Source organism: Pseudophryne corroboree, chromosome 9 (assembly GCF_028390025.1).
Source record: "Pseudophryne corroboree isolate aPseCor3 chromosome 9, aPseCor3.hap2, whole genome shotgun sequence".
NCBI lineage: Eukaryota > Metazoa > Chordata > Amphibia > Anura > Myobatrachidae > Pseudophryne > Pseudophryne corroboree.
In genome coordinates this window covers 390,916,456-390,988,544 of record NC_086452.1, presented here as the reverse complement: position 1 = coordinate 390,988,544, position 72,089 = coordinate 390,916,456, and the positions used below count along the sequence as shown (strand labels likewise).

The 72,089-nt window shown below is 43.1% G+C and overlaps 1 protein-coding gene across 2 annotated transcripts; it reads left to right on the top strand.

Moving 5' to 3' along the window:
* The first annotated feature begins 28,696 nt into the window (after positions 1–28,696).
* Positions 28,697–61,746, top strand: WNT5A (Wnt family member 5A). 2 transcript variants are annotated; one of them, XM_063940839.1, is made up of 5 exons: positions 28,697–29,436; positions 34,005–34,138; positions 34,532–34,779; positions 37,223–37,515; positions 59,233–61,746. In XM_063940839.1, the coding sequence occupies exons 1-5, from the start codon at positions 29,428–29,430 to the stop codon at positions 59,689–59,691; spliced, it is 1,143 nt and encodes a 380-aa protein (XP_063796909.1). In that variant the 5' UTR covers positions 28,697–29,427; the 3' UTR covers positions 59,692–61,746. The 2 variants fall into 2 exon arrangements, with proteins under 2 accessions (XP_063796909.1, XP_063796910.1); XM_063940840.1 differs by lacking the exon at positions 28,697–29,436 and adding an exon at positions 33,565–33,657.
* The last annotated feature ends 10,343 nt before the right edge of the window (positions 61,747–72,089 follow it).

The following is a 72,089-nucleotide window of genomic DNA, read 5'->3' as shown; positions in this document are numbered from 1 at the left end:
GTAATAGCACTGACCCACTCTTAGGTTGAAAAGATTGCAAACAGTCATGTAAGGCCTGGGAGAAAATACTTGTGCTGTCAATGAAACCTTGGGGAGACGAGTCCATGTGAAGAATTTTGAGGTTGAGGGAATCTGCATTAGGATGACAGCTGGATTGGGCACTACGGGGAATTGACTCTCAACTATCTTGTTTATCCCCCTTAGATCCTGCACTATCCGGTAACCCCTCCCCCCACTCTTTTTCACAGGGAAGATGGGACTATTGACTGTGCTGGACGTCCTGACTAGGATGCCCTGCTGTCGCAGCCGTTCTATGACGGGTACACTCCTAATTCTAGCTCTGGCTTCAGAGGTTACTGGGGAATTTTTGGAGCTATCCTGCCATCTTTTAATTGTACTGCTACTGGGGCTATATTCGCCATCAATCCAGTGTCCTGTCCATCTTTGTTCCAAAGGGAACCCGGTATTTGCGAGATCATTTCCTCTACCTTTGATGGACACGTGTCTATAACAGTAGAGTGCAGCATTAGCCTTTGAGGGGTGTCTAATATATCTTGCGTCTCCTGTGCATGGTTCTCAGGTATATCTAAGAATACACCCTCAGGGGTACAGTATATGACACACCGCATCTAAACAGATCTCTGCCAAGTAGATTAGCTGGAGCCAATGCAGCCAGCAGAAAGGAATGTTTGGTTTGCAAGGGCCCTATCGTAACCTCTGCAGGTCTACTCAAAGGGTATTGCTGCACCTTTCCTGTTACTCCCACTGCCGAAATCATTTTTTTCGTGGTTGTTACACCTGCGGTGGAGTTTAACACTGATCTGGCCGCCACTATATCTACAAGAAAAGGTAATGATACACCAGCTACATCAACCATGACCTCAGGTTCACTACCAAGGCCAGCAATCAATTTCACTGGCTGCAGACTACAGGTGTGGCCTAACCTCTATTGTGTAGTGGGACCCTCCCTCTGGGCATTGGCAGCTACCATATGTGCGGGGGATAACTGTGAGTTTTCGGGGGCCTGCCATTTCCTCCTGGGAGGGTACCTCCTGGTTTCCCCTCTGTGCGGCTCATAATCTCTTCTATGTGGTCCCTGGTCCCATCTATGTGTATTGCAGCGTGGTTCGTATTCAGGTCTAGGGGGTCTATTTTTAGTATGTGTCCCATTACTCCTACAATCCATGGCTACGTGCCCTTCCCTCCTGCAATTAAAACTTGTTACTGTCCTTTTCCAATCGTCTGGGGTCTGGGGTTTAGGCTGATCGGGCTTTCCTGTAAGAGCCTGTATACTTACCATCATCAGCTTATCCCCTTGTGACTCCCTGTGCTTACTGATGTTACGATCATACTCGATAGCGGACTCTCTTAGCGCAGCCATCGAGATACCTCTACAATTTGGCAGTGTTTTGCACCCTCGTTCTCAGTGCCTCCTTTAATCCATCCATTAATACAGAGACAGCTTCCTCCCTGTGGTTGGCATTTTCCTTAATATCCTCTATCCCAGTGTATCTAGCCATTTCCTGCAGTGCTCTATGGAAATACTCGGATGCCATTTTACTGTCCTTCTGTCTTATGGAGAATTTTTTTTCCATTTAACAACAGTAGGAAAATGCACTCCTAATTGCAGGCAGATTTGCTCTACGTTCTCCTGGTTGTACTAATCAGTGAGAGGCACTTCTACATCTAATTTACAATCAATTATGAATTTTTGGATGTTAATGTTTGAGGGTAATCTCGCTCGTAGCACTGTTTGCCAATCTTTATTGGTGGGCTCATGGGCATTGCCCAATTCTTTAATGAATTTCTGACATCCGACTAGATCTTTTCTGGGATCGGGGAATTCTGACATAATTGATCTCAGTTCTGATTGGGACCAAGGACAATGCATTGCAATGTTCCTGATGGGAGTTACTCCCTGATTATCAGTTCTCCCATTGGGCACTGCAATCACCCTGACTGGATTTAACTCAACCACATAATTTTTGTTTGATTCTATAATATGGGGAGCTATTGTCTCTGCATAATGTATGGTACCGTACTTACCGGTGGACACAACCTCACTTATCCATCCACTGGGGGGCATCGCTACTACTCTTGGTGGTTGGGCCGTGCCCACCTGAGTATCCTGTTTGGTAGCTGCTAAAGAGAGTGCCGATATCGTGCTGGGCTCGTCATCCTCCTCACAACCTTGGGAAAAATTCAAAACGGGATACAACTGGCAAGGGTTAGGGTTAATACATTGATTAATCATTTTGCTATCCTTTACCAATGTACCATTGGTTGTAGCCAATTTCTACCCATCGACATATGGCGGTGGTGGTGCGCTCGCAATCGCTTTCCCGCTAGGTTTGGAACTTGCTGTGCGAGCCAGTTCCCTTTGCACCTCCCCCTCTTGATGCCACAGGTTTAAACAATCGGTATGTCTGATCTTCTGTTTTCTAGATTTGATCAGACATATTCTAATCCTTATGCTTTATAATACCTCTGATTCAAAGCTACCTACCCTAGGGAATGATGCCCTATCTTCAGCAGTCATACGCACCCATTCATTGCAAAAAGCCTCCGCGTGTGGACCATACTTCCCACACATTATAAACCGAGCTGACCCTCTTGGCCGTAGCTCTCCAGCCTGAACCCTGGCTGCTGAACGTCTCTCACTTGAGCAACTGGCTCCCATTGTGAGTCCTCTACCACAAACACCAAAATACACAATGCAAGCAGACGGTGACAGTTCTCCGAGCGCTCTTCACCCGCTCTCGCTCACGCTGGCCAGTACTACGATACACTGTCGATAGTGGATCGTGATGTACCCAACTTAAGATTCCTATCAGACCTTACAGCACCACAATTCCTTTCGGTGGAGGTTCTGTTGGAATATTTTCCTGAGAGAGGCAGCGAAAAATTCTTTTTGGTATCTTTCCACTGGAATTTTTGTAGGGTGAAAAATAGAAAACTTCAATAACTATTGCTCACCCTTTCCAATGGACTTCCACCAGGGAGATTTCCTGACATAATCAGCGAAAAACCCCTTGTTTACACAATCACGTCTGCGTATGCTTTCCACAGCACATATGGCACAATAGTATCACGTTGTGCTGTGTAGAACACACGGACACCTATAGATATTTGTTATCTATATGCCATACGATTGCGGGAGTCGAATTCACAAGCTGCACTCCTCAGCCGGAGCGTAACAAAAAACCTTTACTTCAATTCACAATTCTATCACAATTCACAATTCCCTATCACGCTCCTGTGCAAGTCTCCTCACGACTTGCGTATTTCTCTATTCCTGTATTCACGTAAGGTAGCGGGCCTTACGCCGCCGGGCCTCTACTAACCCAGTGTTTCCACAATAATCCGATTCTTCCAGGTTCAATACAATCACTCCTACTTTCACTCACTCAGATACACAGTGTTTTTCTTTTCTGTACAGAAAATATCACTCCCTTTGATCGGTTACTTTACTCCAGAGGTAGTACAGTTTAAACAAAAAATTATATTAATCTGCTTTTGAAATCGGATAGTTATGTGATATTGTATTAAATGTAATTCCACCTTAAATTGAACAGCTATCGTGTGGTTATACCTTGCGCTCGCAACTCTACGCAACCTTGCGTAAACATGCGACTGTGCATGCCTCTATGCCACGTGTGCGACCCTGCACCACGTGCACGCTTCTGTACGCTGTCCTCACATTCCGTACCACATGTACAAATGTGCGTCCGCAATTTAATAAACCACACTATCTCGATAAATGTGAGCAATAAACTACTATCGCTCACTAACACAACCCACACTTGTTCCGTATAAACCTAAACGACTAGGACGGAACTGCGTTTCGTGTTTTACAATTACACCCTTAACACACTCAAATATCTATATAGCAAACAAATGTATCCGATTTCACACAGATCTATAATGACTGTTAACCTATGGCAACAATATGTGAGAAAGCATGCAAAGTATCGGTACGCTTTGTGTATGCTTTCGCTCCAAAATTACACACAAATTTAAACGGTTTGTTTCCTGTATGTCCTCTGGATTACAATCTGCACCTCTAAAACCAGACAGAAAAAGACGTGATCTAACAACACCAACTGATTTCAACACAATGCAAGTTACTTAACATGCGTCTCCACCCTTTGTTGTAGATCAAAGTCTGTTTATGGCCTGCAAGTCTGTGAGTGTGAGATGATCCGGACAGAGCTCCCAATTGTGAAATATGATTCACTTTCAGGAACAAAAGCAATACTTTAAATGTACAACTATTCAGGCTGTGTGTGGGTTAAAACCTCTATGAAATACGTACATGTTGCGTAAGCACACCATCACGCTGTAAGCACAAAATAGCTACACATGCGGCCTATACACTTTAACTCCTAACAGGAAAGGAAATGCGACACCAATTGTATATAAAATGTTGGGATCCAACCCACCAACATATATTTACTCAAAAGGGGGTTACAACAGTAGTACAATCACATAAGAGAAGAGGCTACAATCAATGGATACATACGTTTGCTCGCTTGCGCAACCCAGATTCTGGTCCTCAGTCAATCTGAATAGATGACCTTCAGAGAAAAAGACTGAGGCCAGCCAGGAGGCTTGGTTTTATACAATGGTCCAAAACATGAAACAAAGCAAACTGTAATCTCCTCATCCATAGGTTAAAGGGCTAGTCATTTACAGTACATGAGGGGTCATAGGTTGGTTTGAATAGGTGGGCGATGCCTGGTCCAGGTGCACTTGCAGATGTCTTCCACTGGGTTCCCTCCGAATATCAAGAGTACAGTACATACAGTGTGATATTAATAATATATATATTCCTGCGCATATCTATGCGCAGGATCGTGCTACATTCTGCAAACTGCCATCGGAATATTGCCCTTGAAATACTGTACAGCTGGATACCAAACACCACCCCCTAACCTAATTCTGTCCCCTCATATCCTGTAAAGTTGAATATCTCTATTGTTCCCTTTCCAAAATAAATGTAACTTGCTGGTGTGGGGTGTGTGGGCTATGTGTAAATGATGTACTATGTGGATTAAATATGAGTTATGTCTTTGTGGCTTTTCCATGCGAATTCATATGCTACTGTAATTACTCATACCATGCCCTAACACGCACGACCGCGTGAGTGATTATATGTTACTTGCGAGTATGCGCACGCATGGCAGCACAAGCACGCACACGGAGGCCATCTGTGTGGTGTTTGTACGTGATGCATGTGCCTATAATATTTTCGACTTAGACACACTGCACACCTTGCACCTATTATAGTTACCTCAATGAATCCATCTGTGTTCTCTACCTAAAGAAGCCATCTTGTGAGGATGGGCAGCTGCTCATGAACCAGTGCTGTGGGCTTGTCCTCCAGGCAAGGTCATAACTACCATAGGTGCAGGCAGTGCAGCTGCTATGGGGCCCAGAGGTGAGATCGGCCCACCTTCCCTATCAAAGTTACATGTGTTATATACATTTTTCGCCATTGGGTGGTATGTAGGGGTCCTTTCAAACTTTTTCCTTGGGGCCTGCAATATATCTAGGTATACCCCTGGACCTGCTCATTGTAGTGTGGTATGAAATGAACTGGAGGGCATTTTAATGTTATATAATATGAACCGGGGCACTGTAATGAGGCACAATATGAACGGGGAGCACTATATATCATGATGTGAATTGGGGGTACTATGCGGTAGAGATGAGCGGGTTCGGTTTCTCTGAATCCGAACCCGCCCGAACTTCATGGTTTTTTTCACGGGTCCGAGCAGACTCGGATCCTCCCGCCTTGCTCGGTTAACCCGAGCGCGCCCGAACGTCATCATGACGCTGTCGGATTCTCGCGAGACTCGGATTCTATATAAGGAGCCGCGCGTCGCCGCCATTTTCACACGTGCATTGAGATTGATAGTGAGAGGACGTGGCTGGCGTCCTCTCCATTTAGATTATAAGAGAGAGAGATTTACTGGAGCTTAGGACGAGGAGGAGTACTGTAGAAGTGTAGAGAGTGCAGAGAGTTTACTAGTGAGTGACCACCAGACAGTGCAGTTTATTTAATATATCCGTTCTCTGCCTGAAAAAAGCGATACACACAGTGACTCAGTCACATACCATATCTGTGTGCACTGCTCAGGCTCAGCCCAGTGTGCTGCATCATCTATATATATTATATATCTGTCTGACTGCTCAGCTCACACAGCTTATAATTGTGGGGGAGACTGGGGAGCACTGCAGTGCCAGTTATAGGTTATAGCAGGAGCCAGGAGTACATAATATTATATAGTGAGTGACCACCAGACAGTGCAGTTTATTTAATATATCCGTTCTCTGCCTGAAAAAAGCGATACACACAGTTACTCAGTCACATACCATATCTGTGTGCACTGCTCAGGCTCAGCCCAGTGTGCTGCATCATCTATATATATTATATATCTGTCTGACTGCTCAGCTCACACAGCTTATAATTGTGGGGGAGACTGGGGAGCACTGCAGTGCCAGTTATAGGTTAAAGCAGGAGCCAGGAGTACATAATATTATATTAAAATTAAACAGTGCACACTTTTGCTGCAGGAGTGCCACTGCCAGTGTGACTGACCAGTGACCTGACCACACTGACCACCAGTATAGTTAGTAGTATACTTATATTGTGATTGCCTGAAAAAGTTAAACACTCGTCGTGTGACTTCACTTGTGTTTTTTTTTTTTTATTCTATAAAAATAAAACTCATTCTGCTGACAGACAGTGTCCAGCAGGTCCGTCATTATATAATATATAATATATACCTGTCCGGCTGCAGTAGTGATATATATATATTTTTTATATCATTTATCATCCAGTCGCAGCAGACACAGTACGGTAGTTCACGGCTGTGGCTACCTCTGTGTCTGCACTCGGCAGGCAGTCCGTCCATAATTGTATACCACCTAACCGTGGTTTTTTTTTCTTTCTTCTTTATACATACATAGTTACATAGACATCTCTTTATCAACCAGTCTATATTAGCAGCAGACACAGTACAGTACGGTAGTTCACGGCTGTGGCTACCTCTGTGTCTGCACTCGGCAGGCAGTCCGTCCATAATTGTATACCACCTAACCGTGGTTTTTTTTTCTTTCTTCTTTATACATACATAGTTACATAGACATCTCTTTATCAACCAGTCTATATTAGCAGCAGACACAGTACAGTACGGTAGTTCACGGCTATGGCTACCTCTGTGTCTGCACTCGGCAGGCAGTCCGTCCATAATTGTATACCACCTAACCGTGGTTTTTTTTTCTTTCTTCTTTATACATACATAGTTACATAGACATCTCTTTATCAACCAGTCTATATTAGCAGCAGACACAGTACAGTACGGTAGTTCACGGCTGTGGCTACCTCTGTGTCTGCACTCGGCAGGCAGTCCGTCCATAATTGTATACCACCTAACCGTGGTTTTTTTTTCTTTCTTCTTTATACATACATACTACTACGACATCTCTTTATCAACCAGTCTATATTATTAGCAGCAGACACAGTACAGTACGGTAGTTCACGGCTGTGGCTACCTCTGTGTCTGCACTCGGCAGGCAGTCCGTCCATAATTGTATACCACCTAACCGTGGTTTTTTTTTCTTTCTTCTTTATACATACATAGTTACATAGACATCTCTTTATCAACCAGTCTATATTAGCAGCAGACACAGTACAGTACGGTAGTTCACGGCTGTGGCTACCTCTGTGTCTGCACTCGGCAGGCAGTCCATAATTGTATACTAGTATCCATCTCCATTGTTTACCTGAGGTGACTTTTAGTTGTGCCTATTAAAATATGGAGAACAAAAATGTTGAGGTTCCAAAATTAGGGAAAGATCAAGATCCACTTCCACCTCGTGCTGAAGCTGCTGCCACTAGTCATGGCCGAGACGATGAAATGCCAGCAACGTCGTCTGCCAAGGCCGATGCCCAATGTCATAGTACAGAGCATGTCAAATCCAAAACACCAAATATCAGAAAAAAAAGGACTCCAAAACCTAAAATAAAATTGTCGGAGGAGAAGCGTAAACTTGCCAATATGCCATTTACGACACGGAGTGGCAAGGAACGGCTGAGGCCCTGGCCTATGTTCATGGCTAGTGGTTCAGCTTCACATGAGGATGGAAGCACTCAGCCTCTCGCTAGAAAAATGAAAAGACTCAAGCTGGCAAAAGCAGCACAGCAAAGAACTGTGCATTCTTCGAAATCCCAAATCCACAAGGAGAGTCCAATTGTGTCGGTTGCGATGCCTGACCTTCCCAACACTGGACGTGAAGAGCATGCGCCTTCCACCATTTGCACGCCCCCTGCAAGTGCTGGAAGGAGCACCCGCAGTCCAGTTCCTGATAGTCAGATTGAAGATGTCAGTGTTGAAGTACACCAGGATGAGGAGGATATGGGTGTTGCTGGCGCTGGGGAGGAAATTGACCAGGAGGATTCTGATGGTGAGGTGGTTTGTTTAAGTCAGGCACCCGGGGAGACACCTGTTGTCCGTGGGAGGAATATGGCCGTTGACATGCCAGGTGAAAATACCAAAAAAATCAGCTCTTCGGTGTGGAGGTATTTCACCAGAAATGCGGACAACAGGTGTCAAGCCGTGTGTTCCCTTTGTCAAGCTGTAATAAGTAGGGGTAAGGACGTTAACCACCTCGGAACATCCTCCCTTATACGTCACCTGCAGCGCATTCATAATAAGTCAGTGACAAGTTCAAAAACTTTGGGTGACAGCGGAAGCAGTCCACTGACCAGTAAATCCCTTCCTCTTGTAACCAAGCTCACGCAAACCACCCCACCAACTCCCTCAGTGTCAATTTCCTCCTTCCCCAGGAATGCCAATAGTCCTGCAGGCCATGTCACTGGCAATTCTGACGATTCCTCTCCTGCCTGGGATTCCTCCGATGCATCCTTGCGTGTAACGCCTACTGCTGCTGGCGCTGCTGTTGTTGCTGCTGGGAGTCGATGGTCATCCCAGAGGGGAAGTCGTAAGCCCACTTGTACTACTTCCAGTAAGCAATTGACTGTTCAACAGTCCTTTGCGAGGAAGATGAAATATCACAGCAGTCATCCTGCTGCAAAGCGGATAACTGAGGCCTTGACAACTATGTTGGTGTTAGACGTGCGTCCGGTATCCGCCGTTAGTTCACAGGGAACTAGACAATTTATTGAGGCAGTGTGCCCCCGTTACCAAATACCATCTAGGTTCCACTTCTCTAGGCAGGCGATACCGAGAATGTACACGGACGTCAGAAAAAGACTCACCAGTGTCCTAAAAAATGCAGTTGTACCCAATGTCCACTTAACCACGGACATGTGGACAAGTGGAGCAGGGCAGGGTCAGGACTATATGACTGTGACAGCCCACTGGGTAGATGTATGGACTCCCGCCGCAAGAACAGCAGCGGCGGCACCAGTAGCAGCATCTCGCAAACGCCAACTCTTTCCTAGGCAGGCTACGCTTTGTATCACCGCTTTCCAGAATACGCACACAGCTGAAAACCTCTTACGGCAACTGAGGAAGATCATCGCGGAATGGCTTACCCCAATTGGACTCTCCTGTGGATTTGTGGCATCGGACAACGCCAGCAATATTGTGTGTGCATTAAATATGGGCAAATTCCAGCACGTCCCATGTTTTGCACATACCTTGAATTTGGTGGTGCAGAATTTTTTAAAAAACGACAGGGGCGTGCAAGAGATGCTGTCGGTGGCCAGAAGAATTGCGGGACACTTTCGGCGTACAGGCACCACGTACAGAAGACTGGAGCACCACCAAAAACTACTGAACCTGCCCTGCCATCATCTGAAGCAAGAAGTGGTAACGAGGTGGAATTCAACCCTCTATATGCTTCAGAGGTTGGAGGAGCAGCAAAAGGCCATTTAAGCCTATACAATTGAGCACGATATAGTAGGTGGAATGCACCTGTCTCAAGCGCAGTGGAGAATGATTTCAACGTTGTGCAAGGTTCTGATGCCCTTTGAACTTGCCACACGTGAAGTCAGTTCAGACACTGCCAGCCTGAGTCAGGTCATTCCCCTCATCAGGCTTTTGCAGAAGAAGCTGGAGACATTGAAGGAGGAGCTAACACGGAGCGATTCCGCTAGGCATGTGGGACTTGTGGATGGAGCCCTTAATTCGCTTAACAAGGATTCACGGGTGGTCAATCTGTTGAAATCAGAGCACTACATTTTGGCCACCGTGCTCGATCCTAGATTTAAAGCCTACCTTGGATCTCTCTTTCCGGCAGACACAAGTCTGCTGGGGTTGAAAGACCTGCTGGTGACAAAATTGTCAAGTCAAGCGGAACGCGACCTGTCAACATCTCCTCCTTCACATTCTCCCGCAACTGGGGGTGCGAGGAAAAGGCTCAGAATTCCGAGCCCACCCGCTGGCGGTGATGCAGGGCAGTCTGGAGCGACTGCTGATGCTGACATCTGGTCCGGACTGAAGGACCTGACAACGATTACGGACATGTCGTCTACTGTCACTGCATATGATTCTCTCAACATTGATAGAATGGTGGAGGATTATATGAGTGACCGCATCCAAGTAGGCACGTCACACAGTCCGTACTTATACTGGCAGGAAAAAGAGGCAATTTGGAGGCCCTTGCACAAACTGGCTTTATTCTACCTAAGTTGCCCTCCCACAAGTGTGTACTCCGAAAGAGTGTTTAGTGCCGCCGCTCACCTTGTCAGCAATCGGCGTACGAGGTTACATCTAGAAAATGTGGAGAAGATGATGTTCATTAAAATGAATTATAATCAATTCCTCCGCGGAGACATTGACCAGCAGCAATTGCCTCCACAAAGTACACAGGGAGCTGAGATGGTGGATTCCAGTGGGGACGAATTGATAATCTGTGAGGAGGGGGATGTACACGGTGATATATCGGAGGGTGATGATGAGGTGGACATCTTGCCTCTGTAGAGCCAGTTTGTGCAAGGAGAGATTAATTGCTTCTTTTTTGGGGGGGGTCCAAACCAACCCGTCATATCAGTCACAGTCGTGTGGCAGACCCTGTCACTGAAATGATGGGTTGGTTAAAGTGTGCATGTCCTGTTTTGTTTATACAACATAAGGGTGGGTGGGAGGGCCCAAGGACAATTCCATCTTGCACCTCTTTTTTCTTTTCTTTTTCTTTGCATCATGTGCTGATTGGGGAGGGTTTTTTGGAAGGGACATCCTGCGTGACACTGCAGTGCCACTCCTAAATGGGCCCGGTGTTTGTGTCGGCCACTAGGGTCGCTAATCTTACTCAAACAGTCAGCTACCTCATTGCGCCTCTTTTTTTCTTTGCGTCATGTGCTGTTTGGGGAGGGTTTTTTGGAAGGGACATCCTGCGTGACACTGCAGTGCCACTCCTAGATGGGCCCGGTGTTTGTGTCGGCCACTAGGGTCGCTAATCTTACTCACACAGCTACCTCATTGCGCCTCTTTTTTTCTTTGCGTCATGTGCTGTTTGGGGAGGGTTTTTTGGAAGGGACATCCTGCGTGACACTGCAGTGCCACTCCTAGATGGGCCCGGTGTTTGTGTCGGCCACTAGGGTCGCTAATCTTACTCACACAGCTACCTCATTGCGCCTCTTTTTTTCTTTGCGTCATGTGCTGTTTGGGGAGGGTTTTTTGGAAGGGCCATCCTGCGTGACACTGCAGTGCCACTCCTAGATGGGCCCGGTGTTTGTGTCGGCCACTAGGGTCGCTAATCTTACTCACACAGCTACCTCATTGCGCCTCTTTTTTTCTTTGCGTCATGTGCTGTTTGGGGAGGGTTTTTTGGAAGGGACATCCTGCGTGACACTGCAGTGCCACTCCTAGATGGGCCCGGTGTTTGTGTCGGCCACTAGGGTCGCTTATCTTACTCACACAGCGACCTCGGTGCAAATTTTAGGACTAAAAATAATATTGTGAGGTGTGAGGTATTCAGAATAGACTGAAAATGAGTGTAAATTATGGTTTTTGAGGTTAATAATACTTTGGGATCAAAATGACCCCCAAATTCTATGATTTAAGCTGTTTTTTAGTGTTTTTTGAAAAAAACACCCGAATCCAAAACACACCCGAATCCGACAAAAAAAATTCGGTGAGGTTTTGCCAAAACGCGTTCGAACCTAAAACACGGCCGCGGAACCGAACCCAAAACCAAAACACAAAACCCGAAAAATTTCAGGCGCTCATCTCTACTATGCGGCATAATTTGTACTGGCAGCTCTGAAATGTGACATAGGGTGAACGTAAGCACTACTACGATTTATAAAAGAAACTAGGGCACTATTATAGGGCATAAAATTAACAACTGTCTCTCTAGAAGCATTGGAACGGGGGCCCTTTCAAAATGTTGCTATGGGGCCCACAAAGTTATGGCTACGCACCTGCCTCCAGGTTCAACAGTGCAGCTAGCCCCTGTCTCTAACCTGTATGCTTCATGTGTATTTGCGAGACTTGTGACTCTGACCATCCTGTGCTCTAGAGATCAGAAGTAATCTGGATTTCTGATTTTGTTGTATTGGAATATTCGTATATCATAATGAGATCGTTTGTTGATGGGACCCACGTCTAAACACTACACCTTATAGACACAGCCTGAAGGTCATTTTGTACAATATTTGTAATAATATTTTGCAGTATACGTAGTTTGTGTACACTGAACCATTATAAGGCAAAGGTGTCAGTATTTCACGCTCAGAACAATTGGTATTTCAGACTATTTCTGATATCGGATTTTCGGATATAGAAGACTTAACCTGTACAAAAGAAAACTGAGTTAAAAAGTTAAAACGTAATATTGTTATAGAGGGAGATTTGAAGGGAAGTTTGTTTTGTACAATTTTCTACAGTACAATAAATAGTGTTCAGCATGCTTGCTGGAAATGCTTGTGTAGGTGCACAATGCATGTACACAATATATGAATATTGTGGTTATATGCAAATCTGGGGAACACCTGCCAAAGTCCTGAAATATTTCCCTTATTTATAAAGCACCAACAAACTGAGCACGACTGCGCAATGTATTACAATGTCACCAATCGCATGTACACTGGGGGTCATTCTGTGTTGATCGCTAGCTGCCGTTGTTCGCAGCGCAGTGACCAGGCTAAAAATCTGCATTTCTGCGCATGCGTATGGGCCGCAATGCGCATGCGCGTCGTACGGGTACAAAGCCCATTGTGGTTGTGCACAGGTTCTAGCGAAGTTTTCAGTCGCACTGACGGCCGCAAGAAGATTGACAGGAAGGGGGCGTTTCTGGGTGTAAACTGACCGTTTTCAGGGAGTGTTTGCAAAAACGCAGGCGTGTCTGAAAAAATGCAGGCGTGGCTGGGCGTTCGCTGGGCGGGTGTATGACGTCAAATCCAGACACGAATAGGCTGAAGTGATCGCAAGCGCTGAGTAGGTTCAGAGCTACTCAGAAACTGCACAAACTGTTTTTGCAGAGCTCGGCTGCACATGCGTTCGCACTTCTGCTAACCTAAAATACACTCCCCAGAGGGCGGCGGCATAGCATTTGCCCGGCTGCTAAACCTAGCTAGCGAGTGATCAACTCAGAATGACCCCCACTGTCCACAAGCAAGTGGCTTTATCAAGTGCAAAAGATTAACATTAAAAATTATTTGATAATACTTTGTAAGCTGCTGATGGCTACACGACTATGAAACTGGCCAAATAACTCATATTATATTAATGTTATTTCTTTGTAAATGCAGCATTTAGAGTCTAAAACAAAACGGCCATGCAGAAACAGTAACTGCCTGATCTAATACGCCTGATTTCCTGTCTGTGTTCATCTCCGTGGTGTGTACAGTATAAATACAGTAGTGACTCCTGCTGCAGCATTCTGGCATGGCAGATTTGACTGCATCTCCATTTCATCTGCAGAAGATGACGATGTTCAGTAGCACAGTGCACGGCACGGCACTCACAGGTAAGGCAGCTGCAGGCCTCATCCCGTTTCTTATACTAAGGATGGTATACACACTTATTACACTCCTCAAGTTCCCACTGAAATTACAAATACTGATTTAAAGGATAAGTTCACTTAAAGATAAATAATATTGTTTTAAGTGGAATTAATTCAATTGATTAACATTATATAGTAAATCTAATTAATTTCTGATGATAATAATAACCCAATTTGTCAGAAGGTCTGTGAGCAGTGGGGTTGTCCTAGCCCCAGCCTGTGAGCTTCCTATTTATAGATGAAGGTGCAGGAATCTCACCTACTCTACGGTCTACTTTCAGGCCAGTGGAAGCAGAAGGCTGGATCTCTGTAGTGGACGGGGACAGAAATGCAGGAATCCACCACATCAGGCAGACTAGTAAGATTTTGTAGGACACATTCTTGCACAGAAAAAAAAACCAAGGTGGGGAATATTTTGTATTTTATCTTTTCCACAACTCCCTCTTACCCAGAGCCGGCCTTAACCAATATGGAGCCCTAATATGCCCCCTAGCACAACCTCTGGTTCCGCCTATGACCTTGCACCTCTTTCCCAGCACCATCACCCCTCACCCATAGCAGTCCTTATTTTGGGGTTTGTACCCCCTATATTTTAAATAGGAACAGTTCGCACATTTTGCGCACAGTCCAAAAAGGGGTGTTTTTTTTGCTGGCAAGGGGCATAGCCCCACAATAGTAACCCCAATTCCAATAACGCCACACAGTACTGCAACTTTATTCACATTTGATCATGTGATAGTGTCCATAATTCATATTACATCCCACAGTAGTATCACTTTACCTTAAACGTTACTCCTCACAGTAGAGGCCCTTATTCACATTACATCACACTGAATTGCTCCTTATTCACATTACACCACACTGTATTGCTCTTCATTGACATTAGACAACACAGTAGTGACCTTTCTATACACAACGCCACATAGTAGAGCACCTTATACACATAATGCCACACATTAGTAATGCATTTATACACATAATTTCACACAGTAATGCCCCTTACACATATGAGACACATTATTAATGTCCTTATAAACATAATGCACCTTACACATTATAACAACCTTTATTAATGCCCTTTTACACATAATGTCCCTTACACATACAGTATGCCGCACATTATTAATGCCCTTATACACATAATGACACACATAGTGCCCCCTACACATTTGCTGCACATTATTAGTGCCCCTATACACATAATGACACACATACAGTAGTACCCTGTTACACATATGCCGCACATTATTAATGCCCTTATACACATAATGACACACATAGTGCCCCCTTACACATATGTTGCACATTATTAATGCATTTTTACATGACACACATAATGCTCCTTACACATATTCCGAACACTATTGCACAGCCAACCCACTCACATGCACACAACACTCACACTGCCGCTAACACTGTGATCTCTGCCACTGCTTGGATACAAATGTGTCCTCATAAATCTTGTCTCAATGCTAACGTCGGGCACCTTTTTTTTAATTAAAAATGCATCTTATTTGCACTGCTTTGTGGCTAGGATACACAAGCAGCTTCTGCTGATTAAAATGATATGTGGCATGCCTATATTCTGTGTGCGACTGTGGCTGTATCTGCATATGAAATGCTACACACAGAATATAGGCATGCCGCATATCATTTTAATCAGCAGAAGCTGCTGATGCCCCTAGGCATATCAAATGCCCTAGGCAATTGCCTAGTTTGCCTATGCCTAAGGCCGGCTCTGCTCTTACCGCACTCTGGACCTGATTCAGTTGTGGTTCGAGGAGCGATCTCTGCTGTTTACATGGAATCATCAGCGATAGCACAAATATGTTAATGCAGCAGCAGGCTTGCATTACTGATTCGAGCTATCGGATCAACCGCGGCACCATCGGCCGGCTGCGTGACCCATGGGGTTGTGCAAGCCTGCTGACGCAGGTTTAAGAGAGAGGCCAATAAATCTCTGTTCTCAGGAGGAGATCCTGGCCTCGTCCCTTCCCAACAACAGCAATGACATGCCTCTGTTTGGAGAAAGGGAGGCCACTGCCACCCCATCCCCATCCCAAAACGGCATCAGACTGCCAATCACTGACAGTCTGATGCAGCATTGTCGACCAATGTCACGCATATGCACAATACAAGTCCAGTGCATGCGCAAAGTACTGATCTAAAGCTAGGGAGTTGGAGGAAAGCAAGCACCCCATCCATGTACCTGATGCCCACTCCACATATGGTCATAATATAGATATTACGTGGTTTAACAAAATATATCCTTTTTAACAAAGCACCTGTGAAATATAGAGGTATTCTTGTTATATTCAACACAAGCAGCTTTACACAAACCATGGGCCTGTCTGGAAATTGATCGTTTGTTGCTCCCAGACAGCATGCACGGAAACAATGGCTTACACACAACTCTGATGTTCCCCTGATCCCGGCATATATGCCAATCTTGTACTGCGAGATCTCTCGCAGTGCCCCCTAAGTTGACATGCTGTGGCCTATTGGGTGAGGCAACTGGAAACTTTTTATAAACGGGTGGCATCTTGCTCCCCATTTTGTAGGTTTGCCTACAAAACGCAGATGCCAACTGCTTCCGACTCAGATTTTCTGGCCCCACAGAGGAGTTCCAGTGGTCATTCTGAGAGAACTTAGGCTTACTTAGATGGCCTATAGCTGAGACCATCACGACTGATGATCGTGATGGAGATCTGATGATGCATCGGACCCAGCACTCGGACCTGTGTACACCTCTGATGCCGGCCCCTAGTCACCCACTTGCAGGGCTGTACTATCCTGCTATGTGCCCACCCCCTACGTGTATACCTGATTTGCTAATAGTAGCCTGTGCACTCCCCTACACTAAGAGCAATAGATTATCCTACAACAGGCGCACTGTCGCTTATGTCCAGGTCTACAGAGCCCGCAGATGCATTGACACTCCCTCACTGAGCCTTGCCTACTGTCATGTTAGGATACCTGGCTGTTACCTGTCTCAATTGCTTTTGTTTTCGCCTCAGACGCCGAGGGATAAAAGGAAGAGTCAGATGAGTCAGTGTCACCCATATCAAACATAAAGCTGCCAAGAAATGTATCCTCTCATTGCATTGATGTATGGGAATATACATGACTCAGTGACCACGTGTCAGCCATAACTGTCTGTGTTTGACATCTCAAGCTAATAGTGTGAATAGCACAAGTGATGATAATTCTGTCTCAATATTTTCCTCTTTTATGACAATACAGATATATTATATCTACTGTAGGTGGAACTAAGGTCCTCTTAGATTTTAATATAACATGTAATTAATTCTGTTTTATTTAAAAACAAATATTATAAACTATATTATTATCTAGAGTAGGTGTACCATGCACCCCATAACTAGCTCAAGTAGTACTTTGATTTTGTACTTTGATTTTGTAGAATCATCTAATAATCAGGTATGCTGGGAAATGTGATCTTAGAAGATCAGTGCTTTCAGCCTGCATGTGTGGTCATCACTCTAACAGGCCCCAGGGTAAGATGGACCTGTCCGCCAAACAGCTGGGTCTTATAGGGATTGGCAACCCACACAAGTGACAGAACTACATGCATACCTTTCCCATGGAAATGTAGGATCTCAATACGCATAGTTACAGAGGCACCAGTAAGTATATAGTAATGGATTTACCCGTAGGTGTATAGTAACTGAGGCACCAGTAAGTGTAGCGTAATGGAGGCACCAGTAAGTATATAGTAATGGATTTACCCATAGGTGTATAGTAATGGAGGCACCAGTAAGTGTATAGTAACGGAGGCACCAGTAAGTGTAGAGTAATGGTGGCACCAGTAAGTGTATAGTAATGGATTTACCCATAAGTGTATTGTAGCAGAGGCACCAGTAAGTTTATAGGTACAAAGACACCAGCAGTAAGTCTCCAGAAAGTGTATAGTAATGGAGACACCAATAAGTGTAAAGTAACTGAGGCACCAGTAAGTGTAGAATAACAGATACCCCAACAAGTATATAGTAATGGAGGCACCAGTAAATGTATAGTTCGGATGTACCAGTTAGTTTGTAGTTATACGTAAGTGTATAGTTACAGAGGCACCAGTTAGTGTATAATTACAGAGGCAACAGAAAATGTAGCCACTGAGCCTACCCAGTAGACAACAGTGGTTTGCCTGTAAATCAGAAGACTTTGCTGAAAGCCCCCATCCTCTCCCCTTCCACCACTTAGTAAAGGCACCACTCAAAAATAGGGATTCATTCAATTACAGGCAGCAGACCGATGGGTTCCGCCAAACCCTAAGCAGAGTCGCATTGTAATCAAATCGGCCCTGGTTTAAAAAAAAAATGGCTTTTAACACATTTTGTTACTGTTTGGTTCTGTTCTTTGCCACACATGAGGAAAACACTGGTAACATGCTGAGAAGTATGGGATCAAGAAGAGCAATTATTTTCTTCCTTTTCTGGGAATGCCATATTTGTAACCTCTGTCTATATGAACATTCTGCATTCTGATATATGGATCAGTGATCCCATAATCTACAGTATTTTACCAGTACTTTCAGTGTGCCAGTGCCCATGTGTTGTCACAAAATGCCTTACGTGTGAGTGACATAAATGTATCCCATATAAAACCTACTTTTCCATCCCAGCTGCCGGCTGGTCCCTACTATGATCGATCTGTTTCGTATATCTGTTATCCTGTAAAGTAAACTGCAGGTGATCAGCATCTCATGAAATGACAGCACAAAGTTAATACCTGAATAACCCACAGATAGGAGAAAGAGGAGTGAATGGGGGTGCTATGTATAGATTATCCATTGACAATACCTTATTATAATAACACTGTATCTCCTAGATTGCAAGCAACAGCTTCATAAATGTATCCATAATGATATTAGGCAGACTCTACAATGAGTATGTAATAACATATCTCAGAGATGTAGTGCAAAGTGAATACTCTATATCTGCCAAGAATGTGTTTTTATCTCAGTTAAGATATGCCTGGATAAAATGTATCCTTAGAAATGCATACATCATGGCATGAACTGTAAATATATTAAAAGAAGCAATATGTGTGTACTGGGCACCAGTGCTTTATTAATAAAATTCAGCTCTGGAACAAAGACTGGAGACTACAGGCAGTTTCATTGTTTTAGTTTTTTCTAATTCATACAGAGTACATTAACTCCTCCCTTGCTTGGTGTTATTTCATTCTATTATCCCTTACTATCTACTGTAGGTTCCCCCTGAATATAAAAACCTCTGCTTACTTGTGTGCTGGTGAGAGCTAGTAACTTCTTGTTACCTGTGTGCCACTGAGCATTATAAATCTCCTCTTGTGTGCCTAAAACGTCTCTTACCTGTGTACTAGTGAAAGCTAGAAACCTCCTACCTGTGTGCCAGAGAGTGCTAGAAACCTTCTCCTACCTGTGTACTAATGAAAGCTAGAAACCTCCTACCTGTGTGCCAGAGAGTGCTAGAAACCTTCTCTTACCTGTGTGCCAGTGAGATCTAGTAACCACTTCTTACCTGTGTGCCAGTGAGATCTAGTAACCACTTCTTACCTGTGTGCCAGTGAGATCTAGTAACCACTTCTTACCTGTGTGCCAGAGAGTGCTAGAAACCTTCTCTTACCTGTGTGCCAGTGAGATCTAGTAACCACTTCTTACCTGTGTGCCAGAGAGTGCTAGAAACCTTCTCTTACCTGTGTGCCAGTGAGATCTAGTAACCACTTCTTACCTGTGTGCCAGAGAGTGCTAGAAACCTTCTCTTACCTGTGTGCCAGTGAGATCTAGTAACCACTTCTTACCTGTGTGCCAGTGAGATCTAGTAACCACTTCTTACCTGTGTGCCAGAGAGTGCTAGAAACCTTCTCTTACCTGTGTGCCAGTGAGATCTAGTAACCACTTCTTACCTGTGTGCCAGAGAGTGCTAGAAACCTTCTCTTACCTGTGTGCCAGAGAGTGCTAGAAACTTTCTCTTACCTGTGTACTAGTGAGAGCTAGAAACCACTTCTTACCTGTGTGCTAGAGAGTGCTAGAAGCTTTCTCTTACCTGTGTACTAGTGAGAGCTAGAAACCACTTCTTACCTGTGTGCTAGAGAGTGCTAGAAGCTTTCTCTTACCTGTGTACTAGTGAGAGCTAGAAACCACTTCTTACCTATGTGCCAGAGAGTGCTAGAAACCTTCTCTTACCTGTGTGCCAGTGAGATCTAGTAACCACTTCTTACCTGTGTGCCAGAGAGTGCTAGAAACCTTCTCTTACCTGTGTGCCAGTGAGATCTAGTAACCACTTCTTACCTGTGTGCCAGTGAGATCTAGTAACCACTTCTTACCTGTGTGCCAGAGAGTGCTAGAAACCTTCTCTTACCTGTGTGCCAGAGAGTGCTAGAAGCTTTCTCTTACCTGTGTACTAGTGAGAGCTAGAAACCTTCTCTTACCTGTGTGCCAGTGAGATCTAGTAACCACTTCTTACCTGTGTGCCAGAGAGTGCTAGAAACCACTTCTTACCTGTGTGCCAGAGAGTGCTAGAAGCTTTCTCTTACCTGTGTACTAGTGAGAGCTAGAAACCACTTCTAACCTATGTGCCAGAGAGTGCTAGAAACCTTCTCTTACCTGTGTGCCGGAGAGAGTGCTAGAAACCTTCTCTTACCTGTGTGCCGGAGAGAGTGCTAGAAACCTTCTCTTACCTGTGTGCCGGAGAGAGTGCTAGAAACCTTCTCTTACCTATGTGCCGGAGAGAGTGCTAGAAACCTTCTCTTACCTGTGTGCTGGAGAGAGTGCTAGAAACCTTCTCTTACCTGTGTGCCGGAGAGAGTGCTAGAAACCTTCTCTTACCTGTGTGCCAGTGAGAGCTAGTAACTCACTTCTTACCTATGGGCCAGAGAGTGCTCCTATATTCCTATATCTCCTATATTAATTTGTGATAGAGTGTGCTAGAAATCTCTTTCTTTTGTATCAGTGAGCACTAGAAACTCCTTGCTGTCTGAGTGCCACATAAGACAGGAATGCTTCTCATATCTGTTTATCAATGTGTGAGAAGAAAGATTTTCTTAAATGTGGATTGCAACACCAGAAACATTTGAACTTGAGTTCTAGGAACTCCTCCCTGCCTGGGCAACACTTTAGTCTGAAAATTCCTTCCTCTCTGGGCACAACTTGGTCTAGAAACTCCTCCGTGTCTGGGTACTACTGAGTTCTAGAATCTCCTGGGTGCCTGGGCACAATTTAGACTAGAACTTCTCAATGCCTGAGCACCAATGTGCTTTAGAAACTAATTTCTGCCCTGGAAAGGGTGAGCCCTAGCAGTCCCAGACTGGGGCATGAAGGGCCCACCGGGGAAATGCAGTTTTAAAGGTCCATTCTTATGTGTGTGTGGACAGCCACCAGAGGGGTTGTGGACAAAGCCGGCCATAGGCATAGGCAAACTAGGCAATTGCCTAGGGCATTTGATATGTCTAGGGGCATCAGCAGCTTCTGCTGATTAAAATGATATGCGGCATGCCTATATTCTGTATGTAGCATTTCATATGCAAATACAGCCACAGTCTCACACAGTATTTAGGCATGCTGCATATCCTTTTAATCAGCAGAAGCTGCTTGTGCATCCTAGTCACATAGCAATGCAATAAGATGCATTTTCATTAAAAAAAGGTGCCTGATGTTAGCATTGAGGCAAGATTTATGAGGACACATCTGTATCCAAGCAGAGGCAGAGGTCACAGTGTTAGTGGCAGTGTGAGTGCTGTGTGCATGTGAGTGGGTTGGTTGTGCAGTAGTGTTCAGAATATGTGTAAGGAGCATTATGTGTGTCATGTAAAAATGCATTAATAATGTGCAACATATGTGTAAAGGGCCACTATGTGTGTCATTATGTGTATAAGGGCATTAATAATGTGCAGCATAATTGTAACAGGGTACTACTGTATGTGTGTCATTATGTGTATAGGGGCACTAATAATGTGCAGCAAATGTGTAGGGGGCACTATGTGTGTCATTATGTGTATAAGGGCATTAATAATGTGTGGCATATGTGTAAGGGACATTATGTGTAAAAGGGCATTAATAAAGGTTGTCATAATGTGTAAGGTGCATTATGTTTATAAGGACATTAATGTGTCTCATATTTGTAAGGGGCATTACTGTGTGGAATTGTGTATAAATGCATTACTAATGTGTGGCATTATGTGTATAAGGTGCTCTACTATGTGGCGTTGCATATAGAAAGGGTACTACTGTGTCGTCTAATGTGAATAAAGAGCAATAAGGTGTGGTGTAATGTGAATAAGGAGCAATTCAGTGTGATGTAATGTGAATAAGGGGCTCTACTGTGAGGAGTAACGTTTATAAGGTAAAGTGATACTACTGTGGGATGTAATATGAATTATGGACATTATCGCAAGATAAAATGTGAATAATGTTGTAGTACTGTGTGGCGTAATTGGAATTGGGGTTACTATTGTGTGGCCATGCCCCTTCCCAGCAAGAAGATGCCCCTTTTTGGGCTGTGCATCAAATGTGTGAACTGTTCCTATTTAAAATATAGGGGGTACAAGGACTGCTATGGGTGAAGGGTGATGGTGCTGGGAAAGAGGTGCAAGGTCAGAGGCAGAACCAGCGGTGGTGCTAGGGGGCACCAGCCAAAAATTTGCCTAGGGCATCATATTGGTTAGGGCCGGCTCTGGTTGTGGACAGCCCCTATTGACGCCTGGCTACTCTTTAGAGAATGCATGGTCTGGGCCCCCCGATAAATATATATAGTAATAATGATAGTCTATGTATGGTAATCAATGCACTGTAGAAAATACACCACAGTCCTGTGCAGTATAATGTAACATATGTATAATGTATAATTGAAGTGCACAGTCTGGAACCTAGATTGGCCTTCACAGGCAGCAAGGCCCACCGGGGGTTTCCCCTGTACCCCTGCGACCCAGTCTAGCCCTGACCCTTAGAAACCACTCCTTCTCTTTATAACACGGATAATGGTGTAATGGTTACCACTGAGGTCATGGGTTTGATTCCAGCAATGGTCCATACTGTGTGGAGTTTGTATATCCTCCCCATGCTTGCAGAGGTTTCCACCCACAATCTAAAAATATCCTGGTAGGTCAATAGGCTCCTGACAAAAACTAAATCTAGTGTGTGTTTAGGGCAGACTAGATGGGCGAACTGGTTGTTTTCTGCCATCAAATCCTATGCAGCTATGTACTCCGTGTCAGTGATAATCTGATTTCTTGTTTCCGCAGTAATAAAAAATTCTGTTTTAGTGAGAATCCTCTATACAAAATAATCACACAATATGGCCATTTAGCTGGTCACCAGATATAATGCATTATGCCTCCTACACTCCCAACAATGTAATCCATCCTTGCTTAGTCTTCCTTCCCCCCTGCGCATCTGTGTCTATGGGGGACATTTACTAAGCAGTGATAAGAGCAGGGCCGGTTCTTGGGATTGTGGCGCCCCGGGCGAAGTATAGGGGCGTGGCTTCAAATGGGGGCGTGGTCAGTTACGCCCCCATTTATGCCCCTGTAGCGACGCTGAAAGATAAAATAAAAAAAAAGTATACTTACCATCCCCGTTCCTGATCCAGACTGCTGCAGACCTCCTCCGCCGGCGCCGCTCTTCTTCTCTCCTTTCCTCGATCTATGGGAGAGACGTTATTATGTCTCTCCCATAGAACAGCATAGACACTAGAGGTCAATTATGACCCCTAGTGTCTGTGCCACTATGCTGTGCGGTGCGCGATGACGTCATCGCGCACCGCACAGCAAAGGTCCTCTACATGAAGGGAAACTAGACAGTAGCGTCTAGTTTCCCTTCATGGAGAGGACCTTTGCTGTGCAGTGCGGGATGACGTCATCGCGCACCGCACAACTAAGGTCCTCTCAATGAAGGGAAACTAGACGCTACGCGTCTGGTTCCCTTCAAAGCGGGGGGCACAGCGGGGCACTGCGGGGGGCACAGTGGCGGTTCTTGCCCTGGTGCGGCGCCCTCCGGATGGCGCCGGCGCCCTCCGGATGGCGCCGGCGCCCTCCGGAAGGCGGCGCCCCGGGCAAAAGTACCGCTTGCCCGTGGCAAGAACCGCCACTGGATAAGAGCAGAGAAGTGAGCCAGTGGAGAAGTTGTCCATGACAACCAATCAGCACTGAAGTAACATCTATAATTTGCATACTGTAAAATGATACAGAGCTGCTGATTGGTTGATGGGGCAATTTCTACACTGGCTCACTTCTCCGCTCTTATCACTGCTTAGTAAATGTCCCCCTATGTAACATTGGCTTATCCTCCTATTAATTGGCTTAATTGATATGATTGTGACCTGTGGTGATTGGATGAAGTGTAACCTGTGATTGCACTGAGAATGGGGAATGAGGTGTACACTATGCCCTCTGCCAGCAGCACCTGCACTAGGATCTCACTGGAGTCCTGAGATCATCTAGTGGAATCACTTGCAGTGGATTCATATAATTTGTGTAACCGCATAGCAATCTGACTATCCTCATTGTCTCGTTATGTCCTGAGATAGTGAGTCACTGGGGGAATGCCACAAGGCGATCGCTCCTCATATGGTGGGGATGAGGTCTGTAGTCCCACATATATCTCACACCATTCATAACAACTATTATTTCTGGGACAGTTGTCTGCATAGAAAATGTAAATCTATAAGTGACCAGGCTATTATCATCTTGAATAAACATGCTTATATATATAATATATACATATAATATACATTACTCTCAGGCACTAGGAATATGGCAATCGTTTGTAACTTTATGCTTCTTCTGATATTTATTGTGTAGATATATATATATATATATATATATATATATATATATATATATATTAAAGTAATGCAAGTAGTGCAAAATTGTGTTTAGAAATGATGCTGCTTTGGAAGACGAATTAGAGAAAATGGTGTAAAGTGCAAATTAGGTTAGTTTTAGGAATTCTAGGAACATTGGAAATAGCCTGGACACATTGAGGACAAGTATTACCTATGTCTCTGCATACAATCATTAGACAGTAATCGCTGTACTATCTGGTCATTGTCCTGACTGCACAAATCAGTATACAATGGGAAATGGGTATCTATAGAGATTATGACGGTCGGGAATCAGTGGGGACATCAGTGTTGTTTTATTTCCAGAAATCGCTTCAATTTCGTTTAGATGATATTACAGTAATGAGGTGACTGTCATTCTCCGGCTTCAGGACAGACCCAGATGGACTGACAGGCTGTGTGTAACACCTGGGCATAGGTAGGCTGGTGATGAGTAATAACAGGGCTATACGGAGAGTTCTATCTAATCCTACTGTAATACACAGAGAGGGTACAATGCCAGCAATGTATAGGAAGACCTCCTTGGGAATTCTGAGATCTTACCTGGTCCTCCCTCTCCCATGCCTGTAATTATGCGGAGCCTCTGTCCAGTGCTGTCAGGACACAGGGACAGATCTGGCACTCAGCTGCAGGCTGCTGCACAGTGAGTACATTACCTACCTCCGAGTATTATACTATTTATCTTGTCCCCGGTAGTAGTATTATTATTATTATTATTATTATTAGTATATTTCCATGCCTGGTCCAGGCGCTTGATCTGTGTCAGCCAGGGGGTGGACACACAAGTATATTATGGCATTATGAAGAATAACCTCACACCCTCAGTCACCCGATGTATCTGACACCCATCTAGCTGCAGCCCCTGGACCTGGACACTGTAGAGATCTAGGGCAATAGAACGTTTTATTTCAGGTGATTGTGGCTGTTGTTCCCTCATTGACAGGTCCCTGCTATTTCACACTAATTCTAGTCATTTCAGCAATGAGCCTTCACACCCAGCAGCTTCCTAAAGGGGGCAATTCATGTACCCAGGCAATAAAGTGTGTGCTGGGCTCCTGCCTCCAGCTCAGAGACGCACCTGCAGGCTATTCCGGCACCTAATAAATACTTCTTCTATACGGACCTGGCCAGGAGGTTTCCATGTTACATTTGTGGTGAAGGTTTGGTAGAAATGTACTAAATGTAAAGTGATTTAAATATATATATATTTTCATTCTTAATTGAAAAAAAGATTAAAATTGTTGCCAACTTTATTGTAAAGTAAAAATAGCAGTATAATGTTTCCCGACTTTAGGTGAGTATGCATAACCTGTGTGTCAAATAAAGACCGTCAATACAATGGTTTGTTCCATAGGAATATTATTATTATTATTATTATTATTACTACACATGGCTTGCAGTCTGAGGTCTGCTGACTACTGTCTGACCTGCAAAGTCGGTGACCGTGTTCGCTGAGTCAAATGAGAGTAATCAGCTAATGATACGGAGCTGCAGCTGTACATTGTAGAATTGATGTTTAGAAATGAACATGTAATAAACTCCAGTTCCCCGCTTTTTAATAATTCCACAAGACTATTGTATTCATGTACTGGTGCACGGTAGGTGACTAAGGTGTATGGATGAGGTAATGCCTTCATTATCCCTATGCTGCTATAAGTGCCTTCCATGGTTGCATGTCACATCAGAAAAGCTGCGCTCCCCCTAGCTGCAGGTTCCACACTGGGTGTAAGGCTGCGCTCACTGGCTGCAGATTCCACACTGGGTGTAAGGCTGCGCTCCCCTGGCTGCAGGTTCCACACTGGGTGTAAGGCTGCGCTCACGGGCCCTCATTCCGAGTTGTTCGCTCGCAAGGCGAATGTAGCAGAGTTACACACGCTAAGCCGCCGCCTACTGGGAGTGAATCTTAGCTTCTTAAAATTGCGACCGACGTACGCGCAATATTGCGATTACAAACGAGTTAGCAGTTTCAGAGTAGCTCCAGACTTACTCTGCCTGTGCGATCATTTCAGTGCTTGTCGTTCCTGGTTGTCGTCACAAACACACCCAGCGTTCGCCCAGGCACTCCCACCGTTTCCCCGGCCACTCCTGCGTTTTTTCCGGAAACGGTAGCGTTTTCAGCCACACGCCCCTGAAACGCCGTGTATCCGCCCAGTAACACCCATTTCCTGTCAATCACATTACGATCGCCGGAGCGAAGAAAAAGCCGTGAGTAAAAATACTTTCTTCATAGTAAAGTTACTTGGCGCAGTCGCAGTGCGAACATTGCGCATGCGTACTAAGCGGATTTTCACTGCGATGCGATGAAAAATACCGAGCGAACAACTCGGAATGAGGGCCTCTGTCTGCAGATTCCATACTGGCAGCAAGGGTGCTCTATCTTGGCTGCAGGTGTCACAATGATTGCAAGGCTGCGTTCCCCTGGCTGCAGGTCCCACATTGGGTGCAATTCTGCTCTCCCTGGCTGCAGTTCCATATTGGATGCAATGCTGCTCTCCTCTGGTTGCACTTCCCATATTGGGTGCCAGGCTGCTCTCCCCTGGCTGCACGTCCTACACTGGGCGTTGATAGGGCACATCTGTTTTCTCAGCAGTGTTTACCTTTCTCACTGAACTCTATAATGACTTGCTCATAGACATGAGGATGTGCTGCCTGTGGCATGGTCTGATGACTGGGTACCTGGCTGGCATCGCTGCCAGGGATAGCATGGTACTGCAGGGTTAGCACAAGGGGCAATATAAAGGGGGCAAATATAAATCTAACTAATGTTAAGTAACTGGGTATAAAGATAAAATATGTACATTATATTGTATATTACTTCTGCGTATTATCATGTTCCAACAACGGGAACAACGCTCTCGGAGAAACATGATTTTGGCAGTAGTAGTGCCCCTGTGTTCTGCACAGCTGCCCAGTATAATTTCCCTGGTTCTGTATAGTGGATTCTCGGTATCTGTGCACATGAAGCATGTAATACAGTGTTATAGTATAGGATGCTTGTCGCTGCGGCAATAGCGCTACAGGTACACTATGTTACAGTACTAGTCCCTCGGGGATCGCTATGGTCAGTATACAGTACATGCAGCACACTCACATCCTATACACTAGATGGCAAAAGAAATGACACTTTCTATTGTCAGGCATTTCTCTTATCAAACCCATGTTAGCAAAATGTTCCGTTATATACAGATGTGCAGTAACTGCACGGTATGGATGAATATTAGCAGTGAGTGTAGTATATAGATGGATGGGTATTAGCAGTGAGTGCACAGTATGAATGTTTATTGGCAGTGAGTGCAGTGTATAAATGGATTGCTGGTTATTGGCAGTGAGTGCAGTGTATAAATGTATGGCTGGTTATTGGCAGTGAGTGCAGTGTATAAATGAATGGATGGTTATTAGCAGTGAGTGCACTATATAGATGGATGGTTATTAGCAGGGAGTGTACTGTATGGTTATTAGCAACAGTGAGTGCACTGTGAGTATTGTGAGTGCAGTGTAAGGATGAGTACTACCAGTGAGTGCACTGTATGAGTATTGGCAGTGAGTACAGTGTAAGGATAAGTAGGATGAGTAATACCAGTTAGTGCACTGCATGGATAGTTATTAGCAGCAGTGAGTGTACTGTATGGATGGATATTAGCAGCAGTGAGTGCACTGTATGAGTATTGGCAGTGAGTGCACTGTATGAGTATTGGCAGTGAGTGCAGTGTATGAGTATTGGCAGTGAGGTGCACTGTATGAGTATTGGCAGTGAGTGCAGTGTATGAGTATTGGCAGTGAGTGCAGTGTATGAGTATTGGCAGTGAGTGCAGTGTAAGGATGAGTAGTACCAGTGACTGCACCGTATGTAAGGAGTAATAGAGCCTGTCCTGTCTGCCATAGGCCGCCGCACTGCGCATGCGCACACCCTGAGTTATCCCGGCTCTGGCCGCTGCCTGTAGCCAGTAGTGAGAGCAGGAGGCAGAGAGGGAACCGGAGCAGCAGCAGCAGCAGTGCCGGGCGCATCATCCATAGCGGGACCCGGGCTCCTCCATCTCCCAAGCACGGATCATAGCCAGCCCCCTGACCATTGCTGGAGTGTGTGCCCCGCTAATCACCCCTGGATTGGGGTCCCGTCTCTCTCATCTGATCCGGGCTTGTGTTCTTGTCTCTCCCGATTGCAGCCCCCTGCCCCTGTGCCGGGTGATGGACTGGGAGCAGCGCACACGCTGACATACACCCGAGTGGGGCCAGGAGAGGCTGTGTGCTACCTGAGGGCGCTCACCGCTTATTCCAGGGGATTTACTGGAAGCCTTCTGCGGGGTCTGGGACTGTCAGTGCGGAATACCCACCTCCCAAACCTGCCCCCTTTCTCACTGCCAGCAGCTGGCGCAACATCCCCCCGGCAGGAGAGGGGTACACACAGGATCTGCTATTGGGGTACAGGGTGGCTCTAGCGCTTGTAGTCCAGAAGGAGCCCGAATTAACCACTTGTTGGAGCTGCACTTCCCCAGGGATTACACCCGGACCCTCTCCCCTGATTTACGGGGTCTCCCAATAACTGGGGCGCACACTTGCATTTTGGATTTATTCTCACTCGGATTATCAAGTTGTCCCGCACCGCAGCTATAACATGGGGAAGGTGAGTGTATGAGTGCAGGCTGCACAGTCTCCAAACCTATTGTGTGTGTATCATTCTCCCTTCCCAGAGAGTAACCTACCTCCCCCAGTGCCAGGTACATCACTGCTGGGGCTTATAACACAGGATAGAGGCGGAGAGAGGTATTTCCATAACTTCTCAAACTCTCCCAGTGAGTGGAGAAACCTGTATATTCTCTGTTCTCAGTCCTACATCTGATTAGATGCACTAAAACATGCTGTGTTCCTTTTTGAGAGAGGGAGAGGTTGAGGTTTTGCTTATGCAGGACCTGAGATGAGAGACAGGTTTTCTCTCCTCTAATCAGACCTTTGTATGTAATTGGTAACAGCACATGTATCAACCCTTAAAGCCATGAACAAAGCAATGTTGGTAACTGGATTACTTGAGAAACCCCCAAAAGTACTCTCCACCCCCCAACCCCCTTGTCCTGTAAATTCTCTACACTGCAGGGGAAAAAACATCAGCACTGTAGCTTTACCCAGATTCTGTGCTAATTACCAGACTTTAAGAAGTGATTGAGGTTGTTGAGGTAAAGTTTTTTTTATTTTTTCATTTGCTTCTTACAGAGTTCAGCAGAGTCCCTGGGAAAGTTAGGTACTAGCTGAGCACTGTTGCAAATGTCCTTAGTTCCCAGAGAACACATGGAAGATTACTCCAAGATGGTCCCACTTTACACCTATACTCTAAGCTGGGGTCTCCTCCCTCCCAGACAGGCCAAATACAGCAGAGGGGTCCGGCTGCTTTATTGCACCCATAACTCAGTACTCTGCTGCTCTTCCAGTGTGGCTTAGCACAGAGCTGGCTGCATACAACAGAATATGTGAATTGGAGCTAGATGACTGATATACTGAGTATTACAGTCCTTAGGAACCAGAGTTTAATGCAATTTGCCACCAAGGGGCTCTCACACCATTCTATGGATAATCCAGCAACCACTGGGCTAGAAGATCTGGCCAGTGCAGGTGGTCGGGGCTGTGACTCAGTCATCACGAATACAGTATATACTCTGAAAATTAGGCTTCCTTTATGAAGTAGGAAGGTAAATTATGAGAGGTGAGATCTGAGAAATTTGTGACATTTGCTGCCCCCTATTGGAAAGAACCATTAATGTTTTGATTAAGTATTGTAAATTCTATGCATCTTTAATAAAATTGTTTAAAAATAAAGTATTGTATCCACTACTGCAACCATCCAGGTCAAATGTTATTAGTGATATATTTTAATTCTAATATATAATAAAATATTAGTGTTATACAAAATCTCAATTATGCTTATTCCTTATGGTATGTTTCCTAATACAAACTTTTCTACCCATCTGGAAGTTTATAAAACGTCCCCGCTAGTGACTGTCAGCCTTCTGTAACGGGGATACTCGGGGTTTATGCGAAGGATATAATGCAACAAGGTTTTGGTACTGCTCCCCAACTATCGTGATCTAGAATTCAAGGTCTGATGAAATGTATTTGGCTTCGTGTTTCTACACACAGCCTCAGGTCTGGTTGAACTTGTTAATGATTTTCAGTTGATGTCTAATCTGTTTAGTGCACAAACACTCCCCCGAGTGTGTCATTGTGAATGTGATCATTCCTCCAGCATCTGGGCCCCTGGTCTATATCTATAATAGTGTATTAATTGTATTATCTGGGTTCTGTAATAAGCTACGCAATGTATCTGTCTGTACAAACTATGTGTGCGATTATCGATCTCTCTCGCATTTTAAAAGAAAAAAAAATCAAGTGCGCACAAAAAATATTTTACGTTATCATTTTTTGTAGGATCATTTTTTTTATTAAAGGGAAAATTGTTATGCAAATAAAAAAATATTTAATTTATGTATTTAATTAATTCACTAATAGAGCCTGCCACCAGAAATTTGTGTATGTCCAGACGGGTTTCTTGTAATCATAAATTTCCTGTACGTTACTTTGACAAGTGCCTCAACCCCTTTTTTCCTCTCCCTTCCCCCAACAAGCAGAAATTAATTGCACCTTGTCTCCTGTGTTGCAAAGTCCACAATGCACTGGGAGAGCCCCCTTGTGGTGACAACTAACAAAGACAATGTTTTACAGATTCAGGGTTTTAAGTTGAAGAGCTCAGAATCTATACTACATATATACATTTTCTTACTAGTATAATATTTCATTCAATTGGCAAATATAACATTTCCATAATAAAATTCACGACCATAACGTGTAATAAAAGTGAGACGAGAAAAGCAATATGCTTTCCTGCCCAATCATCTTCACTTCATAGTTTACATGTAGCAAGATCGCATTCTGGATCAACCATCCTATTTAATAATTATTAATTGAGTTCAGGGAAAACATATAAAAATTAGTTTTAGCTTCAAATAAACACTCTGATTTTAATGGTCGGTGGAATTTGCGAAGAGTTGGTTCCACTATTCTATACATTTCATAATAACAATTCTAAAATTAGAACTGATTTTTGTAATCGGTCCCTTTATCTATTTAGTATTTGAAGATTAGTAAACGATCCTATTTAAAATTTTAAATTTTATAGGAAAAATATAACCATTAAACTGGAGTCTTCATTACAAAATTAAAACAAAAAAACGATAAAGCAAAATTGTCCCAATCCGAAAAAAAATGCTATTGCTTTACATTGGTCCACAGGGAACAATTAGTTTGGAAGAAATAATGAGAATGTTAGTAAATAAATTATTTGTCCATGCTATAAGGGAGGTAATGCTGTGACATTAATACTCAAACTGTTTTTTTTTTTTATAAAACCTTTCCATAGAAGAATAAAACATTTGAACTTTTTTTTTTATTAGTCTTCAATTAAATGTGGTGATTCCACAAGGTAAGCAGAGCAGTCGAACAGTGTTAATTTTTATGTAGTGTACTTTTTACAAATAGAATGTGTGTAATATCGCAATCGATGAATTGCATTCAAATGTTTTTGTCTTTCAAATGTGATTCAAATAAAGCATTTAACTAATATCCATATTATTTCCATTGTGTAATCTGTACTGGGTGGTGGGTTACTGGCTCGTTTGTGTCTGGAGAGCCTTATAATGATAATGACTTTAGAGTTACCGCTTGATACAGCAGAGACCAATGTATAATGTGGCAGACTGATACAATATTTGGAATGTAATCGATTACCAGGCGCTGGAAGAGTGTGTTATGGTTTGTTAATACACCGCATCGTGCCTAGTGTTCGCAAGCTGTATTTACAACTGCACAATACAGAGAATTAAACACAGGGCTGAGGAGAAGAGTGGACAGGGAATTTATAACCCAGAGTAAACAGAGTTGTTTAGCAGCCCCAGAGTGGTAATAAATAACTCCCCTGACTAGACAAGATATGGACTGTGATGGGCCCAGTATAGTAACGGCATGAGGAGTTGCTGCAGTTCCTTATGGAGGAATCGGGGGCGAATAGATGCGCCATCATTTTGGACCTGAAGACCCGGCCTTCGTTCCCGGGCAGATAATAACGTATTGGTCTATAATAGGTCTACTCTGAAATCAGCTTTGGGTTGTTGGGAGAGCGAGGAAAGTTTGATATTATATATATATATATATATATATATATATATATATATATATATATAATATATGTGTGTGTGTGTGTATATATATATATATATATATATATATATATATATATATATATATAATATTTATTATTTCTCTTCGACTGTATTTCTTTCTTTGTTTTACAATATACTGTAAATGTTTGCAGTATGTTAAAATGTTGCCTTTAACAAAACACACACACAAAAACCCCCAAAAGAATGGTCCACCTCTTGGATTATCTATTTGGTATATATCAACTAAAAATGTATTTAGCAGAGCAGGGAATTTCAAATGGAGTACCAGATGTGCGGGCTGACACTGGCAGCTGGGAGTATTGCTTAATCCAAATGTTACTCGTTAGTACTTTTTGTTTCAGGTCTTGGGACTTCCTTTGAAAACCTATTAGCACACATAAATTATAGCAGCAGCAGCAGCAGCAGCGGGCAGAGCCTGCAACACAGAGATCCTCATTCAGCGGAGTCATCCTAGTTAGCGCAGGACACTGAGGAAGGGAGGGGGGGGGGGGGGGGGGGGGGTCGCTGTAAGACACGCCACTATAGTGATATAACTCCATCCACTCATGTCTGCTCTATAACTGCTGGATATTTATCACATCAGTCTCTTCCCTCTACTGTACCATCACTAATTCTCTCTGGTAATCCAAATGCACTTTGTTCCTCTTTTGACCTTTGTTCTATTTACATTTCTATATATATATTTCTATATATATATTTCTATATTTCTCTCTCTCTCTCTCTCTCTCTCTCTCTCTCTCTCTCTCTCTCTCTCTCTCTCTCTCTCTATATATATATATATATATATATATATATATATATATATATATATATATATATATATAAAATTATATATTTCACCAGTATCGGTAGGACCCTGTTTTATAATGTAAATGTTTTTCCATTTTCAAGAATATTCTTGTTTACTGATTCTACGAATTTGTATTTATTTGTTTTACTTTTTTTAATGTGCCTCTTATTTTTCCAGAAATCCTTTGGACTCTTAATTACATCAGGAGGTTTTGGGGTAACCGGGAGAGCGATGATTTCCAACTATCTTCTGGTTCTCCTCCTTGCCCTGTCCTGTATCTCTCATGTGATGGTGGACGCAAGTTCATGGTGGTGAGCAAAAAGTTTCTGCGTTTAAAACAAACAAACAAACAAACAAACAAACAAAAACTAGATGCGATTTCTGTCCAGACAACTTCATGTTTCTCACAGTCTCTGCTTGCTCCTTTATAGAGCACTTGTTATTTTGTTTAAAAAGTAACTTTACATATTTATCTGAACGTTCCTCCCTGTGATACAATGTCTATGGTTACAATTGTTACTTTACACGCGATATTGCAGCATAGACTGGCTAGACATTATTATGCTTATACTGGTTAAAGCTATTCAATTACGGATTCGTTTTCAAATCCTATCAATCTTTAAATTGCCATAATACACAATGCAGTGAGGTATTGGTCACTGTGTATTAGATAGTGGATGACACCCTATGGTACTTTTGTGCAGGTCACTGGCAATGAACCCTGTCCAGCTCCCAGAGGTGTACATTATTGGGGCGCAGCCCCTCTGCAGCCAGCTCTCCGGGCTCTCTCAGGGGCAGAAGAAGCTGTGTCAGCTCTATCAGGACCACATGCAATATATCGGGGAGGGAGCAAAGACTGGGATCAAGGAATGCCAGTACCAGTTCAGGCACAGGAGGTGGAACTGCAGCACAGTGGACAACACTTCAGTGTTTGGTAGAGTTATGCAGATCGGTAAGGACTCCTTTTATAACCTTCCAACTAGTACAATTTTTTTTTGTAAAAAATTGGAGATTTATTATAATGTATTGATGAATTGAATATTAGTAATTGAAAATATATTGTGATTCTTTAAACCTGACACTTTGTACTATTTTATTTTTCTTTAAATTCTATTATTGCATAGCTACTGTGGAACTACATTTCCCAGCATACCCAAAGCATGGGTTTGTAGTTGTGCTACAACCTTAGATACTTGGAAGGTCTACTGATTATATTTATGCTGGTTATCAAATCTTTTTTGCCATTTCTGTTGTACAGCAGAATTTTAAAATTGGATATCTAGTGTCATGTATTATATATGTATCGTTACATATGTTGAAATGGTAGGTGGCTTACATTGCATTTATTTTGTTAAGAAATATAATTGTTATGTGTGAAGTATTACTGCTGGTGAACCTGCTCTGGAAATGCGAGGTCTCTGCTTGAGAACACAAGCCCTTGTTTTAATGACCTTATTATGGGAAGGAGGCTCCTTTGCTGTATTATCTTGTTTTTCACACCTGGGATTTTTACAGGGAGAGTGACTTGTGCTTCCTGTCAGTGTGTGAGACTTTGATCCGCACTCAGGTCTTTTCTCAGCTTTCTACTGTCTTGTTTGCTCTTGGTTTAAAGTCATTTTTTTGAAAATCTGCGGTTGGGTTGATCTAAGAAGAGACTCCCTGCAGGTTGCGACAGTCGCAATCCTTGGGGATTGTCTGGTGTTGAACACTCCAAACTTTTTTTCCTTATGTAAAAAAATAAAATAAAAAAAATCACTAATATCTTTGCATAAACCTATTTTTTAAACAAGAAGTAATTTCTAAGGGCAATTAGCCACTTAAGCTAAATGCTGTGCTAAGAGGATTTAATAGGTATTTGGAGGCGGTGGCTCAGACTGGGATAGTGAAGTGGCTATTCATCCACTATAAGACGCTGGACTCATTTTCAGACTATATTTAAGTTTCATAAACTGGGGAGGGGAGAGAGCGAGCCAGATGCTTGATTTTATTTCTGGGAAATTAGCTGAAATGTAAAATTGCTGCGCTTTAAAGATGATATGCATTACAGAATTAATGTGCTTTTGTAGGCACTTTGCAGAAGTTTTTGGTAATTCCATATATCAATATGTCTCCACATGTCTCATACAATTATCAAAGATTTTACATTGAATATTTTCCTATCCAAACTGTGTGCATGAGTGTATAAATAATATCATGTATTGCTTGACAAAGGCCATGTCTAGGACCCAAGTGGCCGTAGTGCACATTTCACGATTACCACTTAAGTGTTATTTTTCTTTTTCAATTGTAAGTATGATTTCACGTTATATTATTTTGTGAAACATGCTGCTCTCACTTCCTGTTTAAGGTGCTCTTTAAAAATTTCATGTAGCATATAGCTACTTTATATGTGTGATTTAATGACCAGTTCAATAATCCTACTTGCACTTGCAAGAAATAAAAAATAAAAATAAAATCCTTGAAGTGTTTTTGTCTGTTTCAAGTAATTCCCCATGTTGTGTCTAAAGTTTAAACCCCCTAGATACCGCAGTTCACAACACTATCTGCACAATTGTTTACATTTTTAAATTTGTGGGTTGTACTGCACCCCGGTCTCCCTCATGCCCAAATAAGTGCTATGCGACCACATCAGTAAAAAGTTTATATTCCTAGCCAAATCTTGGCTATTTCCTTGGATTTCAGATGGCCTATGGCATTTATATGGGACTGTGGACAATATGGCATTCATATTGAAAGAACACTCGCATTACACAAAGTGAATAGAACTTGTTTCTTAATTTAATATAAACCTTCTGCGGGCTCTCGGTTGAAAATCTCCATTTCAGTACCTTTTTAAAGACCTCTAAAGATAAAAACAGAGATGATTCTATTTTGATGTAAGAATAAGATGGCACAAAGTTTGATAGGAAGGAACAGAAAAAAAAGATATCAGTTTTAAGGATCTTGTGTTATTATTTCTACCTGACATTTATTTTGGAAAGTCGACTAAGTGCAGTTATTGTAACCCTCTGCACATGTAACTTCTCAAATCATCTTGTTTTCATTTAATGGGTACTGGTGTGGGAAGAAAGTCTTGAGAAAGACCCAAATCACTTCCACCCCCATGAACATTCTCCAGTTCTGATTAACAGATAAATTTGCTAGACCAGTTCATCCTGTAGTCGAAATAGGTACCCATTCGGGTGTAATTTGAGAATGTAGAGAGTGGAGTTAAATCAATATGCATGATTGTATGTATGTATGTATGTATGTATGTATGTGTGTATATATATATATATATATATATATATATATGTGTATATATATATATGGGTATATGTAATACAGATTTGACAATGCTCTGTTTTATATATACATAATAGATGTTTACAGTAATTTCTATTGTGTTGTTTCAGGGAGCAGAGAGACTGCATTCACTTATGCAATCAGCGCTGCAGGAGTAGTGAATGCAGTGAGCCGAGCGTGCAGAGAGGGGGAGCTCTCAACCTGCGGCTGCAGCCGGGCAGCACGGCCTAAGGATCTACCCCGGGACTGGTTGTGGGGTGGCTGCGGGGATAATCTAGATTATGGCTACAGATTTGCCAAGGAATTTGTGGATGCCAGGGAACGAGAAAAAATCTACCAAAAAGGATCATATGACAGTGCCAGGACTCTGATGAATCTGCACAACAATGAGGCTGGAAGAAGGGTGAGCTCTTTTACATTGGCAATGCGCTTCGTACTCATGCCTTTTTATAGTACTCCAACAACTATTTAATTGTATTTACATTCAAACAATTATTCTAGCTCAGTGTTGAGAAGCATTAGCTTTTCCAGGGGTCTACATGGTGGTCCTTGGTCTGTGATTGGTTCTATGCTTGTGTCCCGGACCCCTATTTACAGTTTGCCCCATGTAACAGTTTTCTCAGTCTGATATAATATCCCTTGTTTTGCCTGCAAATTGCAAGAAAATGGTAATGGTGTTTATGCAGATGAATCGGGAGTCCAAGTTGAAGGACTCTAAGCTACAGTATGTGAGATAATGCATTGTACCAGGACTGTCCTGGGAAATATGGTTTTGTGGGTGCCGCACAATTGAGCTTTTACAAAGATTGCAAAAGCCTGTTTGCAGCTCATCTCCTATGCCTGTGATTTGGTTTTCTTATCACCCTTTGTCTTATGACAATCTAGTGCCATTACAACATGTCCGCACATCTGAGCCACAGGAAATGAATGCTGGTCATAAAGTAGCCAGATCACTGCAGTAAACCATACTCATCAGGTGCTTGTGTCCTGCACAGCCAAAAATGCCAATGTTTTGTTGAGGTTACACTATTGATTGCAATAATGTATTAAGGGCCTAATTCAGATCTGATCGCAGCAGCAAAATTGTTCTCTAATGGGCAAAATCATGTGCACTTCAGGGGGGGCATATGTAACATGTGCAGAGAGAGTTAGATTTGGGTGGGTTATTCTGTTTCTGTGCAGGGTAAATACTGTCTGCTTTATTTTTACACTGCAGTTTAGATTTCAGTTTGAACACACCCCACCCAAATCTAATAGGCCCTACACACTGGCCGATAATCGTCAAAGATATGAATGATCTCGTTCATTAATGAACAAGATACCGTTCATATCTTTGAGTGTGGAGGCACCAGCGATGAACGATGTGCGGCCCCGCGCTCGTTCATCGCTGGTGCCCCGTTGGCTGTGCATGAAGGCCAATATGGACGATCTCGTCCATATTTGCCTGCAGTTCTATGGAGCCGTGTGACGGGGGGAGTGAAGTAACTTCACTGCCCCTCCGCCGCCGGGTCACCCGTCGGCCGTATCCGCCGTCTGGCAGCTTGGAGGCGGATCTTTAAATGTGTAGGGCCCATAACTCTCTCTGCACATGGTTTTGCCCATTAGAGAACCATTTTGCTTCTGCAATCAGGTCTGAATTAGGCCCTAAGTTACATTGGTGTCAACTTTGTTAAAAAACAAAAAAAATAACTTGATGGGAAACTTGTTTCTGATCAGGAAGGAATCACATGGAGCAACCTATTATTCTAAACATTCCACTTTGTGGTTCCTAACATGGTTTATTGGTTAGGCAGCTGAAGAGAAATTGTGAACATTTCTTATAGCATTATAGGGACTTACTGTTTTCATACACTGATAAGTTGTCAGTCCATTATATACTTGCCCCCCAAAAGATGAGTCTACAGCAGAGTAGCACTGCTTCTGTAGTACCCATTGTGCCCAGCAGCTGGCACTGCAGACCCTTTTAATTGCTTATTTAGTGGACACTGTGATTTGTAGATTGTTTTACGGCATGAATTGTATATACAATGCATATGCATGTCTGGCATTTTTTTTTTTTTTATCATAAATTTTTTGATAGAACAATCGATAATAACATATAAGAAACATGAACGCGATCAGAGTAGAGCGTGAGAGAATTAAAAAAAAAAAAATATTCCTTACATGAAGCTCTGAAATCTAAATAAAATCAAACATTTATAAAGTAAATTGTGGGTGTATGAGAATCATACGTATTAAATAATTAGTAATAGAGTTCCATACATAAAACAAAAAGAGAAGAAGAGAAAAGAGGGGATAGGAAAAAAATTACTTGCCAGGGCCAACCAGTGGAACACCTGGAATAGCTTAAGAAAAGAAAAAAAACGTAGGGAAGGAAGTAAATGAGGGAGGAGTAGGGGAGTAAAACAGGAAGAGAGAAAAGGAAATAGAAGAGAAAAGAGCATAGAGGAGAGAGTGAGCCGGGTGTGGAGGGGGAGAGGGCAAGAAAGGGACCGATGAGGCATTAATGGGGGGCCTGGTAAATTCATTTGGTATTCAGAGTACCAGTGTTTCCATATATCATGAAATTTATCCACGGTGTTGTTCAGCATAGAGGAAAGATGTTCCATCTTTGCCACAAACCAAATACGGCTCACAAGTTCCTGACGCGTGGGAGGAGAGATTTTTTTTCCAAGATTTAGCAATTTGAAGTTTAGCAGCACAAGAGATATGAAGTACCAGTTTGTTTTCGGATCTAGATAGTTGACAGGCTGGATCACACAAAAGAAGCACCTTGGGTGAAAGTGAGGGGCAAGAGGGAATATCTGATTTAATCAAAGTTTGGACCAAGGTCCAAAAGGGCGCAATCTTGGGACAACTCCACCAGATATGAAAGTATGATCCAATTTGACCACATTGGCGCCAGCAAAGGTTGGGCGTGTTAGGATACATTTGGTGTAGGCGGTCTGGAACAAGATACCACCGTGTATATACCGTGTATGAGTTTTCTTTAACGGATACGCTGATTGAGCACTTAGAAATATTCAAACGTATCTCATCCCATTCTTCAACTTCAAGGTGGGTCCCTGATCCGTTTCCCAGGCGGTTTCATGCGAGGCACAAGATGGGGAGACGGGTGTCAAGATAGTTTGATATAATGTAGAGATAATGCCTCGATCCATAGAGCGATGAATACAGAGACGTTCCATTGGGGTCGGAAGAGTAGAAAGAGGCGTTTTTCTCATAGCAGACAAAGCAAAGTTTCAGATATGGAGGTATTGGTAGAACGAGGACGTGGGGATAGAGTGTTTTGCTTGAAGGTCTGCAAAGGAGTAGGGTGTGTTATTGTGGAGTAGGTGATGTAGACAAGTGATACCTGCGCTGGACCAAATACAAGCCATATGAGGGAAATGACCCGGGAGGAAGGAAGGATTATTCCAGATAGGGGTTAGAGGGGAGGGGGATGTATAGAGAGATAGCTTATTGTGTTATGAGTCCCAGACTGACAATGTGAGAGATATTGTAGGAATAGACTTGATGTTTATAGGCCAGTGAATTCTAAGAAGCCACGGGAGGTTAGAAATAGAATCATCCTGGGCCAGGTCGCTTTCCAGGTCCACCCACCGTTTCCAACAACGAGGAGAGTGCCAAGCGACTAAGTGACTCGGAACCGTGGCGTGGTAGTATCTTGTAATAGAGGGAAGGCCCAAGCCACCACATATGGAGCTTTTCTGAAGAGTTTCCCTGCGTAACCTAGGCTTTTTATCGTTCCATATGAATTTACCGAATGGAGTCTGTAGGGTTTTCAGAGTACGGGGAGGGAACAGGGATAGGAAGGGTCTGGAAAAGGTACAATAATTTGGGGAGAACATTCATTTTAATAGCATTGATCCTGCCTACCCAAGAAATAGTGTTTACGCCAAGATAGAATGCCCTGAGATATTTCTTTAAATAAGGGGGTATAGTTCGCCTCGAATAAGGAATGGTACGATTTAGTAATATGGATACCTAAATAGTTAATGGAGCTGTGACGCCAAGTGAAATAAAAATTGGTTTTGAGCAGAGTCAATGTGTCCGTTGAGATGTGTAAGGGGAGGGCTTCGGATTTCTCATTATTCTATAACCGGAGAGGTCCCCATATAAGGTTAGTTCCTTGAATAGATTAGGCAGAGAGATTATCGGATTAGTAAATGTGAGAAGAACGTCGTCAGCAAAAAGGGAGAGTTTGTATTGGGAGTCCTTGATGGTGAAGCCCAAAATGTCTGGGTTAAGGCGAATACGACAGGCGAGGGGTTCTATTATTAAGGCAAATATGAGAGGTGATAGGGGGCAGCCTTGGCGTGTGCCGTTAGTGATGGGAAAAGAGTCCGAAAGGATGCCATTTGTGAGGACCGATGTGGAGGGGTTGTGATAAAGTGCTATAATAGCATGGAGGAATGCACCTTGGAGACCAAAGCTACAAAGAAATGTTCATGAGATTCTATCAAAGGCTTTTTCCGAATCTAAAGCCAATAGTATTGAGGAGAGCTTATTCACGTTAGCATGATGAACTAGGGTAATAGTACGCCTGGTGTTATCCAGAGCTTGACGAGAAGGTACAAATCCGACTTGGTCGGGGTGTATGAGAAATGGGAGGAGTGGTTTAAGACGCAAGGACAATATTTTTGCGAAACGTTTTAGTTCTGTGTTTAGAAGGGAGATAGGGCGATAGTTAGAGACCAGTAGTCATGTCTGGCATTTATTTATACACTAGGTGCTTCATCGCGCCCTACGGGCGCTCTTCACACCGTCGCAAGGGGCTACGCCCCCTTAACCCTTGCATGCCTTTCTGGGGTTCAATATTTGTGTTATGTGGAGTATCACCTGCATTCCTTTGTTAGTGGTTAAATATTGCACAATGAAAGGGTGTGCGATGGTGAAGGAGGCGCAGCCCCTTGCGACGGCGTGAACAGCACCTGCAGGCCACAATGTACAGAATGTAGCGGGTGAGGGGGGTACTGCGGATGGTGTCTGTAGATGCTGCGGATGGAGGGGGGGGCGGAAGTGGGGGTGGGGCCCGGATGGGGAAGGGTTGGGAGGTGCTGCGGGTGGGGGAGGGGCAGAGGAGTGGGGGATGCAGATGGGGTAGGGGTCCGGAGGCACTGCAGGTGGGGGAGGGGCAGGGGTGCCATGGGTGGGGGAGGGGCAGGTGTGGGGATGTTGCAGATGGGTGAAGGGTTCCGGAGGTGCTGTGGGATGGGAAGGGGCGGGAGTGCCGCTGGTGGGGTAGGGGTCCGCAGGCGCCATGGATAGGGGAGGGGCAGGTACGGGTGTTGCGGCGGATGGGGAAGGAGGTCCGGAGGTGCTGCAGGTGGTGGAGGGGCAGGTGCGGGGGTGCCATTGGTGGGGGAGGGGTGGGTGATGGGGGGACCGCGGATGGAGGAGGGTGTCTGCAGATGCGGGGGCCAGGACAGGGGTGACGGGGCCAGGACACGGGCGACGGGGCCAGGACAGAAATGACAGGGACAGGATAGGGGTGACAGGGTCAGTGTAGGGGCGGCAGGACCAGGACAGGGGTGACAGGGCCAGAATAGGGTTGACAGGGCAAGCACAGGGGTGACAGGGCCAGGATAGGGGTAGCAGGGCCAGCATAAGGGTGACAGGGCCAGGATAAGGGTGAAAGGGCCAGGATAAGGGTGGCAGGTCAAGGCCAGGGGTGACAGGGACATGACAGAACACAGGGCATGGGAGAGATTGGTATTAGGGACAGAACAGTGGTGACAGACAGATGTGTCTTACCGGAGTCACTGCTGCTGGCTGCTGCTGTTCCACTCCAACCTGTTGGGATCTGCTGCTGGTGGAGACTTGGCATGGCTGACTCTCTTAGGCTGTAGTCCTGCTTCCTCTGCCCGTCCGCATCACTCCCCCCCTCCTCAGTCACACACCGCAGACCTCGCGCAGCTGCCAGGCACTGTGGTAAGGGGAGACTGGGAGTGACTGGTTAGCTCCCAGGAGACGCTGCTGCTGGAGGGAGGAGGGGGTCAGAGCCTGCAAGCAGCGCGGACTTCTGCAGCGCTACCCGCCGGCTAAAGTGTGTGAAGGAGCTGGGCGCACCTCACTGCGGGTGGCAGCGCTGCAGCTAGCGGTGGGGTTGCCGGGGCTGGAGATAACAGAGGCAGTACGGAAAGTGCACAGCGGCTGGTGACCCACAAAACTACAGCTAAGAAGCGTGGAGTGTACCAGAAAGTGACGCTCCTCCGCACCAGAGAGACCCTGCTGAGTATGCTGATGTGGGGGTCAAGTATGGCCCTCACACACCCCCATACCTCCCAAATGTCCCAATTTTCGCGGGACAGTCCCATTTTTTTTGGGTCTGTCCCGCTGTCCCACCCGCGGATCGCAGTGTCCCACGGTGGGGGGGGGGGCAGTTGGAAAGCTCCTGTACTCGCTGTTCTGCTTAGCAGAGCAGCGGTGAATAGTGGAGACAGAGGGAGAGGGGGCATCAGGGGGTACGGATTAAGGGGGGGTTCCAGCAGCAGAGCTGGATTAAGGGGGGGGGCAGGCGGTACGTACCATTGGCCCCACAGTTTTAGGGGCCCCCCCGGCTGGAGTAGCTCTGTCCCAGCTCAGAAGCTCCCCGCCCTGCCAGCAACAACATTGTGCTACAGTCGGCACACGCTGCTGCGTATTGGCAGGTCTGTGGTGTTGCAGGGAGGCAGCAGTCTCCCTGCTTTCTTCTGCCTGTGCGGGTGTGTAGGGGGAGCGACCACCTCCTCTGGATTTAGCCCTAGCTGAGGGGCCAAAATCCCATTTAAAAAACAAAACAAAAAAACCCCCGGAATTTGCATAAGGGGGCGTGGCCTCGCGGGCCGCGATTAGGCCACGCCCCCAACCCACAGCAGGCACAGCAATGAGAGAGGGCTCCCCTGTCTCAAGTGCCCTGGCCCCCCGGAATCATAATCAGCCCCTGGGGGCATGCCAGCAGCTCACAGAGCGCTGGGCATGCCCCCTCACTGACGAAAACGGGGCCCTCCCGTGAAGCCACGCCCCCTTTTCGCCGTGTGTGTGTGTGTGTGTGTGTGTGTGTGTGTGTGTGTGTGTGTGTCTCCTGAAGAAGCTGGGAGGTATGCACCTCTGCCTGTGCCATGTCCATACTATCTGCTTCTGCAGCTGCTCCTAGTGTCCTATAGATTTGGCCAGATCTGTGACTCATTTGACTAACTCCGCCCACTGCTGTGACTCCGCCCAGCGTTAGCAAATGAATCACAAAATCACAGATCTGGGCTATTATATAGGAGATATGTGTGTGCCTTGCTTATACGGAATGTGATCTTACTTGAGAAAAAAGGTGACAATTGCACTTCGCCTCCCCACCTTTTTGTTTTCTTACAAATAACGCATTTTACTCCTTGAGATGAGCTATATTATATGTAGCCACAATCATGAGCCTCCAATCTGTGCAATCACCTCAGTCCGTTTAGTTCCTGGTTTGACGTCACAAACACGCCCTGCGTTTGGCCAGCCACTCCCCCGTTTCTCCAACCACTCCTGCGTTTTTCCCTGGCATGCCTGCGTTTTTTAGCACACTCCCTGAAAATGGCCAGTTTCCGCCCAGAAACACCCACTTCCTGTCAATCACACTACTATCACTCGAGCGTTGAAAAAACGTCACTCGAGCTTGTGTAAACCTCCAAAGTTTTGTGTTAAATTTCTTAACGCATGCGCGCTGCGTACCATGCGCATGTGCATTTTCCACCTAATCGTTGCGTTGCGAAAAACAGCAACGAGCGAACAACTCGGAATGACCACCACTATTCTGGTTCAAGAATCCTGCGGAATCGCTAGAACACCATGCATATTTCAGTGGAAATGTGCGCTGCATCAAATAATTAAGGTAGTCATCCTAATAGGATTTATTTGGATCATGTATAGAGATTCGATTGTAGTGTTTACTAAATTTGCCCATGTTTATCTAATTAACCAATGCAAGTTGCACCTGCTGATGGCAGATTTACACACATGACCTTTGAGTTGTATAAGGCGTTTGTTAATTTGCAGTGTCCCCACTAAGATTGACAATGGCAAATAACAGAAGTTGCACTTTTTACTCATAAGATAGACAGAATGTTTTAAATGTTATTTATGTTTATCTATCTAATCAGTATGGCCAGCACTTCAGCATCCATGTACTCATATATACAGAATACATAAAGTATATACTGAGAGTACCATAAATGTCAATATTGTATTTTTAAAAAAAATCTTTAATACAATATTGTTGCGTCATTGTTATTTGTGTGTTGTTAAACTTTTCAAGCGACTTTCACAGCTGATTTTGTCAGGAGACCCAGGTCTAGACATAACTATTACGACTTTTATGAAGGTCCGAATTATAGATGATCAACTACTCTAAGACCTGGCTAATACCCTCCTTTGGTAATGAGAAGCAGTGGCTCCATAAAGTTTTAAAACTGCAACTTTATTGATGCAATAAAAAAATTCATCATAGGCAGGGAAACCAGCAGTACTACTTAGGACATTTTGAGCCAACAAGCTTTTAGTCATAGCATGCAAGCAATCTACTAATATCTGTCCCCAATTAATTTGAAAACATCCTTTTCCTTAGAACAGGTGAGGTGAGAGAATTATTGTAAAAACGCGTAACAAAAACAAAATATATTCTAAAATGCACCTAATCCCAAAGTCCCTAATGCTGGTAATGCTGGTACAGCTCTCCAGGCATTGGCAGTAGGAGCCAGGGGTGGGCCCCCCTCTCTATAAGGGCCCGGGACTCCAGTCCCCGCAGACCCCCCCCCCCCCCCCCCCCCCCATGATGCACCTAATCCCAAAGTCCCTAATGCTGGTAATGCTGGTACAGCTCTCCAGGCATTGGCAGTAGGAGCCAGGGGTGGGCCCCCCTCTCTATAAGGGCCCGGGACTCCAGTCCCCGCAGACCCCCCCCCCCCCCCCCCCACCATGATGGCTGCCCTGCCATTACTTGTGGTTGTTATATCTAAAGGCCCATATAGACGGGCCGATCCAGGAGAGATGTGTGCTGAGCGAACCGCTCAGCACACATCTCTCCTGCCGCTCAGCACAGCGCGATGTGTGCTGAGCGTGCGGGGGGGAGACAGGGGGGAGACGGGGGGGGGGGCGCTCACTTCACCCAGCGGGTGAAGTGAGCGACCCGCTAGATTGGCCAGCATGCAGACCAATCTAGCACCAGCTATAGCGATGAGCGGGGCTGCGCATCGCTATCGCTGTTAGGGCTACACACAGAGCGATCTTGCTGAAAATCTAAGCAATCCAGTCAGATTGCTTAGATTATCGCTCCGTGTGTACCCCCCTTTAGTGAGTGTGAGGAAAGGAATCTGGCATGAAATTTGGTTCCTGCACATCTTATTGTTGCACACAGCATTCAAAGTGCGGGGTCTATTTACTAAGCCTTGGATGGAGATAAAGTGCCCGCCAATCTGCTCCTAACTGCTATGTCACAGGCTGTGTTCAAAAAATTACAGATCTGGTTGGCTGGTACTTTATCTCCATCCAAGGGGCTTAGTACATAGACCCCCTGAGTGAGGTGTACTTCCAACCTAGAGTTCTTACTTATTTTAACCACTTAACTGATGAATTTTCCTTCCAAAACCATTCATAACATTGTTTTTATTAAAAAGGTTTTATTTAATATAGTTTAAAAAGTATTTTTTTGAATATTTAATTATTATATTATACACATCTGCAGAGCGAATTTCCTCATTGAAAAACTGGGGAACACAGTAGGGCGGCGCGTTTGCATGTGATCTGACCATGCCCGTTAAGTGGTTTGAATGGAATTCCAGTCATGTCACAATTAGAGGAGCCTAGGTCAGGTCTTCTGGTGCCTCAAACATGTATGGCTCTATTATAGACTATGTATGGTACCTGATATGACATCCAGTTTTTTACATATTTTTTGTTTAGTTTGTGAGAATCTTATACAGTGCTTAAAGTGGTCTTAGAGAGGTGGTGGAACTCACTCCCTATCCCCCCGACGCCCATTCAATAAAGGTATTGCGCGCGCCTAAGGGGCGCTCCCCGAAAAAGGGCCGTGGTCTCAAAAAGAAAGGGGCATGTTCACACAATAGTAATAATGCCCACAGTAGTAGCACCCCTAATACACAATGCCCACAGCAGTAGCACCCCTTTTACAATAACCACAGTTGTAGTGCCCCTTATGCAATGTCCACTGTACTGGTAGTGCCCCTTATATAGAGCCCATAGTAGTGGTGCCCTTATGCAATGCCCCTAGTAGTAGTGCCCTTTATGTCCCCAGAAGTGATGCCCCTTATGAAGTGCCCCCTTTACAATGCCCTCATTAGTGGTGCCCCCATTAGTTATGCCCCCTGTAGTTTAGCCCCTGTAGTTTAGTCCCCATGTAGTTTAGCCCCATGTAGTTTAGCCCCCCTGTAGTAATGCGCCCCTGTAGTAATGCGCCCCTGTAGTTATTCCCCGAGTAGTAATGCGCCCCTGTAGGTAGCCCCTTGTAGTCTTCCCCCAGTAGTTTGGCCCCCCCGTAGCTTGCCTCAGTAGTTTGGCCCCCCCGTAGCTTGCCCCAGTAGTTTGGCCCCCTGTAGCTTGCCCCAGTAGTTTGGCCCCCTGTAGCTTGCCCCCAGTAGTTTGCCCTCAGTAGATTGCCCCCAGTAGTTTGGACCCCTGTAGTTTGCCCCAGTAGATGCGCTGTACAGTCACACATGTTTAAAAAAAAAAAAGCCACCATACTTACCAAGCCCCGCTCCCGCGTCCGACCGCTGTGATCTCCTGGCGTCCGGCTCCCCAGCACTATGAGAGAGACGTCATGACGTCTCTCTCATAGCGCGCACTGAGCCGGAAGCCGGAGCTCAGTACTGAGCTCCTGCCGCCAGCTTCAACTATGCAGGGAGAGCCGGGCGCCGCTGAAAACACAATCTCCGCGGGCGCCCAGCATCTCCTTGTGCGGCGCCGGGACACATCGGGTGAGGTGAGCCGGAGGAGGCGGAACTGCGTTCCGTCTCCAAGTGGAACTGACGGAACGCAGTTCCGCCCCGTTCCGGCTCACTTTAACCCCTGGTCTTATAGGAGTTTCCATATTGCATTTTACCTGCAGCTGTTTTATTTACTATCACAATGTGCAAAACAAAAGAGTTAGAAATAAACACCAATGTTTTCTAGTATCATATCTGCTTAAATGTATTAAAAACACATTTGGTAAACCCCCCCCCCAAAAAAAACAAAAAACAAAAGGCAAACATGGGTAAATGTAATTGTGTAGTGAATAATATGAAAACGTCTAAAACTTTTAATGCAATAAAAATAAATATTACTGCACTTGTTTTCTGACTTAAATAGCGACAAATTTTGAATATAAAGTGTATTATTTTTCTTTTCACCTCATCCATTTGCTAATGGCTAAAGGGGTCATTCCGAGTTGATCGCTAGCTGCATTCGTTCGCTGTGCAACGATGAGGCAAAAAAATGGCACTTCTGCGCATGCGTATGCGGCACAATGCGCATGCGCGACGTACTATTACAACGACCGAAGTAGTTTCACACAGGGTCTAGCGAAGCTTTTCAGTCGCACTGCTGGCCGCAGAGTGATTGACGTGAAGTAGGCGTTTCTGGGTGTCAAATGACCGTTTTCAGGGAGTGCTCGGAAAATCGCAGGTGTGCCAGGAAAAACGCAGGCGTGGCTGGGAAAACATAGGGCGTGTTTGTGACGTCAAAACAGGAACTGAACAGTCTGAAGTCATCGCAAGCGCCGAGTAGGTATTGAGCTACTCTAAAACTGCACAAAACTTGGCCGCCGCTCTGCAATCCTTTCGTTCGCACTTCTGCTAAGCTAAAATACACTCCCAGTGGGAGGCGGCATAGCGTTTGCACGGCTGCTAAAAAAACAGCTATTGAGCGAACAACTCGGAATGACCACCTATATCTCTACTTCTCTGAGAAGTCTTGCTGTGAGCAGTTCTCTCCCACACTCGGGCTGTGCACTTTCATGGCTGTAAATTGCTTGCCTATCTTGTAATCTATAGAACAGAAAAGGGCGGCGAGAGCATGTTTGATGTGATTATTATGGTGATTGCATGGATAAAGGCAGGGCCTATGACCATGGGTTGGGTATGTTATGCCGGCTGCCGGTCAGCATACAGATACCAGGATCCTGGCAGCTCGCCACGCAGCGGTCTCTCTGCGCTCGCTACAGGTTCTATTTCCACTCTATGTGAATAGACACTGTGGGCCGGCATTCAAAATGCCAGCATTTCTAGCATTCGGGATCCCGGCGTCGGCATGCTGACTGCCGGGATTCCGAGCGCTGGTAACATAACTGCTTCCCTTTACCATATGTTAGTAGGTAACTAATGAAACACTGAACTTATTTTCCATTAATGTGACTCTATGGGCCTCAAACATTGTATCAACATTATTACATACAAATGATCTCTCAGATGGAATTACCCAGACAGTGTGCTTTGTGATGCATAGTTATTTAGGGGCATATGCATCAAAACTCGGATATAGATGAAGTGCCAGCAAATCGGCTCCTGGCATGTTACAGGCTGTATTTGAGAAATGACAGTTGGGAGCTGAGTGGTACTTTATATCTCTCCACCTTATCTCCCTCAAGGCTTTGATAAATCTCCCCTAAGTTTGGGGAAAAAAAGCATTTGTACATAGAGTTTAATATATAAAACTTAAAAATTCTCGTAATTGATTTGTAGGAAGGAAAAATTTTCTCTGTGTCATTGAAATCCTCATTACTGTTGAATAGGGCACATTCACCTAATTTCTTTGTTGCTTTATCCTAATATAAATAGGATTGCTGTATAAAAATAATCAAATTACAAGGATTTCACTTGCTTTCATAAAGGAGTTACTTACTCTGCTTGCAGAAATGACCACGCCATTGTATTCCTTTGTCTCACAACCACTTCCTAAGAGAACACCATCATTTTTGTCTTTGTTTCATAGTGGTAGATTTAATAAAGCTTCTAAAACAAACAATAGGAGTTGTTTCCCATAGCAACCAATCACATTCTGGTTGTATTATTATTATTATTATTATTATTATTATTATTATTATTATTATTATTATTTTTTTTTTTTTTTTTAGAATGCAATAGGTAATAGATAACATCTGATTGGGTGCTATGAGCAACACCTCCACTTTCATTTTGTAGAACTGTAAGAAATATACCCCATAATCCCCTTTCTTCTGTTGATCATACACAGTAATGCAGGCATTCCCAACCACGGTCCTCAAGGCACACCAACCGTGCAGGTTTTAGTGATATCCAGGCTGCAGCACAGATGGTTAAATCAAAATAACTGAGCCACTAATTGACACTTGTGCTGGATATCACTAAAACCTGCACTGTTAGTGTGCCTTGAGGACCGTGGTTGGGAATGCCTGCAGTAATGGGAATACTCTTTTTGATGGGGGTGCTGTAGACTTAATGAAGAGTTTTGTACACTTCCTAGCTGGTCGATGGGCTGACTTGTGCTGCCCCGCCGCTGAGTGTATTATGTCAAAGTGAGGGGCGGAACTGTCAGCGCAAAGGGGTCAGGCTGAGCTCCTGGAGCTTTCTAAGGGTGCTTTACATTGCTGCTTTCTAGGCTGTAGGGTGCCAAATACAGACAGGGTAGCACTGTTGCTGGGTGGTGGTACTGCTCTTGTACCCCCACTTATGTCCCGGATTTTGTATAACAGCACTAGGGGTGCAGTCCAGCCTGACTGGAGTGAATAGTTAAATGTGCAGTGAAGTTCTGTTTGAGCGTTTAGTTCCCCATTCTCTACCCCTGTACCTCTGTGGTTTTGCCTTCATCGACTATTGGGGGTAATTCTGAGTTGATCGCAGCAGGAATTTTTTTTTAGCAGTTGGGCAAAACCATGTGCACTGCAGGGGGGGCAGATATAACATGTGCAGAGAGAGTTAGATTTGGGTGTGGTGTGTTCAAACTGAAATCTAAATTGCAGTGTAAAAATAAAGCAGCCAGTATTTACCCTGCACAGAAACAAAATAACCCACCCAAATCTAACTCTTTCTGCACATGTTATATCTTCCTCCCCTGCAGTGAACATGGTTTTGCCCAACTGCTAACAAAATTCCTGCTGCGATCAACTCAGAATTACCCCCCTTGAAAGCTGCACTATCATTTGTTGACTGAACAATTGGAACAAGTGACTCATGTTTGGCAGCTAGAACTTACAGTTCAGTACAGTCAAGGATGTGCCTATATTGAGACAGCAAATATTGTGAGGCAGCAAAACCCCCAACATATCCAATTATTGTTTAAATTTAGAGATGTGAGCTGCCCCATGTTTTGATTTTGGTTCTAATTCATCATCGTGTTTTAGTTTTGGCAAACCACCGTCAAATGTTTGGTTCGGATTCGGTTTTTGGCTCTGTTAAAAATTGATTTAAAAAAATCAATATTTTTTGATAAAAAGCACACAAAAAATGGATAATAAAAAGTAATTTTTGCAATACAAACCCCAAAATTCGGATTTAAAATCCGAATTTTGAACTACGGAAAGATCAGAACCGGGACTTGGTTCAGATATCCTCAGAGAACCAGTCTGGGTTTTGGTTCAGTCCAGATCTACAAAATGTGGGTGGATTCGGGTTTCTGGAGAACCAAGCTGCACATCTCTAATTTAAATGTATAAATTGGTCATATTTACCTAATCGTTAACTTAGTGTGCATAATACTTCAAAAATACCATATTTTACCTTTTAAAGTAGCATATACAAATGTGTATGGTAGTTTGTATAACATGAGTGGCAGCAAAATGACAAGGGGCACACTTAGGTGCAGGTTACATTCATTTTCGTACATAGGAGTACAGCCATGCTTAGTAGATGGACATCATGACCACCACTTTTCTACATTTGTACAGAGAAACAATATAAAACTATAGTCCTTATTCAGGTTTGTTAGCAAACCAGAAAAAGCACACTAATGGGCAAAACCATGTGCACTGCGAGTGGGGCAGTTGTAACATGTGCAGAGAGAGTTAGATTTGGGTGGGGTGTGTTAAAACTGAAATCTAAATTGCAGTGTAGAAATAAAGCAGCCTGTATTTACCCTGCACAGAAACAATATAACCCACCCAAATCTAATTCTCTCTGCACATGTTATATCTGCCCCCCCTGTAATGCAACATAGTTTTACCCATTATTGGCATTAGTGGACCTTATTCAGTAAGGGTTGCAAAATTTGCGTATCGCAATTTAGCCGATTATCGAATGTCTGCGCATGCACAGTGTTCGCATTGCGCACCTGTAAGAAGTAATAGTGACAGAAAATGCATACACATAGTGATCCCAATTACAGACGCTGTTTGACTGACAGGAAGATGGCATTTATGGCAGAAACATGACATTTTCTGGGTGTGTCTGAAAAAAAAAAAGCAGGCGTAGCAAGGAATTTTTTAAGGAGGGTCAATTATCACTTCCAGCTAGGGTGGACAATCCCGGGTCATTTTTTTCAATCCTGGGTATCGGGATTGAAAAATGGTCAATCCCGGGATCCCTGGGATTGGCTTTTCCCTGTGTGGCCCCGCACACATAACTCACCAGAAACTGGGTGTGGGCGGGTGGGACACCTCATCAGCTCTCTTCCTGCGGCTCCCAGCGGCGCGTGACAGCGCAGCGTGACCTCTCACTCCACGTGATGCTGCGCTGGGGCGCCGGGAGAAGGAAGCCGGGTAGTGTTTGAGTGTCCTGAGGATACTCAACTCTGATACCTCAATCCTCTGGATTGGAGCTTCAATCCCGGGATTGAATCCCGACCATTTTTGGCTCTAAATCCCGGGATCCCGCCGATCCCGATACCGGGATTGGCCTCTCTTCTTCCAGCCTCTTGTGTCGCAAGATTTGTGGATGGCCTTGCCTGGTGCAGATAGGAAAAAACTTTGATGTTTCGGTAATTGTGTATGGTTGTGTGATCAGCCCGCATATTGCGATGCATTCACAATTTCTGCAATGAGCGTTTTTTCTCTATTTCTGGGCGGTCACTATTTGATCGCAGCAACTGCTTTTTAGTAGAAATTGCAATTCTTATTTAATAAGGTCCAGTGTGCTGTTTTGGTTTGCTAACAAACCTGAATAACCCCCTATGTACATATTTACCTACTTTCTGGCTGCCCCATGCGGGAAGGATCAGCCAGGTTATTACACCAGGGCAGGGCCAGCAACAGAAATCATGGGGCCCGGTACACTGAAATCTCTGCCCCCTCAACCACACTCGACCCCCAACCTACTCTAAATATATTCACTTACATACATGTACATGTGTCCTTTTACACTATTGCAGCATCGCCGAACACAGGTTGCGGCATAGTGGGTCGCATACGTATGCTTGCTCCCGCTATGCATACCCTGCTATGGGGCTAGCAGCGGGTGCATATGCACCCCAGTCCCACCACAGAACAGTGCTATACGCAGCAAAGCTGTAGCGGGGAACATCTGTACGTGTGTGTATGTATGTATGTAAAAAAATAAATAAAAATAATATATATAGTGTGTGTGTAATATATATAATACTATAGTATGAATGTATGTGTGTGTGTGTGTGTGTGTGTATATATATATATATATATATATATATATATATATATATATATGTATGTATGTATATGTATGTATATATATGTGTATATATATATATATATATATATATATATATATATATATAATGTCGCCGTACTGCATTTTGTGAACAGGATCCGTGCTGTGAAGGCACCGGACAGTAATTTGAAGTTCACACATGGGCTGCCCTACTCCTGGAGATGTCTGTAAATTCCATAGGAGGGGGAGGCAGGGGTGTTGGCGCGCAGTAGTTCGGCGGGCGGGTACTAAACAATTATAGGTCGGCGCTGCTCTTATTTTGCGTGTCCATGATCTTCGGGGCCCCTTTGACCCATGGGGCCCCATACAGTTGTCCCCTTTGACCCCCCCCCCCCCCCCCCGTCGCCGGGCCTGCACCAGGGGGTGTGACCTCTAATATGGATAACGGACTACAAAATGAAGGCTGAATGATTAGGAGGCTTCATATAAAAATGGTAAATTTACTATTACCTGCAAAATTTACAGGTCTGCTGAGATTTTTTAATTTTGATTACAGTGTATAAATTGATTGTGAAATGTTGGTGAATCATAGGCATATGACAAGTTGTGGTTAGCTAGTCTCATAAAAAACGGGGAAGTAGGAATTTTGTGAGTTTAGAATACGTCAATTAGGGGTGTATGCAGACTTCACGATGTACCATTATTTTTCCATAACACCTCATCATGGGTAGACGGTACAGGGTGTGTGGATGCACGATGGCATCATCATGACCCCACCACCCACTATTAAATGCCCAGATTACTGGCATTGTATAGTGGGTGGGTCTGTGATGGTGCTGTTCTATGTGAATCGCATCACCGGCCTCTCTCTTTCGCCCACTTTCAAGAAGTGTTGAGGGGGGAGGGCTAGGGCGGTGCATCAAGCTGTGGAGGATTGAGGTCAGCTCCAGGAAACTTGCCTTCCTTTCTGAGGAACTGGGAGCGCCACCCGATTTTTCAGGAGCTTCCCGGCCGATCTGGGAGAGTAGGTTCAATATGTGTATCCATCTGCAATAATCATTATAGACTCTAATAAAATGAATTTCTGTACCATACTTGCTGACATACTTGGGGACAAGTGCAATAGGTGTGGCAGCAGAATTTGCACAATCAAGCTCCACACACTCCCTAAGATATGCGGGAGGCTTGACGATCTTCTGACAGCATAGTTACCCCTCCCCCCCCCCTTCAAAAAAAAAAGAAATGTGGGTGTGTTCTGGATTTTCCATGACGATAGCCAATTATGATTTCTATCCACTTGGGTATTATTGTGACAATGTCCGTTCAGGTCTTATTATAGTGACAATAAGAGTATGCGCAAGTGATTCCCAAAGGGTGAATTGGGCCACATGCAGGGTGCCATGGGGTCTAGGACCAAATCAGATTATTCATGGTTAACGTGATAGGCAAAATCAGTGCTGGCGAATACCAATCATACAGTATGTGTACAAGCAGATGTGCAACCCTGTGTGCCTCCACATAATTGACCCTAAATCAGTGGTTCCCAAATTAGGACTTCAAGGCACCCCAACAGTCCAGGTTTTAAGGCTATCCATCCTTGGGCACAGGTGACTTAATTAATACCTCAGTTTGATTATACCATCTGTGCCCAAGCATGGATATCCATTAGACCAGGACTGTTTGGGTGCCTTGAGAACAGCATTTGGGAACCACTGACTTAGGTTCAGTTACTTAAATGAATATTTTTTTCTGAATTTCTCAATAAGAAACTTCTGACCTAGGGGCGCTGTGAAAAAAATGCTGATACTCTAGGTTGCGAATAGTCTAAAAAGTTCGGGAGCCACTGGTATATGGCAGTGAACTATGAGACTTCCAGAGCCGGATTACCAAATACAGACTAGGCACCAGCCTATGGGGCCCACACCTTTTAGTGGCCCTGTGACAATGGATACAATTAATATTGATTTGATCTTGAAAGCAAATTACAATCAAGCTTTCTTAAATTGCTTCAAAAAGGTAGAAAAAATTAGTCAACTGAAAGAAACAAAAACTTTACATTTAAAGACTCTATAGAGAAAATACTGTATTAATGGAATGTATCCATTAACAACTTAAAGTATGTAAAGCATAGACATCAGATTCACATTACCATTTCCAGATTGTAGACTGTTGATTGGTAGAATTTAAAAAGGTATTAGGAGATAATTTGTAAGGTTGGCCCCGAGATTTCGACTGCCTAAGGGCCTCCATAGGGTTTAATCCATCACTGGAGACTATCATTGGGCTTTTAGTTAGCCCTCTATTGTCCAAGTGAAAATGAAACCTCTTTCTCACTTGGGCAAAATTGATACACTACTTTTAAGTTAGAGCTGCTCCCTAAAGTTTTGCCGAAAGGAATGGGCAAGGAAACTATAAAGTGACTATGATTACAGATATAATGGTTTTATTTTTGTTTGAAATCTGTCCATTCATTGATCCCCATACTTAGCTTTTACTGATGTGATCACCCTGTACCCCTTAGTGGTGCTTATGCCCTCTGGGAACTATTCTGGATGGTAAAGAAGAAACATTGGCACATATGATTCACTACTTCTGAGTCATGTGCAGTGGTCTTGGATCAACCACCTTGTTTACGGTGTTGATGTTAGAAGTTCTTGTCATTGGCTGTATGGAGTAGCACTGTATAAAAAGTGAATACTGTGATCCCATGAGAGGGATCCCTACTGATGTGGTATCCTTATAAGTACAATGATTGTTCTAAAGTGGGAAAACTTCTCTTTAAAGTAATTGGCCTGTTTTTAATATCCCATAAATTTTACCCTACTGCTCCAGTGTCTCCCCTGATAGTCTCTCAGGGCTTCTTAAGGAAGAGGTTAGTATGGATGCTCCAGTGTCTCCCCTGATAGTCTCTCAGGGCTTCTTAAGGAAGAGGTTAGTATGGATGATGGTAGTAGTAGTAGTAGTAGTAGTAGTAGTAGTAGTAGTATTTAAAATTTTATTTTTTGTCAATAATATACAATGTCTCACTCCTACATAACATATGTGGACAAACAGAAGCAAATGTTGTCCCTCACCACACTATTGAACCTAAGGACACACTTTACTTATTTAATATTTCTTTCTAAATTTCTCAATAAGAAACCTTTGACCTTAGGGTGCCGTGAAAAAAAATCTGATACTCTAGGGCGTCGAGATTCAAAAAAAGTTGAGAACCATTGACATACAATATATTTCAGACCTTATGTAGATTGAACATTTAATAATATGCATATTCCACATTTATCTACAATTGCAACCTTTAAAATACTTTTTCTGTTACATCAATAGTCTAATTCAAATGTATTCCCTTTTATTTTTGTTTGCTCTTATTATGCTTTGTTGTGTTTTTTTTTCCAATGAGAGTATCAGTTTCTGTGTAATATAGATTGTTCTAATGCAGAAGTAAGGGGGAACATAGTGTTTGGAAGGTGCTTACTGGTATTTCACTTTATATACAACCCCACAGTACCTATGTTGGTAGGGATGTTCTAATTTGTAGGTTGGCCTATTTGTAATGTAGGTGGGTCTTGTGTGTGGCATAATTTAGCGTTTTTGAAATGTTGTGAGGTATTTTTATAGTTTTAATTCATTAGCCACTTACTTCTATGTAGCCCTGTAACTACTGAAACAATTGTTGTCCTAGTAGATGTTGGAGAAACCTCTTAATAGAGTAATATAACTTTTAGTAATGTTTTTGTTTTCCTTTTTATACAGTTTACTAATGCAATAAAAAAAATGGTTATTTAAATCTAATGCTTACAAACCATTGAAGAGTATCTTTATTGTTCTTCTATCCACTGTCAACAAGTAGGGGGAGCTAATTACCCATGCTCTGGCTTGTTGGAGGGCCTGGCGGGGGCCCGGGTCCATCCCTCCTCACTCACACCCTAAATATACTTACCTTGATCTGGGAAGCGATTCCCTCCTCCACGGTACCATCTTGCCAGTGACATCTTTGGCAAGATGGCCCTGCACAGTGAAAGCAAAGACTCTGGCTCTGTGCGAGAGTCTTTTCTCTCTAGTGCACATGCAACATCTTACCTAATATCACTGGTTAGATGATGCAAAGGAAGAGGGACCCACTTCCCGTGTCAAGCAAGAAAAGAAGCTGATGCCCCCACCCGAATGGCCCCCACTGTGGAGCGAGCAGTTTGACTTTGTTGGTGTTATATATTTTTTGTAAGAGATATGGCCACACACCCCTGTTAAGGCCACCCCCCCTTCAGTACCTCGGCCCTTTGCTACTCTTGATGGCTCTGCTTATTTGTGGAAAGGTAACTCTGAAACCTGTAAAAAAAATAAATAAATGGCCCATTATGTTCAATAAGCAATTAGCAAGTATTCAATTAGTGCAGTTTTTCGACCAGTCGAAAAAACTGCACTTTTCGCCCATTTTTAGGTTGAATTTACATTTGACCTATTCAATGCCTGTGCCGTTTTTTCAACTATTTAAAAAATCCAGCGCTGACGAAAACCACGTGTATCAACCAGTCGAAAAATTGGGACTTAATTGAATACCCCCCTAAGACTTTAAGCGGTCTATTCTGAATCACTTTAATTTCTGCAAAATAGGTGAAATTGAACGTTTTCAGGACCATTCATTCTAAAGGTAATGCAAAGATATTCCGAAATGCATCACTCTTTAAAAATACTACATATTCTGAGCTTGACTGCGGGACCTTTGCCATTGACGGATGGTATTTGTTCCCGCACCCCTGTCCCTTCCCTATGTTCAGGTCTTTCAACCCGGATCCGCTGTCTCCATAGCGGAGAATGCTGAATTGCACTGGTGACTTTTGTGTCCACTGCATCTACTCGCAGTGAGCTGGATACTTAATTATTGGGGACCATCTTGCCTCCAATAATTAATTGAATGAATTGGCCCCTAAGTAACAGACTGCAGAAGACTTTGATTTCTATGTGATATTCTGTATACCTCTAAATGCATATACCTAATTATTTGACTGGACCAACACATCATGAATGTGTATTTAAATGTCTCTGTAGCTAGTCATTTTAGGATTAAAGGGACAAGCTGTTGTGTTCTTTCAAATTTTTACATGTAGATGTTACCTGTAGCTCTTTTATAAAGGAACACTTTGGCTTCAAAGGAACTGTATTTGCAGTTGAATATTTTCCACGGGAAATGGGTCAGAAGAGCACTCTCTTAATTAAAAATGGTTTGTGAGTTTATTAAGTGCTGAATACCATCATACTGCATGACATAGTTAAATCTTGAGGGTTGGCTGGGAACATGATAATGTTGGTAGTGAATGCTCATTTATAAAGTTGGTAGCGAATGCTTGTAATAGACACCCAGCAGATGTGATGGAAACAAATATAGAATAAACATTTTTAAAAATAGTTTGTGTGACCCTATAGCTATCCCTAGAATGGATACATGGACGAAAATAACCTTGAAGATAACTTATTTGTCCAATTAGTCTCTGTTTACTGTCAAAATACTGTCTGTATGTTTAACTGCAATTGCCTAGTTGGGGTGCACTAAAGTGACCACTTCTTTTCTTCCATTGCAGGCTGTAAGTACTTTGGCGGATGTTGCCTGCAAATGCCATGGAGTATCTGGCTCATGTAGTTTGAAGACGTGTTGGCTACAACTAGCCGACTTCCGCAAGGTGGGAGACCTTTTAAAGGAGAAATACGATAGTGCGGCAGCAATGAAACTCAACAGCCGAGGGAAGCTGGTGCAGGTGAACAACAAGTTCAATTCCCCCACCACGAACGATCTGGTTTACATCGACCCAAGTCCGGATTATTGTGTTCGCAATGAAAGTACTGGGTCTTTAGGGACCCAGGGAAGGCTGTGCAATAAGACGTCAGAGGGCATGGATGGCTGTGAGCTTATGTGCTGCGGAAGGGGTTATGATCAGTTTAAAACAGTACAGACTGAGAGATGCCACTGCAAATTTCACTGGTGCTGTTACGTGAAATGCAAGAAATGCACCGAGATTGTTGACCAGTTTGTATGCAAGTAAGACACAAAGCGAATGACTATGAACGATATTAAATATCTGCTTTAATTTATAGAGGTCACTTAGGAGTTGCAAGCAGACAGCAACTGGATCCATTTCTATCCTATCACTACCGCTCTCCGAGGAAAAAAAAGAAAAGAATACGTAATGAAAAAAGAAATGAACTGAAAATATTTATTTACAGAAATAAAGACTTTTTAAAAGTATATAATTAGATAAACTATGTCCGAAGTGCACGGGAAATAGAACATGTATAGTAGGTAAAGACAAGTTTATATGAATGAGAGAGTGAAACCCAACATATGGATGAACACAGACAAGTTTTTTTTTTTTTTACATTTGTGTTTGTTTTAAAGGTTGTGTTTAGTGGTTTGTGAAGAGCTCACTCCTAAAATGCTCCAAAGTCTGCCCATTATAGGCAGAAGTTTCTTATTCTCTGGTGACATTATATTTTCATACTAGGAACTACTATTCATTGTGTGGTACCTCTTGAGATCATGGAATTGCACTTTGTCTTGCGCATAAAGTCTTATGTTCAGTTTCAAATGTTCATACTCCTGAACAGACAAGCTACCAATAATTTTTTTTACACAAATCATATTTTGACAAAAAAACACAAACCAAAGTATTCCTCCTACTCGCCACACTTCCACTATTCTTAAAAAGAATAAATAAAGTTTGCTAATTAATAGAAGAAAAACAAAATTAGTGAAAAAAATCACCTGTTTAGTTGGGTCATCTTGATTTTGTAACTTTTCCAGTCTTCAAGTTAAATATGTCATCTGTCTGACCCTGATACACAGCTGCACATAACTTAAATATTTTTTAAAATTCATATCTCTTACTGTATTTAGATTAAGATATTTAAAGTTCCACATTTTTTTATGAGCTAAAGCCATTTTAATAATGCAAAATCATACTATGCAGTTTTTAAGAAATCATACTTTACATAATATTAATACTATACACTAAACTTTACATACAATATGATTACATTTATGGGAAATTGTGGTCTAATGTTTTCTATTTCAAAGCTTTTGTGACTATATGTATATATCCCTAAATACTGCCTGTAATTAAATGTATGTATTTATTTACACATTTATTTAGGTGACTTTTCCTTTATTTTTTTATTTCAAATCAACAAATTGAATCTTATTTTAAAAATCTTTTTCGACATTTTGTATGGGTATAAATTACAGAATCTTTCTTATTGGTGTCAGGTTTCAAAGGGGTTGTTCTGAAAACTTTTTAAAGCACATATTGATAAATGGTTCATGGGCTGTAAGATAAATCAGAGAATCAGAGGTACTAAGGGTGGGTTTCACTATATATAATGCACTTGAAGCCATTTTTTTTCCACAATATCCTTACCTTCATTTGTAAGGGAATTACTAACATGAATTTTTACTAAACTCCAAAAAATAACCCAGATTTTTTTAAATAAAATATCCCCAAAAAACCTTGTAAAAATCTTATTTAAAATATAAAACTTTTTTAATTCAAATATTTTTGAAGTCACACAACAGAATTTGTTTTCCAATACATTACAGCTGTTAAGATATATATATTTTTTATAAATAATTCACACTTCCATGCCATATTGTAAAATTATTGTTACTATCGATTTGATTCCCTTACAGTGGTTGAAATATCTTAATTTATTATACATGCATAACATACTGTTTTTAGAAAATTACAAGAATGATAAATTACAGTAAGCACTAAATTAAATATTTTGGATTTATTATGCAAAATCTATTTTTATATATTTTTTTGACAGCAAGATTTTTTTTCTTGAATGATTTGTTTTAAGGACAAAGCAAATTTACCAAACCAGACTATACATTTGAGTTATTTAATGTAAGATATTTTACTTGTCATCAAGAAATGTAAATCTGTTTTTTTTCTGTGTGTTGTACATGTAATGTACATATTTTGCAGCCCTACATGATTTGTATATTTCTATGGCTTAAAAAGGATTCCAACAAAAGGTACATGGCATATGCCACAAAGAAAGACAGATTACAAAATAAAAAGTTGGTTTGTTATTATAAAGTGGTTTTGATTTAGCAACCTTTAATACACATTTAAAGAAAAAAAAATAACAAAAATGTAACTTGGTCAACTTTTTTTTTACATTTTAGCACAACCCACTATTTGAACAATTTATTTATATAAATCTGACTTTTAGGCTTCGCCAAGTTTAAGAAAAAGGGTCAAGGAATAACTATTATTTCAGATGTATGTAATTATAATGTTTGTGTGAAGTTTGCATATGTTTGACTGCAGTTACACTTTACTAAAACAGCATTGCAGCTATTCATCAATATAAACTAAAATATTTTATAAACCATGGTAATTAAAAAGAAAAATCTTCTTTCTATTACATTTAGATTTAAAATTATTCGACTTTACAGTTTCTTTGTAACAGTGTTGCTCTGAGGGAATTTTTTTCTTTCATATTCATTTGACTCCCCCCCCCCCCCCCCCCCCTCTCTCACTGTATAAAATGGCAAGATCAGATGCACTGAACATTTAGTTTATGATGTTGTTGTAATACCTTTTCAAATACAAAATTGAGCTCTAAACAGTAATGTGTGATCGACTAAATCTATTGTCTTCCTCCTCTAAACTAAAAGCTTTACCTACAAAGACTAATTTAGAGACTTGTTCAGAAAGGAACAGTATCTGCAAAAAAAAATAATTAATATTGACATTTTTGTGGCATTTGTAATAATGTCAGAGATGTCTTTTTAGTGTAGAAAACCATACTTTGCTTTTTATTTGCTTTTTCTGTTACTTACTAAATGTTCTCAAATTTATTTTCCGACTTATTCAGCAAAGTGTGGAAATAAATGGAAGAATGTTTGTAATCTGCTACTGAAATGCATATTTCCGTAGTAGATATATATTTTCAGAATACATAACTTTTCTGTGTAATACCCCATTATCCCTCTTTTCTTGCTGCTGTGACTGTGCATTTGTTTTTGTTTTTTGTTTTTTTTGGCCCCTTCGTGAGGTTTTTTTCCTTTAAAGCAGTTGCTCACTGGAAGATAAATGATTATGCTGGTTTTCCTATATTACAATAATGCCATTTAAAAAAAAAAAAAGTTTTGGGGTTTTAAATGTAAAACTAAATTTAGTATAAGACTTGCATTGGGCTACACATATAGCAGATTGAAGACATGTTTGTAATATTTTGACTGGTCACAGGTGGATAAAAGGAAGTATATCTAAATTGAGTTTTGTACCTACATATTTCTTTAGTAGGTGCTGATGTTTGTAACCAACATTGATTCGTAAAAATTATTATATAAAAGTATCATTTATTGTACACCTTTTGAAAGTATGATTATGGGAGTGTTTGAAGTGGCAGAAATATAGTTTAAATACATGTGCTAGTCAGCAGTGCAGAATAGACCACAAACCAGTATTATGTTTCTCAAATTTCATGCAGTGCTGTACTGTGTATGAATAGATGGTGAACAGACATTAGTGAAAATAAAATTAGCGATCACCATGTGAATGGTAATAAAGTTTTATTAACTGTGTAAATATATTTTAAATACTAATTTTCAGGAAAAAATGAGTTAAACTCAGGTCCAGATTTAAAAGAAAAACAATGTGTGTGTGTGTGTATGTATATGTGTGTATATATATATATATATATATATATATATATATATATATATAGTGTGTGTGTGTATGTATATATATATATATATATATACACACACACATATATAGATATATGTGTATGTATGTATGTATGTGTGTGTGTGTGTGTGTGTGTGTGTATATATATATATATATATATATATATATATATATATATATATAATAGGTAGCAAACTGTGTAACAAACAGCGGCACTCAGAGACTGACACAGCGTGAATAAAGTGCTGGTGCTTTTAATTCATGGCTGGTAACTCCAACGTTTCGGGGCGCGCAAGCCCCTTTTTCAAGGTGAGCCAAATACAAAGTGTGAAAACAGTGCAAAACATTTACCTTTATGGGGAGGAGGACCCACATGTGGGAAGGTGTGCAGCGTCCTGGGGAGCCTGGAGCTTCCGCCCTGGATGTGGTGATGTGTCAATGCCCCGGTCACGTGACCTCCAGCGTGTCCCGGGCCGTCACGTTGCCTTGGCAACCAGACGCTCCTTGGTTGCCATGGATGCCTACGGCAAGTGCGGGTGCTGGGGTTGCGGAGGAAGCGCGACTTCAGGCTGAGGGTGATTGAGAGTGAAATGACAATTACATAAGATAGGAAGAAACTGTTACAGTGTGCTGTCGTAACATACAGCATACCAAAAACAGACATGATAAACTGGATTAAAAGATCACCTGGTAGTCTAGCACTAGCAATCTCATAATGGATCAAAGAGTCATTAATGATAAACACCTAAATTATACAATACTATACCAGTGAGAGAAATACATATTAAGCGGCACGCATAAGTCATAAAGTGTGAGGGCTGATGGGTCTGGTACATGATCAGAAATGTCAACAGTACAACCGTCCCCATAGTCAAATGGTGGAGACAAGTGCTAATAGATATTACTCAGAAGACACTCCATTGGATTCTGTCGTTAAGACCTTTCGGCCTCACAGTGTCCAATCTATACATCCACGTTGCTTCCCGTCTAAGTAGGGTGGCTGCTCTGTCTCCGCCTCTTGGATTAATGGGGATATGGTCAATAATTTGGAACTGTAAATCTTTCAACGTATGTTGCTTCTCGACATAGTGTCTGGCCACGGGTTGTTCCGATTTCTTGGATAAAAGTGCTGCTTTTAATGCGGACCTGTGCAGGGCAAATCGCTCCCTGGCATTGCGTATGGTCTTGCCTACGTACTGCTGTTTACATGGACACGTAATTAGGTAGACTACATGAGTTGTAGTACAGGTGAGTACGTGCTTGATACTGTAGGAAGTCCCTGTGGAGGTGGATTTGAACCTTGTGCCAGTGATCATAGTTTTACAGGTTTCACAGCCTAAACATTTATAGCAGCCTGATGTTTTAGTTAGAAAATTAGTGGTAGGCGTGGAATCAAATCCTGTGATGTCTGGATGTACCACAAAATCTTTAATGCTTCTGCCTCTTCTGTAGCACATCATGGGTCTTTTCCTCCTTAGCCCAGTTAGGTTCTTATCGGTGGAAACTATGGGCCACAGTGCATTAAGGGCCCGTGGAATTACAGCACTGGATGTATTATACTGTGCCACGAATGGTACAATGTCATTACTCTTCTTGATGGTCGGAGTTAGGAGTTGTTCTCTGTTTGTCATCAAGACTTTTTGTTCGTTGGTGAGTAATAATTTGCTGTTGTAGCCTCTCTGTTTGAACCTTGTAGTGACATTATCCAGAGCAGATTCCAGTTGTGTCGGATCACTGGTAATTCTGGCTGCCCTCATGTATTGAGATTTAGGAAGCCCCTTTTTGAGGGCAGTGGGGTGATGGCTGTTGTATCGTAATAAGGTGTTTTTGTCGGTTGGCTTATAGTACACCTCAGTATGCAACATGCCGTCTTTGATGATGACGTTAACGTCCAAATAATTTAGTTTAATCGGGTCACACTGCGATGAGACTCTAATGGTGGACGGTCTGTTATTAATGACTCCGATGAACTTTTCAAACCTTTCTTTGCCTCCGGTCCAGAGCAAAAACACATCATCTATATATCTACAATAATGTAGTATATATTGTGAGTAAACATCATTATTGAAAAACATAGCCTGTTCTTCCTCTAACATAAAGACGTTAGCAAACGAGGGAGATACATTGCTTCCCATGGAGCAGCCGCTTACTTGCCGATAATACTTTCCATCGAATAAAAAATAATTGTGGGTTAGTATCAGTTCGAGTAATCGCAGGAACAGATCATGATCAAGATTGCTCATATTGGCTTTGGTTAAAAACGATCTCATTGCCGGGTTCCCCCCCGGAAAGCCATCGATAAACTCGATTAGTTTCATAATCCTCCTGGACTGTCAATAATTTGACCCGTTTGAATTTGATCAATTCTTTTTTGTGATTGTCGCAGGCCATTTGTAGTTTCTTGATAGATGCTTGATTGCTATCAGAAGTGAGTAGTGTATGGTGTTCCTGTTCAAAAGACTGAATTTTATCACGGGTGATTTTCAATTCCCTGCCGGCTTCCTCTACCACCAGCAGCATGAGGTCCATGCTGCATTTGTTGAGGATGCCGGTCCAGCGTTCGCAGAACTCTACGTTAAATCTTCCAATTGTAGGAACGTTGCGAATGCGGAATCCTCTGGGTATTATTTTTTTCGCGATAGTAGTTGGACAGGGAGATCCCGTGCAGTCCAGGAGGATTATGAAACTAATCGAGTTTATCGATGGCTTTCCGGGGGGGAACCCGGTGAACATAAGCCTTATAACCACCGATCGAGATTCAGCTGGCGTAGAAGAAGGGAGGAGAGGCAGAAAGGCAATGCCACCTCCAATAGCGACAGCGATTTCGTCTTAGCCGACTCAGAAGGTCCCCCAGAAGCCCAGGATCCCCCTTTAGGGGCAAAGCCTGCCACAGAAGCAGGCACAAAAACCAGAGGGCGCCCACCCGCAGGGGACAACAAAACAAAAGGCTCCAGAAACAAGAAGTAGATACCACCTACAATCTTTCTGATCGAGAACTCACCCCATTGGAAATTAAAGTATTAAATCGTGGACTCTCATTTGTCCCTACAAATGAATTTGATGAACTGACCTGGCAAATTGATCTACACAAATTCACTCGCAAACTCCGCTTACAAGAGCACTTTCAAGATCAAGTTCCAGTCACCACTTCAGAACCGCACCAGTCCTTCATTAACTCCACCCGCAGCTCCAAGTTTGATCCACCATCGTCCAATCCATCAATAAAAACCTTTACACGGTTACTGGACGATTCCTTGATGAAGTACACCCAGGCTAATCAGAGTCATCATCGCAACATGTCACGCTCTGAATTCAAAGCCCTAAAGCAACTTGCCACCTACAAGGATATAGTGGTCCGCCCCGCAGACAAGGGGGGTGGTATAGTCATTATGAATTTAAGCGACTATAAACAGGAAGCATACCGCCAGCTGGGTGATACATCAGTTTATGAAGCGCTGACTGCGGATCCAACCAAACAATTCAAAATTGAAGTGGATAACATCCTTGATTCAGCATTCAATACCGGGTTAATAACCAGCAAACTATGCAAAGCGCTCAAACAAGATTTCCCCGTGGTCCCCCTGTTATTTCTGGTCCCCAAAATACATAAGAGTTTAGATCATCCTCCCGGCAGGCCGATAATTTCTGCGCACAAAGCACTTTATCAGCCGATCTCCATTTTTCTGGACAGTATATTGCAGCCGCTCATCCTGGCGCAACCAAACTACCTCAAGGACACTACCAGCTTCTTAAATCTACTCAAGACAGTCGATGCGATACCCGCGGAAACCATCATCTGCACAGTTGACATCTGTAGCTTATACACCTGCATTCCGCACGACCAAGGGCTAACGGCAATGAGATCGTTTTTAACCAAAGCCAATATGAGCAATCTTGATCATGATCTGTTCCTGCGATTACTCGAACTGATACTAACCCACAATTATTTTTTATTCGATGGAAAGTATTATCGGCAAGTAAGCGGCTGCTCCATGGGAAGCAATGTATCTCCCTCGTTTGCTAACGTCTTTATGTTAGAGGAAGAACAGGCTATGTTTTTCAATAATGATGTTTACTCACAATATATACTACATTATTGTAGATATATAGATGATGTGTTTTTGCTCTGGACCGGAGGCAAAGAAAGGTTTGAAAAGTTCATCGGAGTCATTAATAACAGACCGTCCACCATTAGAGTCACATCGCAGTGTGACCCGATTAAACTAAATTATTTGGACGTTAACGTCATCATCAAAGACGGCATGTTGCATACTGAGGTGTACTATAAGCCAACCGACAAAAACACCTTATTACGATACAACAGCCATCACCCCACTGCCCTCAAAAAGGGGCTTCCTAAATCTCAATACATGAGGGCAGCCAGAATTACCAGTGATCCGACACAACTGGAATCTGCTCTGGATAATGTCACTACAAGGTTCAAACAGAGAGGCTACAACAGCAAATTATTACTCACCAACGAACAAAAAGTCTTGATGACAAACAGAGAACAACTCCTAACTCCGACCATCAAGAAGAGTAATGACATTGTACCATTCGTGGCACAGTATAATACATCCAGTGCTGTAATTCCACGGGCCCTTAATGCACTGTGGCCCATAGTTTCCACCGATAAGAACCTAACTGGGCTAAGGAGGAAAAGACCCATGATGTGCTACAGAAGAGGCAGAAGCATTAAAGATTTTGTGGTACATCCAGACATCACAGGATTTGATTCCACGCCTACCACTAATTTTCTAACTAAAACATCAGGCTGCTATAAATGTTTAGGCTGTGAAACCTGTAAAACTATGATCACTGGCACAAGGTTCAAATCCACCTCCACAGGGACTTCCTACAGTATCAAGCACGTACTCACCTGTACTACAACTCATGTAGTCTACCTAATTACGTGTCCATGTAAACAGCAGTACGTAGGCAAGACCATACGCAATGCCAGGGAGCGATTTGCCCTGCACAGGTCCGCATTAAAAGCAGCACTTTTATCCAAGAAATCGGAACAACCCGTGGCCAGACACTATGTCGAGAAGCAACATACGTTGAAAGATTTACAGTTCCAAATTATTGACCATATCCCCATTAATCCAAGAGGCGGAGACAGAGCAGCCACCCTACTTAGACGGGAAGCAACGTGGATGTATAGATTGGACACTGTGAGGCCGAAAGGTCTTAACGACAGAATCCAATGGAGTGTCTTCTGAGTAATATCTATTAGCACTTGTCTCCACCATTTGACTATGGGGACGGTTGTACTGTTGACATTTCTGATCATGTTCCAGACCCATCAGCCCTCACACTTTATGACTTATGCGTGCCGCTTAATATGTATTTCTCTCACTGGTATAGTATTGTATAATTTAGGTGTTTATCATTAATGACTCTTTGATCCATTATGAGATTGCTAGTGCTAGACTACCATGTGATCTTTTAATCCAGTTTATCATGTCTGTTTTTGGTATGCTGTATGTTACGACAGCACACTGTAACAGTTTCTTCCTATCTTATGTAATTGTCATTTCACTCTCAATCACCCTCAGCCTGAAGTCGCGCTTCCTCCGCAACCCCAGCACCCGCACTTGCCGTAGGCATCCATGGCAACCAAGGAGCGTCTGGTTGCCAAGGCAACGTGACGGCCCGGGACACGCTGGAGGTCACGTGACCGGGGCATTGACACGTCACCACATCCAGGGCGGAAGCTCCAGGCTCCCCAGGACGCTGCACACCTTCCCACACGTGGGTCCTCCTCACCATAAAGGTAAATGTTTTGCACTGTTTTCACACTTTGTATTTGGCTCACCTTGAAAAAGGGGCTTGCGCGCCCCGAAACGTTGGAGTTACCAGCCATGAATTAAAAGCACCAGCACTTTATTCACGCTGTGTCAGTCTCTGAGTGCCGCTGTTTGTTACACAGTTTGCTACCTGCATTAATTCCTCCAGATGGCACCTGAGCAACATATCCATCGCTAGGAGAGTGCCGATCTGACAATTGCAAGTATATATATATATATATATATATATAAATGTATGTGTGTGTATAATATTCCTAAGAAAACTATACCCTTATCCCGCACTTCGAGAAAGGGATAGCTGCACCTCTCAATGTATCCTGTTAGTAGGACACCCAAGACAAAATTCTAATAATTAGAGTGGGAGGGCGCTCTTACATTTAATTCATATATTTAGAAAGAGACTGAAACTAAGGGCCACATGCATCATCGCTTGGAAAGTGATAAAATGGAGAGTGAAAATGCACCAGCCAATCAGCTTCTAACTGCCATTTTTCAAACACAGCCTGTGACATGGCAATTAGGTTCCGATTGGTTGGTACTTTTTAACTCTTCATTTTATCACTTTCCAAGCGATGGTGCATCTAGCATTGAGTGTATGAACTGTTGAATTTTACTTAATAAGTGGTCCTCTGAAGCAATATTTATTAAGTAAAATGTAACACTTTCTACACTTAATTCGAGTATCAATCTAAACTTACATGTAAGAGCACCCTCCCATTCTATTTATAAGATATAGATTTTTTTTATTAGATACATTTTATATTTATATATTATTTGTTATATTTACTTATTTTTAGAAATAAGCTATTGCACACACAATACTAAGAATAGCCTTTAATACTTTAATAGATAATTATTTAATATAACAACACTGTTTTTACCAGCAGAGATTAAACTACATGAGAAAGCAGGGTTTCCTCCTGTGGGTTTTATATCTATGGGGTCTATCTATATACTAAGCCTTGGGGAGTAATAAAGTGGAGAAAGAAAGCACCAGACAATCTGCTCTTAACTGCCATGTTACAGGCTGTGGGGCCTATTCATGAAGCAGTGAAAAGTGTGGAGGTGAGCCAGTGGAGACGTTGTCCATGGCAACCAATCAGCATTGAAGTAACATTAATAATTTACATACTATAAAATTGTACAGAGTAGTTGATTGGTTGCCGTGGGCAACTTCTTCACAGGCTCACTTCTCCACCCCTTTTCACTGCTTCATGAATAGACCCGTGTTTGAAAAATGACAGGCGCTGGTTGTTTGATACTTTATCTCCGTCCATTTTTATCTCTCTCCAAGACTTATTACATAGACCCCTATATTTGCAACTTCTTCATATAAAATGTGTATGAAGTCTCTAACTTCTAATACTATATGTTGCAAAAACTACAAGTTAATTTGTGGTGTGTTATGTTTCAAGTTGTTTAAAATAAAATGTAATTGAACACTTTCTTTTCCATAAATGACAGAAAAAAGTCTAGCTTGGTTTATTTTAGTGTTTTAATGTAAAGTTCCCTATTTTAATATACTGCTGTGTCAGTTTTAATGTTCTCTTCATGGTGTAGAGCTTTTATCTTTATCAAATCCTTAAGGATTGGCATCATAGTAATAATATTTATTGGGTGTAATGTACTCAATCATCTATATATGCTTTTTGTAAACGCCAGATAATCCCTTTTATATGCTTCAAAGACTGTGGTAAATTATTTTAGGTTTTCTGATTTGTAGATTTAAATTTAGATGTGTAGGTCCAGACTTATAAAACAATGAGAATGTTTGTTTTGGTTACTAACAAATTGTGGGGCAGATGTATTAACCTGGAGAAGGCATAAGGAAGTGATAAAGCAGTGATATGTGAAAGGTGATAAGCAAACCAGCCAATCAGCTCCAATATGTAAATTAACAATTAGGAGCTGATTGACTGGTGCATTTATCAACTTGCACTTATCACTGCTTTATCACTTCCTTATGCCTTCTTCAGGTTAATACATCTGCTCATTAACCTGTTAGAGGATAATTTATTAATTATTTTTTTCTTATTGCTTTACGCCAGGGACGTGCAGTCAGGGGAGGCAGTGCCTCCCCTGATAGTAATGATTAAAATAATACAAAGAAGATACTTATGACACATATTCTGTGTCATAAGTAAATGCTTTGGCCTTTATATTATTTTAATCATTGCTATATTTGTAAAAATGCACTTTAAAGGTGTTTCGGAGGCACCGCTCTTGGTGCCTCCTGCTGTCAGTGTGTAGGAGCCGGAAGCGGCCGGAAGCGGGGGGCGGGGCCAGGCATTGGCCAGCAAAAAACCCATTGATAAAATCCCTATAAGCGGCACCTAGCTGAAGTGCCGCTTTGACAGGGGCGTGCTTTCAGCTCATATGGAAAGCACGCCCCTGTCACTGAGGAAGCTTTAATTGGGCATTGGTTGATTTGGGGAGGGGGCACCACAGAATGTGCCCGCTTGTCATCTAGTACGTTTTTTATACTTCATTTACAATTACTATTTGCGGCCGTCTGTTCCTCAGCCCATCCCACAGCCTGTCTCCCTGCACCGTGTCAGCCCCGGCAGGGCCGTATCTAACTGGTGGTGGTGCTACTCGTGGATCTACGGGCCGGACTCGCAGGGGCGGACTGGGACGCATGGACTTCAGGTCGGTCCCTGTTTGGCCGGTCCCGACTCCCCCTCCATGGCCATCACTCACTGCTTTGCCTGGCTGGTTGCCGCGATCGGGGCTCACGTAGGGAAATAGCTTCTGCGCATGCGCAGAAGATGAATTGTCGTAGTTGCGCTGCTTTCCCTCCCTCTCTCCTCACAGGACAGGGGTCCCCACCACTGCCGTCTGCCGCTACCTCTGTGTCTTAAGACTGGGCTGCGTCGCACACTACACAAGGGAGAGTAGTGCAGCCAGTGCCTGTCTGAGCGCACCCACCAC

Coding starts and splice junctions, on each gene's coding strand:
- WNT5A (XM_063940839.1), top strand. Junction 34,139..34,531: donor GTGGACGCAAGTTCATGGTG/GTGAGCAAAAAG, acceptor ACTTTTGTGCAG/GTCACTGGCAATGAACCCTG. Junction 34,780..37,222: donor TGGTAGAGTTATGCAGATCG/GTAAGGACTCCT, acceptor GTGTTGTTTCAG/GGAGCAGAGAGACTGCATTC.